Source organism: Vigna radiata, chromosome 7 (assembly GCF_000741045.1).
Source record: "Vigna radiata var. radiata cultivar VC1973A chromosome 7, Vradiata_ver6, whole genome shotgun sequence".
NCBI classification, from domain to species: domain Eukaryota; kingdom Viridiplantae; phylum Streptophyta; class Magnoliopsida; order Fabales; family Fabaceae; genus Vigna; species Vigna radiata.
In genome coordinates, this window is record NC_028357.1 from 36,613,084 (window position 1) to 36,674,176 (window position 61,093).

The window sequence follows — 61,093 nt, forward strand, 5'->3', positions numbered from 1 at the left end:
GAGATAATGGTGCACCTGAATCATATACCAAACGCAACGCCAAGCAAGCAGCTCTTTTCAAAAGGGGAAATTAAGAAAACCTGTGCACATTTCACCTCCTCCCACGTGCTGTAATCTGATGATGTACTCTGAATTTTCAGTATCAAGTTCAGTATCAAGTGCTGGTTGATATCTCAAGTCCTTCACTTTCCATAATAGAAACATACCTGAAAACATTGAAGTATATATCAGATTAACCATTAATGCTAATAAGATGTACCAATAACGTAAGACTAAGTTATACATCTAGTTTTAAACTCTTATTTACATGTGCATCAAGAAGATTTCTCTCAAGTTCTACAACAACAAAAAAATAATAATAACACCTGGAAATTGGCCACGACTGATTCATCAAACAACACTCAAATATCAAGATATATAAGCTTGAACCGATTAGCAAGTTACTAACCAAAATTTGGTCTTTCTTTGTCATCAGTGACAATATACTAATGGCCCTGGCATTCCTATTTTGACTTTAGTATTGTTCAAGAAGAAATATATTTCCCCACTAATTTCTAAAACAAGCTTACCAGCACAAGCAAATAATATTCCAATACAAGCAAGCAACACCTATAGATGAGATAAAAAGAAATGAAAGGAGAATATGATGGTGTTTACAAAAGAACAAATCATTGGTTCCAGCTTTACTCAATATAGACTGACAAAGTGATCCTCAGATGGTAAAGTGGTGATACATATAAGCATGTCTATGAATTCTTAACCGCTTATTTTAACAAATCAAAAATTAATTTTACTTGGCAACAAGACACCACATATAATAGCAAGAAGGCAATACTTTATCTCCACTACAATATAGACCAATAATAAACACAAGATGAATGAAGGTTAAAAGCTCTTTTTGGTCCCAGTTTTGGTTGGGAAAATTCAAAATGATCCCTGTGTTTATTTTGTGTTCAATTTCGTCCCAAAGAATGAATTTGGTGTTAAATTGAGTCCTTTTCATTAACTCCGTTAAAATTGTTAACGACAACGTCTCCAAATGTGCAACTGGTAAGTGAGGTGGCAGTTTTTTGCTGACTGGGAATCCTTTTCAATTGTAATTAGGATTTTTTAAATTGAATTTCTAATTAGGGTTGTTAATTTGGGAATAAAATTAAAGTTAAGTTTTTGGGAGGGAATTTTCTGAAACTTGCGACATTGAGAACTGCTTGCATTTGGGAGGAACAACTTGTGAAACTTGAGAAGAACAACTTTGCGATTCCACACCAGTAACGTGCTCTTGTAATCGAAAGCAACCATCTTTGAGAAATCAGATCTGCGAAATCAGGTTTGCGTTCTTAATCCTTCCTTTATAGCATATAAATTTGTAGGTTTTGTTGTTGAAGACTGTTAAACCTGGAAAATTTTCGTTTGAGTGTTAGATTTTGGAAAAGTTACAAATTTTGTAACAATTTTTGAAAGTTATATAGGGCATTGTTGTGTAACGTATGATAAGTGGTTGGTATTGGTGGATTTTTGAGTTTGATATAGTGGTCACATGTTAACAGTTACTTTTAGCGTTTCTATAGTGGTCACATGCCCATAACAGTTACTTTTGTAGGCTTGCTTTTGAGATGTCTGAGGAGAGGTTTAACGTGTACTTCTTCCTCCACATGCACCTCCATATCATCCATGTCCTCCTCCTCCAAATCCACTTCTTCAACGTGAACTTCTTCCTCCACATGCACCTGTTCATCATCCACGTCCTCCTCCTCCAAATCCACTTTTTCAACGTCAACTTCTTCATCCACATGCACCTCCCTCTGTTCATCCTCCAAGTCTACTTCCTTCACCTCCTCATTATGGACGTCATCATTCAAGCCCTCCCTACCTAAAGTTCCTTCACACAGGAAAAGAACTTGATCTTGTTGTTGTTCAGTTGGTTCTATTTCAACCAACTCTGGGTCATCATCCACACCGTGAACCACATACACGTTAACTTCCCCTAACGGCTTGGCAATGCCTACCATGTTCATTGCACTCTTATCATTTTCCAACTTAAGTAGAATATTATCAATGCAATAAAATATGTCTCTCACATTAATATACCCCAATTCTTTAACAGCATCCACTGCTTCGAAATAACTCCATTTGTCAGGGTCCACACTCCAATATGTCTTTTCTCCACCAACATATTCAATAGGATATTGACATACTAGGGTCCCACCATGGTGGACCACAACATTAAACCTCTCCTCAGACACCTCAAAAGCAAGCCTACAAAAGCAACTGTTATGGGCATGTGACCACTATAGAAACGTTAAAAGTAACTGTTAACATGTGACCACTATATCAAACTCAAAAATCCACCAATACCAACCACTTATCATATGTTACACAACAATGCCCTATATAACTTTCAAAAATTGTTACAAAATTTGTAACTTTTCCAAAATCTAACACTCAAACGAAAATTTTCCAGGTTTTACAATCTTCAACAACAAAACCTACAAATTTATATGCTACAAAGGAAGGATTACAAACGCAAACCTGATTTCGTAGATCTGATTTCTCAAAGATGGTTGCTTCCGATTACAAGAGCATGTTACTGGTGTGGAATCGCAAAGTTGTTCTTCTCAATTTTCACAAGTTGTTCCTCCCAAATGCAAGCAGTTCTCAATCTCGCAAGTTTCAGAAAATTCCCTCCCAAATACTTAACTTTAATTTTATTCCCAAATTAACAACTCTAATTAGAAATTCAATTTAAAAAATCCTAATTACAATTGAAAAGGATTCCCCGTCAGCAAAAAACTGCCACCTCACTTACCAGTTGCACATTTGGAGACGTTGCCGTTAACAATTTTAACGGAATTAATGAAAAGGATTCAATTGAACACCAAATTCGTTCTTTGGGACGAAATTGAACACAAAATAAACACGGGGACCATTTTGAATTTTCCCAACCAAAACTGGGACCAAAAAGAGCTTTTAACCTAAATTATATCTATGTGAAATTAACAATGATAATAACGGTTATTAAGATGTTATTATCACTCCAACACATTGTTATTATTACTGATATTGCCAATTTAGTTTAATTTTTTCATTTTGATGAAAACCAAGCTTTCCATTTTTTTGTATAAAAATTGACAAGGTAAATATCAGGAGTCATAGAAGGAAGAACGTCCTCCAATTTAGAACCTCTATATTCCTTTTTAGTCAGAGACTGAGCTTCTTGGATTGCTCTTCTAACTAGTTTCCTGCCATCAAATTATGTTACCTAGATTGGAGAACTCCTCATGAAACTTTGATTTACATAAGTGATTTCCCTCGCCTTTGCATCAGTGAAACTTTGGTATAACTATTATTAATAAAATAATTTTGTATTTACTTACATAATTTAGTTGGTATAAAATTCGTGTAAGGATTGAGAAAATTGACCATGAGGGAGAGACATAGGTGTCAGTTTGTTAGTGGGAGGATACTAATAAAACCAAAAATTTAAAAAAAAAAAAAAACATAAAACAAGCCACTTCCAAATTCATTTTCAGAAGCATGAAAACTCTCTCAAAAGCTAACTTCCTTCTTCTTCGCTTCCTTCCATTTTACTGTCACCAATTTCCTCCACTGATCCAATCTGTTCCAACAACAGAAAACAACTAGGAGCTCCAGTGTTTCAAGCTTCAACACCATCAATTCATCATCTTGTTCTTTGACCGGTAAGTTCATCTTCTTCCTCTATGCTTCTTAAATTGGGGACTCATGCATCAATTTCAGATTGCATGTTTTCTTGACACCATTTTTCTTCAATTTCCCTTCAATTCCAATTTTTTTTAAAACTGTTCTGATCAAAAAATTGTGATCCTTATGGTTGGGGCAGAATTTTGAAAAATTGGGGAACCTTGGTAGCAAGCTTTGAGCTGTTATGTACAAAGCCAGGTAAGGGAAGTTAGGAGTTGTCTTATATTGATAATTTTGATGTTGCATGAGATGAATTCAGTTTGATGTGGAAAAGCAATGATTTTATAAATTGTTTTGTTATTGGTACTGTTTGCACTGGAATGAACAAATGTATGTGAGAATTGAATTTGTAATGTTGTATGAAAGTGAAACTGTGAACTGTAATTAGGAATTCATATTGGGTGAAATTAGGTACTGATATTGAGTAATAAAATGAAATGAATTGAGTTAAACAGGTTGTTAGATCTGCAATGAAGCTAGGTTGGGGTGTTTTGGGGTCCTGTGAGAGGAACTGAGATAGTCAAAATTAGAATTAGGCATTGTCGGTTGTTCTGATCAGTTTAGGTAATTTAGATAAATCATATATGACCTATTTGGAACCATAGAATAGTCATAAACAGTTTAAAATTGTTAAATCTAGAATTGGACCCATAAGTTGAGTAAAATGAGAATTTAGTGTATAAATCTTAGCAAAAACCTTAGAGAATGATGTTAGTAAGTATTAGAACAAACTAGACATGTTTAAAATCACCTATTCTTCGAGTTAGGATCATTATAAGTTCACCAATTGACCTATAACAAGTTTTAGGTGGGTGAGTTCCTAAAATCTGCAGAAATTCGCTCTGCAGATTATGCAGAGTCGCACAGCGCATTCTGTGCGCTCTGCGAATGATTTTTGGCAGACAAAATTCGCTCAGCGCACCACAGGGTGTGCACTCAGCGAATTTTCTGCGACAGGTTGTGTATTTTTGATGTTTTTGACGTTTTGGGGGCTCCGGACGTCCGTTTTGAACGTTCTTTAGGTCGTTCTGGGGGTTTTTGACCCTTCCGGATCCATTGGTGAGGGTCTCCAAGCCATTTGAATTACTTAAGTATTGGTAATTAAAGATTATAAAGATAATTGTGTTTTCTTTTCTTTTTCTTGTGTGTTGATCCATGTATGATTTTTGATTTATCTTGTATGACTTTAATTAGTATGATATGTTGAACTGTGAACGATTAATAACTTAAAATCAGTAAAGAAGGGATGGTATATGTATATAAGTTGATTCAATGATTCAAGCATCATCTCTAGGTGAGATTTAAGTTAAGTTCTGGAATGAATATAGGTAGCTCAGTCTTGGGGGTTTCCCTTAAAGCTCTAATGACTATTCAATCTCACTTAGAGAAGATTAGTTCATGTGGTGAAGAGCAGTAGGGGGTCCTAGTCTTGGTTGTCTCCATTTTATATGGGCCAAGGTGAGTGATAACGGACTAACCTTGTGTGTGGTAGGGTGAAACCCATTGGCAATGGCTTTGCAAAGCAGTAGAGGCCACCACAAGTGCATAACCCGCCATAGCTCGATATTCATTTCGGGTCCGGACGAGTCTAAGTCTAACACTATCTAATAAAACTATAACTCATAATCTATTAAAGCAGTCCTTCTATGATTGCAGGAACTTGTATGTCTCTTTTACTTTGTTTAATTTAAATTGTTTTGTATTCTTTGAAATTCTAGCTTACCCTTGCTCTGTTTGTTGTCCGTTTTGTATGTGTTGGTTTTCTTTTGCAATGATCATCCTAATTGGATGTGAGCAGAGATTTCAGAGGCCCCATTGGAGCAAATATTAGATGGAACCAAAGCTGTTGAGGTTCCTGACACCGCAACTGAGTAGTTTAGTCTAGACTAGATTAGATTTCATGTATATATACTCAGTTGCCTTCTCTTTTACTTCTTTTTTTGAAAGACTCTATGCTGATATGTAGAGTTTATATCATATTTTGAATGACTGTATTATATACACTTCATCTGCTACTACTCTTAACTGCTTTCTATTATTATAATATGTTGCATTCCACTTGATATGAATTATACACATATTTTTGGATGTTACAATTCGTAATTTTGGAAGTTCTGTATTTTATTGCTACGTCAACAAATGTAATTGTTATTGATGGTAGTTTATTATTTTAGCATATAATTCTAGAACAAAATATTTTTCTACTTTTATTATTGATGGTAGTTTAATTTGGAAGTTGTAACATACATTTTTCTACTTTTATTATTGATGCTACGTCCAAATTTCTTCTAATATACCTTCATTAAGTACTGAATAATCATAAGGTCTTCGTGATAATAATAATTGGAGATAAGCTGATTCATCTTTCAATTCTTAAAGTTAGACAACATTGTGTTTCAAAATACATTCAAAATAGATCACAGGTACCAAAAACATAAAATAGGAACTTAATATATTTTTTTTAAAAAGTTAAACAAAATTTCTAAGATATTCCTAATCTAATATTTTAGTTTCTTGTTCTAGCTCCCGTGCTAATATCACAACCAACTTTTATCTTTGTTGCCCATATAAAATATATATGATCATTGCGTAAGAAAAGGAAACAAATTTTTCAAAAAAATAAACACAATTAAAAAGAGATCATATCTTATAAAAAAAAGTCATCGAACTAAAACTTTGAAATAGAATAAAATTTAATAAAATAAGGATAAGCAATGAATCTTTAAAAAATGATGAAAAATAAAATACCAAAAATATTAACCCATCAAAATAAATACGAAGAATATTAAAGTATAATTGAGAGGAAAAAATAAACTCTTAAATATCTTGTCTCATTTCTCCATATATCATAATTTAATTATCCACTCGCCAACATTAAAAAAAAAAGAAAAAAATTCACCTGATGCATTTATAAAAGAAGTTTAATATAAAAAATAATAATAACTTATAATAAAGATTATAAAAACAAATCTTTATTGAACTCAATCCTTAACTTAGTCATTATCATTTTATCATTTAAACCAATCCATTACTTCAACTTAATAACTCATTCAACAATAAAATTTAATTATATGAACTAGCCTAAAAACACATATAATTCACATTCATCGAATCAAATACTAGGTATCAACCCATATATCTCTCAACAATGGATTAAACAACTATTAGACTAAAATGGCTCAAACAACTAAAATATATATATATATATATATATTACCCCCAAAGTCCACTTTGATACACTTGAACTCAACTTAAACTGGCATTTCCCCATGAAAATACTAATTTGACTACCACACATACTAAAACTTTACATATACACATACACTAGCAAACATAAATTCATACAATCATAATTATCTTAAGTAACACACAAAGAAACTATTTAGCAACATTATAAGTCACTTCTAATTCACACTTCATAACAATCATATAGGCATACCGCAAATCTCATAATGCAAATACCATGCCACATTCAATACTAAATTATTGGAATACAAATATCCAGTCAAACATATTCACAACTTTTGTAACAATAATCCAAATTCATAGGTTTTTAATCTCTTTAAACTAAAGGGTTCAATTACTTTAAGACTTGTAAAGAAAATTATTACACCACACTGAAAACATCCAATCCAACAAATCCAAAATACCTTTACCATAATATACATCAAAGTCACACCAATTCCTTTCTCCTCTTATAGGCTAACTCTTCCAAACATACTTATGAAATTTCATACTAATACATTATCAACCACACTTATCTATAATACTGACAAGTGGTTGCTAAAGTCCATGAAAGTAATATTATATTATTGCAACACCGGAATATCTAGCTATACTAGAATACTTCCTAGTCGAGGACATTCAACCTTTGGTTTTTGTCTCACACATATATTATGTTTCTATACATTATGGTATCATTGACTTCCTTTGAGATATTTAGTTTTATCAATAACTAATAGGTCCAAAATATTTTTCAAATCCGAACTTACTAATCTAACTGCTAACATCTATATCCCCTAGTGGTTTTAAACATTTGCATCAATAATTATTTTCTCAAGATGTAACTGAAACTCCTACTTTTTTAATACATCATTATTTCCCATCAAGGAGATTTTTGTACTCATTATTGCTCAATCTATTATCATTCATATGCTATATCTGCTCCTACTAGCTATGACAAAAAGAAATCACTTACATAGTAATAGTCCTTCGCCCTCAACGTAGGTTGAAACACCCAGGGCGAAGGACGCACGATTGTTGGATCTTGAACTTTCTAGGGCAGAAGTGGTCGTCATGGGGAAGAGGGGATGTAATGTACCCTCCCCGCTCTACTTAAGTCACTCCTTGCGCCGAGCGGCCATGATGGCAAAGGCGCTCAATTGCCCAACATCATAAGCAGCCATGAGATCTGAAATAAAACACAAAACTTAGATAAGTTAAAAACGACAGTTCTAAAATAGTACATAATAAAAGGGTTACTGAACACTCTACTACATAGAGATCTAAGTCAAGGTAGTTAACAAGGTCGTGGGAGGGGACTTTGCAAGGTAGTTGATTTATCAGGCCGACCATCTTAACCTCCGTCGGCGTCATCACAGATTTCGTTTAAGAGGTTACCCTTTTGGGATGCTTAGTCCAGTAGAAAGGAAACTTCAATTGACCATTATCCAAATAGAACCTTGACCGAGCATCCTACTTTATTGCGACCTTTATAAAGTTGGTCTTAAACCCTTTGTAGGAAGCATTAAACAAAGTGAATATCACTCAATCCTTCTCGAAAATGAGAGACATCCACGACTTTTTCGGGTGCTACCGAGTCCGAAAAAATATAGAAAAGATGTTGGCGTCGGAGTCAAGTCTAGGGCCTTGTAGACAACGAACACCTGCATGAAGGCCCACTCATTCGGGTGTAGTTGGGTAATGACCACATTTAACTCTCATAGAACGCACATTTGAAATTCAAGGAACGGTAGCCAAACGGACATGTTACGGAATATCGTCAAGTACACATAGAAGAAGTCTAATGTGTTACCCTCCCTCTTATGAAAAGCCCATTCGTTTCGTTTGCAAACGGCGAGCTTAAAGCACTCGACATACGCAACCTCCCCCACCAAGTTAATGTTACCCCTAAAATCCTCCAAGGACGAACTGGTACCAATGAAATGTAGTTCCCGACCTCATGTAGAGCCTAACCTTACCCAACAATAAGTGGCAGCGGTGCGCATGACCGTGTCCACTCCCCGACGACATTTATCTCCACGGTAGCCATCCCACCCTCTTCGACACCCTCTTCGATAGGAGCAACATCATTATTTATATACATGACTACGCCTTCATCAACTGAAGCTTCAACCCACTCGATTGACCATAGGATGGAAGAGCCGACGGACGACAAGGACCCCGATCCACCATCAGTGTACCCTCGGTCTCCCCTCTTAACGAACTCCTCGGACAAAGAAAGCTCCACAATCGACATTATTACCTTAGGAGGAGATTAACGAAACCATCGATCGCAAGAAATGAGAAAGATAGCTAGTGTGAAAATGACAGCGACCTCACTCCTTGTATATAGTCAGAAAAGGGGTTTCGGCAAGCCAATCTCAGCCATTGTAACCAACATTATCCGACAGTCCACGAGGAGCGACCTTTCATTTCAAGTGGGCGCACGAATCCCAAGCATCCATGTGTCCCACTCGCACCGGTTAAATCTTCTTGTAACCGCCACGATAACTGCCCACATGAGAAATTGCTCCTGGACGAGTGGCATATCGAAACCCATTCTACCATAACATGCACGATCATTTCCTTGCCATGAACAAACCCCTTCACATCTCCTCGATGGAAGACATGCTTGTGCTTGGGGGACCTATGTATAGTATGATCACTTGGTCAGTTATGAACTGAGTGGTTAACAAGCCTTTCGGTCCCACATGAACCGGTTGTTGGACCAATCAGTCGGATTATAAACAGAGATAACACTAAGAATAATTACATCAATCTTAAGTAAGATCATTGTCGTTTGGATTGTAATTCGACCAACAATAATCAGAAGTTCATCCCAAAATCTATAAATACGGGTTTGATATTTAAATAATTGATTAATTTTTACTACACATTTATTACTAGCATTTTTGGACAAAAATTAACTTTTTGGCATAGAATTGGATTCTGCAGGTAGTACCCTAGTTCAATCGAACCGTGGAGAAAAGATTTGAGATGAAACCTTAACCAAACTTGGATATATATAAATAAAGTTAATTTGAACCCCATAAATTGAATACATCCTTTTCCAAATATTTTTTTTTTCCAAAAACCTAATGAATAGAAGTTATTTTTAAGTGTTACATACCCCGTATGTACCTTTACGATAACTTCTTTATTTAGAAAAAAAAAAAAGTTTTGCAAGGCAAAAAAGAAGAACTTGCATGAAAAGATATACCTACCATTTGGATTTAGTGATGCAACTCGATGATAATATGATATCATCCTTCCATATGCTTAACGTCATGAAAAATAAGAAGCTATTCACATCAACGTTACTATAAGCCACCGAGGACCACCACTTCATAATCTTCAAGTTATGCGTTTTTTTGGGTTTTTTTTTTTCACCTTTTTTCTGTGTTCAGACTCATAATGCCATTATGCTTATGCATGGCTGCATCAGACTCTTATTCCTACACGCAATAACGAATCAACAATGCTGTTAAATCAAAACCTAGGACAAACATATTTAGTACTGATCATTGTCTGTTTTCGGATTAATTAATTAAAACAAAAGCTTAATAAGTAAACATAAATGTTGGTTTTAGATAGAGAAGCCTTTATAAAGCTTCTATCTTTTTGTCAATTTGTGATGGGCCATGGGCCACAAATATTGACCCAATGGGCTCACTGATTAGTCATTTTTCTTTGTTGCGGCTAAAGATAGGGTGATTAATAAGATGGAGTTATGATTCAAGTTATGAATTGTAAAAGTAGATTGGGAATATATGTTTATTTTATACTATGACCTCACTATGACTCAAATCTTACACAACACAATGGTATATACATATTAGAGTAATTATTATTATTATTATTATTATTATTATATATATATATATATATATATATATATATAAGTTATAATTAATTAAAATTTTGAAATTTATATTTTTTATTTATAGTAGTGGTGGTTAAAAATTAGACGTCTAATTTTCTTAAGATGTAATTAGTTTTTTAAAGATGATGAATTGATTACGTTACGTGAATTGTGACAAATATTTTAAAATATATATTTTTTAAAGTATGAGCTTATTTTAAAACATATTTTAATTTTAAAAAATAACGTATAAGATAATTAGTGAGATTAAAATTGTCCATGTAATTAACTAAAATTTATTAACTTCATTATTTATTTAAAATTGATTAAAATGTATATATTTACTGTTTTGCCATGTAAACTATAAACTCACCTATATCAGCATTTTAGATAATAATCATAAAGATCTAGACACTAAATTAGAAAATTAATTTACAAAACAAAGTTTATTTACTCTTTCATTAAAAATCTTACTTATAAACATAATAAGATTTCTACTTAATTTAAAATATTACAAAAATTTTACTTCAATTTATTTTACTCTATTAAATTATATGACAATATTTAATTTAATTACATAATCAATTTAAGACTTGTAAAAATGTAGAAAATGACATTTTAAAAGTGATAATAGTTTAAAAATAGTGATATTTGACTATTTTAACATTAAAATGTTTTAATATAAATAATTTTGTTATGAACGAGTTCATTATTTTAAAACACACAATCTTTTTAGAAAATACTTTTCTAGAATTTTTTGACTTTTCTCTAAGATTTCTCATCTTTATTCATTTAATTGAAGAACTAAAACTGTAGGGTTGATCCTAGCGGCAAATTCTTCAATTTGGACTAATTAGTTTCTGAAATAGAGTAAGTTGATTTTCTATTTTTCTTTCTAGTTTGTTTTGTTTTTTTTTACATTCGAGCTATGTGGGGTTGCATGTGACGTTTGACTCTTTTATAAAACTCTTTGTTGATCAGTGGTGTTAATGGTATTCCTTGATCGTGTTTTTGTTGTTCATAGTAGCATATAGGACTTCTTGTGCATTTGGATCTGTTTTAGGCTTTCTAGAGCGATTTGGTTATCTATAAGGTAAGGAAAGCTAATTACATTGATTTTAACTGATAAGCAACTTATAATAGTTGATTATATATGCTTGTATGGCAGTTAGTTTCTGTAATTGAGTTGTTTGATGAAATATGACCTGTTGAATTGAGTTAGGGGTTTTGAACCGTCTTTAGTAACTATATGTTTAAATGTTGATATACTGTGTTTGAGATTGTATTTGAAGTGAACTGAGTCATTGAATTGTGTATATTTAATGGTTGGTTGATTTCACATTTTAGGTTAGTGCTAGATTGATTTTGTAGAGTAAGTGGCATAAATCTACAAAATTCTGTTTTGCATAATTATGCAAACTTGTTGAGTGAGCATATACTTGCTAGGCGAAGTCAAAGTCAAAGAGCTACTAACTTGGTAGTTGTTGGGTGAGGTCAAAATCAGAGAGTTCACTGACTTAACAATTGCTAAATGAGAATAACTCGCTAGGCAGCTTTTGGGAGATTTTAAATTTGTAATTTCTAGAGGTATTCTCGTTGAGCGAGCTATTTGGTCGCTGAGAGAGTGTGCTGTTAGAGACTACTCGCTAAGCAAGAACATTTGGTGGTTGAGCGAGTGCGCAGTTAGGCACTACTCGCTGAGTGAGCAGATCTTGCAGTTGAGCGAAAATATCATAATTTTAACTAAATTTTCATGTCTTTTATGATATGTTTAATGTGTGTGATTATGTTAATGTTAATGTGATGGTTAGTTTTTTATGATCATCTGAGAATGGTTGGAATCGGTCCAAGGAGGAATTGGTTGTGATTTTGTTTAAGTGTATGCTTTGATAGAGAGTTTTGAAAGTAAGTATATTGATATTGTACCAGTCATTCAACTCATATAGAGATGAATGGGGTAGGGGATAGAATGACAAGAAGTTTTTTCTCTAGACTTTGGTTTAAACATGAAAAGATTATCTTTGTGAGTAGTAGAGTGATAACCCCTATATTTAGGACTCCACTAAGTATAAATATTACTACGAGTGCACATCTACATTGAGTACATATGTCAAAGGTATGTATCTAGATAATTGAGTCTAGTGTCAACTATTTATGTGTGTTGATATGAGTTATTTTATTTTTATAAATGTTTAGCTTATATTTGATATGTTTTAATTGTTTTAGTAACCATTTTTGCATATTAGCTTACCATGTCGTTTTTTTTTTTGTGTTTCCTTGTATCTTTGTGTTTTCTTTTGTGATAGATAAGAAGTAAATGTTGAAGCATCTTTGAAAGAAAAAAGTGATGCAATCGAGTTTTCTGTTGTGAGAATCTAATAGTTTTTTTTAGTAGTTTTAAATATATTTTCTTATTACGGTTATTTAACTTGATAATTGTATTAATAATTTATATTTATTTGATGAGACAATAGTTTTGTTTATAATTTTGCAAAATCTTATTTTATTAGTTAAACTAATAAAATTTGGAATATTACAATACTAAATTAAAAAATTTAATAAAAAAGTAAGCTTTTTATAACTAATGACATCTTAGAAAAATTAAGTACCTTATCTTAAGAAAAATACTATTATAATTAAAATGAATAAGCAGTTTTTTTAACTAATAACATCAATAAAATGTTTAGAATAAAATAATGCAACTTAAATCACGACTTCATTAAAGTTAAAATAAAATTATCTCTTAAAAGAGGACTTTGATTGAAAAATAATAATAAAATTAAATTTAAGTGACCAAATTTTGAAAAAGTAAAATGGTTCTTAATCCAATAATATACTACATAATTTTTTTATTTTATTTTTTGTGTGAAAAAGTTACAGCTTGAAAAAAACATCACTACTGTCATGCTTATTACGTCTCACGCATTTCAGAATTATGGGCCCATTGTTGATGAATTTTGGAGTATCTTTCATCTTTTTGAAGTGTTCGGGATAAGGATACTAAAGATTCAAGGTCGTATCATCAATTACAAAATACGATTTTACATTTTCATTTTTTTCTCTTTCGACCTTTTTATGATTTTGACAATGAATCTTATCTGGGATTTATTTACTTATTTTAAGATTTTTTTTTAAAAAGAACATATTCTTTAATTCTCTTATAACTTAAAATATATAATGTATGAAAGAGAACACAGTTGTTGTTGACTTTTTTTTTTCTAGTAAATCGTTGTTAAATAATTCACAGTTTGTTGTTGAGTTGAGTTTGTTGTTGAGTTGAGATAAGTTTTAAATATAGTAAATTTAACCATCAAACAATACCATTTATCCCCATTTAATAGTTTTTTTTTCTTAACATTATTACATTTTTTATTTATTTTAATTATGTTTATTTTGTTGAAAACTAAAAAGAAAAATCTACAAAGCGACACATATTAATTATTCTACAAAGATATAGTGCTTCAAGTGCTCAATCAAAACGAGAATGATAAGGTTATTGTAGCTAAAGATACTAATTTATATTTGTGATTAGGCTTTAGCTTTCATTTCAAATATCACGTCAGCAAGTTTCTTTTACGGTAATTTTTTTTCGTTGCAATCTTTTTTATCAATAATGTATTATCAATAAAAAGAAAAATTTGCTGAAACAATGGTAGATTATTTGAATAAAGAACATTTGATAAATTTGGTAAAGAAAATTATTTTTGAGGAAATTGAAGTTAGAGATAATTATTGGAATATTTCTGATAAATAAAAATAAAATTAACAAAACATTTGCAAAACAAGATGTATTAGAGAATAATTACCAATTATCAAAATTCTCTGGAATATTTCTCTAGATAGATTATTGCAAGTTAGTAAACGTAATTAATTCTATATATAGTCTAAGATGTTATAACCATATAGATTAATAAGGATAATGCGTCTATAAATATAGATAGTTTGAGTATGACTTTAGAATATAGCAAACCATGTTACATATATATGGGTTTATTTAGTAAAATTAGGTAATAAATTCTTTAATAATGAACAAAGTTAGTTTCAAATTTAAAATGTCGGATGTTTTGAAGAGGAGGTTCACAGGATTTAATGAAATACTTGAAAAATATAACATTAAAGAGATGTGAGTCTAAACACATAAGAAATTAATAGAATTTTCTATCCAAAACGTTAAGAAAATAAGTTAATCATCAACCTTAAATAGTGTTTTAATTTTTCATTTCTATTTATCTTGATTTAAACTCATACTTAAATTTCTAACATAGAATTTATAAATATATTTATTAAATTAAAATTATTTGATAAATTAGTTTATAAATATAAAATGACATAAAAAATTATAACATTCATAATTAATATTTTTCAACCTTTGTCATTTTTATTTATTTTTGAAAAATTGAATACATTTATTTATGTGTTCAAGGTAATATTAATATAACTCACTTATAAGATATGTTCTCGAAGTTATAATTTCTTGTACCTTCTTCTATTACACTTCTTGTTTATCTTTTATTTGCATTAGAGTTCTCCATTATTTCAAAGTTTCTTACTTAATATATTTCTAAATTGTTTTTATTTCATGTTATTTAGATCTAGCCTTGTGTTTTTGTTGAATTATTTGAATTTTTCAATAAATTAGTTTCATGTTATTTAGTTCGTGCAAATTTTAAAATTTTCATCAATTAAACTATTTTAATGTTATGTACATTTTCTATAAATTGTTGTTTTTCAAATTAACTGTCATCCATTAGAATAAAGTTTATTAATTTATGTATGAATGTTTTTTCTTTAATTTATGAGAACTCTATTAGTAAAACTTACAAAAAGGTGTAAATTTAGTTTTTGTATTTTAAATTATGAAAATGAAGTTTTAATAACTATGAATGTTAGATTTAATCTTTGGAATGATGAGTTTTACTCTGAAATTATGTATTATATGTGAAATTTGTCAGTGTTATCACTATCTAAGTTAAAAACTAAAAACAATTTACAAAGTATATTTACTTTGATTAGCTTAAATTTATAGAATTATTTTCACCAAAAACACCATATCAATTAGAGATTAGATTGGCATGATCACTTATTTTTCATAAAATTTAGTAAAGATAATTAGTTAATGATAGTATTTTTTGTAATTATATGATAATTTAACATTAAATAACTAATCACAACGTAAACAAATGTGTTTAAATGATAGAACCAAAACTCTTTTTGATTTAAAAGTATAAAACTAAGGTTTTAAATTTAATTTACAAAATCTTAAATTTTTTTAACTATATACATAGAACATTAATTCTTTTTATATATGTAAAAGTAATTATAGAATAATATAATTGATGTTTTAACTCATATATTTATTTATTTTTTTTTTAATTTATTTATATTTCGTGAAGAATAAATTTTATTATAGATTTAGTCTGTTATCTCATATTGTATTAAAAAAAATTAATTTAATATGATGACAAATTATTCATGAATTTTAAGGCATTATATTATCTAAAGATGTGAAAGTTTATAATAATACTTAAATTTATTTACATTATAAAATTTGATCCATGACTTAAAATATTAAAAGATAAAATTTTAGTTTAACTTAATATTATAAAATTAACTTCAACTTAACTTCAGTGCTTGTGTTATAATTTACTTTTCCTCATTAATCCATTTGGAGAAAACTTTATCTTTGGTTTAAGATTAAATTCCTTAACAAGTACAAGGAATAACAGAGACAGTCTTCTTCACAAATGATAGGTTTATGACTTCAACCTTTGTCCATTATCCTTGTTCTTTCTGTTTTTTTGTTTGTTTTGTCCTTTCTCCTTGTTTAATAGCATAATGTCTATCAATACAAAAGATCTAATCTTGATGCAATTTACTTTTCTTTAATACGTATATACAAAAAAGAAGTGATGAATTTGTGTTTTGCTTGTAAAATTGTCCTATAAATACTCTCGTAGGCAGATCAATGTTATTCCCATAATAAATTTGCCAAAGCCTTCCAATTTTGCAGTTTCTCCTTTCAAACTTTACATAACCAAATTAAGAAAGGGTGAAATTGTGCACTTCACATGCCTTTATATTGTTCCTCTTTGTGTGCAAACATGGCACAAACCTTAAAACTTGGGAAGAGAAATGAAAACTTCATATGTGGCCATGCACAAACAAAAGATTCCTGCTTTATGTCTCAACACCATAAATCCACCAACACTCTCCCAACCCACATTGCTTCTGTGTCAAAATCTGATCAAAGCTTTTCTTCTCCTGTGATTGAGGAGGACCGAAAACTACTTGGTCTTGTCTCAGAACCAGAGGAATATTGCAGAGAGTTAGATGTTGCTGTTAGAGCAGTTCAGATGTCATGCTTCATCTGTCAGAAACTGCAAGACACTTGGATTTCGAATTCTCAGATCAACCATCCCTATTCACCGCTCACAGTTGCAGGTGAATCTTCCTATTTGATCTGTGTAATTTCTTCAACGTTTTTCTTTTCATTGTTAAATAATCTCTGTTAAGAATGAGTTTGGGAAATAAATATACATGCCTTTCTTTATACTGAAAACTTGTTAACCTGGATACTACATATACATTTTCTATCAGTGGTGTCTCACAATTTAATTTAAAATTTCATTGTAAAATGCTAAGGGTTGGTAAAGAGGTTAGTTTTCATGTGCTCACAAGTTATGAGGATGATTCATGTAATGAAAAAAACACTCTTTGATGTACTATGTTGATTGTAAAATATAAAACGTTTTCATAGGCTTTGTCAGTTTAAAAATGCAATACAGGGTAAACAAAAGATACAGTAATATCAAACCCTATGACTTGGAATATAGCACTAATAGAGTGCTAACATGTAAGCACTGTTATGGCCCTGCTCTGTTCCATAAGCAAAATGATTTGATTGAATTCAATTGTTTACCTTAAGATCTACTAATTGTAAATATCATTCTCCAGATTAATAAATATGAGAGATTTTCTTTTGTCTTTCACTGCTCTCTTGCTCTCCACGTGAAGAAGTAAAGATATAAATTAAAGCTATTTATTATTTCTAATTTTGTTCACAAAAGAAGATTTTTTAAAGCGCGAATGATGATTATATGTGGTACAGGTTTGAGTGTGAACACAATTGTCAGCTGGATATTGTCTAAGTGTTTAGGGAGTGGAAATGTCTCAATTGTAACTGAAAAGGATGTTCAGACACTATCCAATACTAATAAATCAGAACTGTTGGAAGCTGTGGTTAAAACTGTGAATGAATGTCTAGCTGAAGCACCACGGTTTGGGGTTGAGGAGCCAAAATCAGCTCTGGGAACTTCAGAGGTTCTTGAAATCATTAGTTGCAGCAACTTAGTTGGAAGTCCTTCAGGAAGATTTTGGGCACTTAGCCCTCTTGATGGCAAAATGGGGTCTGCATGCGGCGATCAATATGCTGTAGGTTTATCACTGATAGAGGATGGTGAAGTGGTGCTTGGAGTTCTTGGCTGTCCTAACTACCCTATGAGAAAGGACTGGTTTAGCTATCATCTCAGCTATCAAAGGATGATATCTATGTTGACTCCTCCAAACTCAGAAACTTGGAATAAAGGTTGTATAATTTATGCTAAGAGAGGTAGTAGGAAAGCTTGGATCCAACCACTGCTTCATGTCAATAAGAAGTATGTGTGGCCAAACCATGCAAAACAAGTTTCTGTCTCTTCCGTTGACAACCTAGCCTTGGCCACTTTCTGCCAACCAATTGAAAAGGCCAATTCAAGCCACACTTTTACTGAGGGATTGGCTCAGAGTGTTGGTCTCAGGTGTGTTTTATTTCAGTATCAGTCTCCCTCTCTGTCTTTAGAATTTTAAACTTCTATGGCTGTAGTTTCTCTAGACATTCAAACATAGGATTTCTGCCATTGCCAACGCATTTAATTTTTTCTGTGTTCAGATTTTCTTTGTGCTAATTTAATAACACTGCAGTGTAGGGATAAAGAGGTTCTTAGAATATGCAAACAAGATGAAAAGTGTTGTGTTTAGCAGCACATTCCTTACTATTAAATATCTAGAATATCATTTGACAAATTTCACCAAAGACAACATAAATTTTCTAATGTAACTAGTATTCATCATTTATATGCAGTAATCAGCCACTAAGAGTATTCAACATGATGAAATATGCGGCAATAGCTTGTGGGCATGCTGAGGTTTTCATGAAGTTTGCAAGGGCTGGTTACAAGGAAAAAATATGGGATCATGCTGCTGGTGCTATCATCATACAAGAGGCTGGAGGCATGGTAACAGATGCTAAGGGGAACCCCCTTGACTTCTCAAAAGGTTTAAACTTAGAAAGCCTTGATCGTGGTATAGTTGCTTCTGCTGGAACAGCATTACATGAAAAGATCATCGATGCAGTTGATGCTAGCTGGGTCTCTTCTTGTCTTTGAGACTGCTGTAATAACCTACAAGCATATGGGATATGTACTGAGATTATGTGAATAATGTATAATCTTTTCCCTTCTGTTTTACACAGTATCACATAAATCCCTCTGCTTATGTACATGTTATAGTTTATGTATTGGTGCCGACTTGCTAAGCTGAAATTATTATCTTTTGAAATGTTACGATAAAAGTTTAAGGCTGTTATTTTGTACTCTGCATGAAATTTACTAGGACATGCATGACTTATCTTGAAGAGGTTTCATATACCTATAAGGCTATAACTAATATGAATATGCACTGAGAATCTATTATGGATAGAGATGAATGTCAAAATGGTGTGACTTTATGTCAAAATTTTTAAATGAACAAGATGAACAAGCCGTGTCTAAAATTATTATTTTAGTTAGATTTATGTAATTCTAATGAAGAAGTTGTATTTAGAATCAATTTTTGACTTTAAATTTTCTTTTTAATTTTAACGAAGAACTCATGTATGAAAATTCAACTTTTGGAATAAGAAATGAAACTTTAAATATGTATAGAGGATCAACACTTCAATAAATTGTAGCACGTTTCTACCAGCCACTAGTATGTCCATGCTCTCAGCATATACACTAATAAACCACAACAATAGATAGCATGTTAAACAACATAAAAATAAATAAATAAAATTACAGGTGTAAGGAAAAAATCATGCTCAGTGGAATAGTTTTTGTTCAAATTCAAGAGTGTGGCTTAAATATACAACATTGGTCCATAATGTATCCGTAGTGTCTTCTGCAGAAGACTGATAAATCATATAGCAGCCCTCAATGCTCCCCTAGCAGCCTCCCGTTTCATCTCAGCAGCCTTACCACTGCCACGGAAGTACATGTATACTTGCTGTATGGAAACCAATGAAATAGTGAGTAGGTAAGTTGCGTGCATGTGCTTAAAATGATTTGAAACTTCAGCAAGTGTAATCAGACCTGAATAACCCAAATGCTGATCAACGTTTCAATGCAGAATAATCCAAACCCGATGAAGTAGAAAATCTGCAAGGCAAATGGATAAAAACATGATAAAAAAATAATCATTCAGAAGCATCATGTTGTCGAGGTTGCATTCTGTAGTATTTGCAAAAAGATGGTGCATAACATAGGGTGTAACGCGTATAAATACAACTTTGGCAACTAAATAGTATGTTTTTGGAATGAGAAATAACTCATGACAAACCCTCTTACCCCAATCAAAGCATGGTCGCCCAGCACATCTATGGCAGACAGAATACCCCTGAATGAATGAATAGACAGTGTCAGTCACTATGTTAAAAGGCTGGAAACAACTTCAGCATCTTGAGAAATGAAACACACCCATTAAATCCTAAAATATAACACACTTAGCAACGCCCCAAAGCCCCAAATTCATCACCGTTCTCAGGTCTTAACCCATCCTCTTATTTATGGGTAATATGCATTAATTTTCTTCTCAATGTCAGCCAACCAACTAACATGTTTCTAAAAGATTTCAAATCAGGTTATTCATCATTTACTCCTATTTCTGACAAGGGAAAGAAAAAAAGAACTCTATCTTCTCAGCAAGGAAAGAGAATTTGAATACTTAGTCTCCTTGTAACATAAATAAAGTCATATGAGCAATATTGTGTAAAATAGAGAACATATATGAAGTGGACATACGTCAGGGATTTGCCTTTGAAAACTATAGGAGGAGCAACTGCAGCTAAGATGCAGAATCCTATGTGAAGCTGTCAGGAAAACAAGGAATGAATATCATTAGATTTCTTCACTTTTTGAAGCATAGCTTATGCAAAAGTATAATCCATTTACCAGATAAAGCATGAAAAACCATCCAAATTTCAAAGCACTTTCAGTCCTGCAAAATCAATAAGCATATTCAAGACGCATATTTTAAAGCATATTCAAAGAAGTATGGCCACATAAAAAGATAAAAGGTTTAATTTCTAATTTAGTCCTCTAATTTATTCGAATTTTCAAAAAGACCCCTAGTTATTGGTTTTTCCAATTTAGTTCTTTAGTTTTTTAAAAACAAAAAATTTAGTCCTTTTTCCAATTTGACTGCTTGCTAGTTTCCTGTTTGATGTTTTTAAGAAACTAAATTGGAAAAACCAATAATTAGGGGTCTTTTTGAAAATTTGAATGAAATTAGAGGACCAAATTAGGCATTCAGCCAAGATAAAAATATGCATGCATATTATATTTTCCTATTTTTCACATGAATGCTTCAGAGCATAAGGTAAAATTTTCAGTAGGCGCAGAGCATCTCATCAAAATTTGTCAGAATCAACAATAGCCTGACACTAAGATGAACAACCCATTAATTCAAAGAAGGAAAAATAAATGGAAAAAGTGTTAAACTAAATTAAATTTATTTTTCAAAAGTCAACTTAATTGCAGTTATTTCTATTCTAGATCATTTAAATTATAACGTGAGTTTTGTGGATTGAGTTAGGTTCTAAAGTTCAAATTCTAATATTTATTTACTTCAGGAATTCAAGTCTTTTGCAGCTCAGATTAACCATATGGACACAACACAACCAAATGTGATAAAATACGATAACACTCATACAGCCCCAATGTTGAACCATTAAGCCTAGACATGACTGTGGTCTCCAAAACAAGTTCAAGTGACTACACAAGTTATAGACAAATAATTGTAGTTGCATAATTCATTAGTGCATGCAAAAATTAAAAATTTACCTAAAAGCACGATATAATGGGCGATACCACAGAACATATGCCCCAGGAACCCCTGCTATGAAGTAGATAATGGCAAGAAACCATATTTTTACACCTACAACAAACAAGGCCAAGTTCCACGTGCATGGAATTTAGATGTCAGATTTTTAATTTGGGCTATATAATAACCTAAGTGAATATTCAATGTAGCTAAACTCACCTTCACCCTTAATCCAAGCTGCAGTAACAGCTATGACATTCCAAAAAAGGCACAACACTAATCCTGCATAACAGAAATGTTTTTAAATCACAGTGAACCAATCTCATGTTTGCATTGCTTACGGGTATGAAATTACACTATTTACCGATAACTCACAATAGAAACATCTATTATGACCATGATTAATTCAAAACATGTGATTATGATAGAACAAGTAAGTACAGAATGCCTTTATCTTAATCAACAAACCAGATTGGTTCCAAGAATCCAGGCAAAGCTAGTTATTCAGAGAATTTCACCTCGTTTCAAGGCTTCAATTTCTTTTATATTTCATTTTAAAAATTCTGGGAGTAGAAAAGAAAATCTTCCCAATTGCTACTTTCTAGTATAAGGTGTAAAAAATTTGTCATTGATGCCAATTAAAATATAACGGATTAATTATTTAGTTTAACACTCAACTATCATCATTTCACAAATTTTACCATCCAAGTTTTATCACGCATCTTACTATCATGTTCTTCAATTTCTATATAATGGCATGCTAACAAATCACCAAAAAAGGTATAAAAAATCGGAAAAAATTACTTTTATGCCATTTTTTAACTTTTTTTTCACTGACACGTCAACATGTTGCTAGATATTTTAACAATTCAGTAAAATGTGTGAAAATTAAAAAACATTGATGATAAAATGCATGAAACGAAAAAACTTGGATGTTAAATTTTGAAAAATGATGAAAATTGAGTAACACAAGGTGGAATTGAGCCAAAGATAATTACGTAAGAAAAATCAAAGGGACCAAGGTCCTTGAAATAGAAGACACAAATGATCTTTGAAATAGAATCTACAAACAAAATTGAAAAATAAAAGATCGATATGATAATACTCACTGCACTCCCAAAAAATAAATAAAGAGAATAACGTACCTAACAGTGTAGTAAATGCAACATATTGCAATTTCTGTAGATGAATAGGAATTTCATTAGCAATGTCATGATGGATTATTGGAAAAAACGGTGGCCAATTCTTCTCCTCAAGAACAATTCCAGCTGCAAAACAAAACGTAAGTACCTACTACAATAAGTAAGCAGAACTTAAGTTAGTGCATCAAATTCGGAGACATCTATAGAACCCTGCAGTATTACCATTCCTCCACTATTCAATGGTATGAGAGCACAAACAGAAATCTCAACCTGCCTCCAGGCCAAAGACCAAAAATACTTGCAAACAATTATTTTTAAAGCAAACTTCAAATAGAGAAAGGGAAATGTAAATCACCTCGTGCAGCAGCTTCTTCTTTCCGCCTGACATCCTGAATTTGATACATAAAAACAAATAAAATGCATGTGAATTTCCAAGAAGTTGCAGTTGACAGAAAAGTCAGCAGACAAACCTTTATGTACATAAGGTTAATTGAACAAATATCAGTGCAAAAATTATAAATATTAAATAGAGGATAACATGATTTGATGAGGAGGCCTTTGATAAGAAGATCCATATTTCCATAGACCAACCTATTATCAATCATAACATTTTCAGATGCCTTCATAATTTTCATATCCAAACTTCAGGTAATATAATCAATCAGATCCAGTTAAAATTCTTGGCGTTTGTGGGGACACAAATGTAGAGGAAACTACTCACTTACTCTAGGAGTAAGCGTGGGACACCATCAACTTAATAAATTATATAGAATACAAATTCAACAAAGCAAACTATTAAATCATATGATATTCTTATTGTCTTAGTAATCATGCATATCAAATTTTAGATTAATTGAAATCCCATTCTATACCTGTTCCCTTCGTCTCAATTCAGCTTCCTTAGATTGAAGTTCCTTCTCCTTCTTCTTCAAATCCTACAGTATAAGGAGATCATAATTAGAAAAACCATGATTAATACTTGCAACAACAGATTAGAAATAAGAAAAGAACTGAGGATTTCATCAACCTCAATTTTATACATACCGTCGATGAATCAAGGGGTATATCAACTGTTGCACCAAAGCCGTAATTATAATCAACAGGCTCTGGCTTAAGAGGTGAGAGCCTTGAATTTGTGGCTGCAGGAACACTTCCAGGATTCTGACAGTTTAAAAACATTACAACACTGTAAGTCACAGAAGATTTATAGCCTTTTATCAGCAGATGATACATAATATACTTCATAATAAATAATTAAATCTGGCCGTGAACCTAGACTCTAGAGTTAAGCTAGAAAAGGGTGTTCCCAAGACAAGGTAGTATAAAGTCGATTGCCCTCCCATTAAATGGATAAGATGACTCCGTAATGAATTATCACAACACAATGAATGTAGGAGGAGAAACCAGAAGGGTCATGCTCCCTCCCACCAACCCCCAGCACACATCTTCCTTTTCCTCGATAATTATGCTCTCAAATATTTCACTAGTTATCACAACATCTAAATTTCCCTCTCATATATCTGTCCCTTCCACGTTAAGAAAAAATGTCAATATCACAATCATGCACCTTCAGACAACTTAGCTTTTCATATCATAATCATTATTGCACTTCTAGTTATTTTGTGATATGTATAGAGAGTAGAGACCTTAGTGTGCTTATAATACTTCTTAAATCTTCACAAACCTAAAATGTAACTACTAAAAAAAAGATATATTTGACATTACGTTTTCCTTTTGCAATGTCCATTACTATAATTAAATACAATTTTAAAACTCTGAATTATAAGTTCAGAATATTCTCAAAAAAATGTTCGGATACACACACATCACATCACTGATATTCTAAGCGCTCAGTGACAAAATGATGTACAATTAAGTAATCCTTTCTCGCAGTTGATTTAATTATAGTTCTGGTTCCTTGATTAGACATAATATTCAATTTTGATCCCCCTTATTTCAGTGGCAAGATGTTGCCTGGTTAATAGCTTTCAAATTGGTGCAATTATATCCTAGTCAGATTGATCTTGCCATGTCAAAAAAAAATTAATTTAGTTAGTGTTGCATTGTGCCTCAGCATTTCCACGCCAGAAAAAAAAAAAAGAGAAACTCATCATCAATTTGTCACAAAAAAGGGGGCATTCCCACATCACCATCAAACTAACAGAGAGACTTAACTGCACCAATTTCAAAATTCTTTAGTAAACATTCCTGTAATTGAATTGAGGGACCAAAATGAAAATTCGTAGAGTATTACAGGAAAACCAATAAATGTAATTTATCCTCCCCATTCTTCATTTTCTTAGTTTCTAGTTTTTCATTTGATAATTGAAAAACTGCAGGTCCATTTAAGATACACATAACTGTCTAGGGCCATCCTTAGTTGAACTTAAATGCAATAAATTTGTTAACAGAAGTCCTTCACTAGTCACTACTAAAATTTTCCAAGGATCAAATTCCATTTGTGTGTGTTTGTATGTACACACACAATAGCATTCGAAACAACTTAATATAACCAGTACTTTTACAATTATAGTTACACCAAAACCACTATTTATCCTCCATCAAAGGGAAGATGTCTCTCAATATCTCTTTCAAATAAACCATTGCCAGATCTTCCAGTCCCCAGTTAACATTTAATCCTATGTGGTCAGGACGCATGAGTTCCACATCCTTATTTTTTTATTTTTTTTTTTAAAAAAAATGGATTTGAAAACTTCTTGATTTCCGTCACCACCAGCGGAGCGGCACGATTACTTCATGTTAATTCATTATGAAGTTATTAGGCACACTGACTTTGAGAAACACAGTATCAGCATCTGTGTCTGCATCTGCAAGTAAATCTCAAGGACATCTAAAAAATTCGTCCAGACATGTTCAGTTCAATTATATTGGTAAACTTCTTAAGGTCAAAACATCATGAAAAACACACACACAAAAAACCCAACATGAAGCAGAGAGAACAAAATCTACAACTACCTTAAAACAGAAACACAAAATCGGTTTCTTTGACCATAAATTATAGTATTAAACAAGTCAACAGAAAACCGAGAACAGAAACAACAATTCGCAAACAAGAATTGACGAAAATCTCACGCTGAAACATCCCCAGAACAGGATCAAATCAATTTCCACACAAAAACTGCAAACCCAGTTCACAAAATCCCAACTTTGAGAGGAAAAACGAAACAACCGTGAAAAGACTTACAGCGAAGGGGTTCACTTCTTCCTCGTCGAAGGGGTTACTATCGTAACGACCAGCCATGGGAATTGGAATGCAGGGATCTGATCTCTCCAGAAACTAAGGTCAAATGGGTATTAAAAAGAGAAGATTTCTAGAGCGGTGATATTTGAAAGTAAGAAACTTCTTTAAAGAATTAGAAGATAAAGTAAGAAGCGTTGCATATGGGGAAATTCCAGCTACAGGCACAAAGAATTGTCTTTGGTCAGCGTAATACAGAAGAAAATAAAGACAGAAGACTCTGTTTTCAACTTAGCTTTCTCATTGTATATATAATCGGAAAATTTGAAATTTGAAAGAAAAAAACACAGAAGATTAGAAGTTTAAAGTTGGTATATTTGGATTTTTTCCATCAATGTGACAATCGATAATATTATAAAAGTTTTTTTTATGCACTTTAATAAGATACTTAAAATAAATTTTCTGTTCTTTAAGTGAAAATTTTAAAATTTAAATTTAAACTAATATATTTTTAGTTGACAAATAAAATTTTATGTTGGTAGTATTTAAAGATTTTTTTAAAAAAGAATAAACTTTTATTTTTTTTTAATATGTAATAGTGTGTAAGATTCTTTTCAAATAACAACTCGTTTGGTTTTTTATTTTTTTATTTTCTCTTGGTGGTTGATTTAATGAGACAAGATTTTAATTGATTTTGAATCTGGTGGAATTTAATTTGCATTGATAGTTTTATTCATTTTATTGGAATTTAATTAATTTTTATTTACTTTTAGCCAAATAAAATATGAATTGGGTGGATTAGTTGTTGGTGTAATGTAATATAATCTGAAAATGGAACTACATTTGACGACAAAGGCATAATGAAATGTTTGAAACAATTGCACTTACTCATGGTTAAAGAGAAAAGGTAATCAATCTATTTTGTCCAAACATGTTATGTTGCAAACAAGACAAAATTTTCAAATTGTATAGTTGGCATTTTTCTGTTAGAAACAACCCAACATTTCAAATTACGCTTCTCTCTCATCTAATTCTAATTCAAAATTATGTCAATTTCTAAGTGGGGTAGTGCTAGTTATGTTTATTGTCAATAAAATTTTATAATTAATTAATTATAAATTTAATTAATTAATTATATATCTAAAATTGTGGGATTAAACATATTTCAAATACTCAAATAGAAAAGTTATAACATTTAATAAGAATAAAACGTATGACCAAATAATTTTGAAAACTTTATTTCTTTATTTTTTAAGTTGATACTTTAGATAAATTATAGAATTGATAACCTTATTATTGGTCTCACAATATATCTCAAATTTCACAAGAGTAAGCTTTTTATATCTCAAATTTCATTCTAAAAAACATCATCTACTTAAAAAAAGTTAAAACTTCTCAAAACTCAAAGTAATTAAAAAGCTACCAATTTATTTCCAATACTTAGCATAGCATGCGAGTATTTTCTTTTTTTCTCACAATCATAAACAAAACTGTAAATTACATGAACCATCATAAAATTGTATCATCAATTTTTTTTCTTTAATAAAAATGTTCATTATAACATTAAAGTTATTTGATACAACACGCTTAAATTTTTTAAAATTTCAGATGCAAATTGAAAATATTAATTCAAAATCAAATTAACATTTATAATCTAAATTAAAATTTAAAGTACAACTTCTAACTTGGATGTATTCTGATGCATGTGTCATTAATGGTATCTTAATAGAGGTTAGGTGGGCTAATAAAACTATGACACTTTGGTTATTACAATAAGTAAAAAAAGTTGTATGAGACTATCAATTATAACTTTTGGTTTAGTACTAAGTACTTCATCTAATAATTGACATTAGAGATAAGGTTATGAATTAATTTCCAATAACTATTGACAAAAAAATGTGTACATTATGCGGATGTTAAGTGATTTATTTTTCTTATTCATATAAGCTTATGTTACCTAAAGTTATTTAGTACTTTAATTCCAGTGTAGTATTTATTTTATTATTAGAAGATATCTTATTTAACTTTTTATTGTTTTAAATTGTAATAATATTTATTATATGAAAACATACGGTGCAAGTGTCATTCAATATGTATAGGTTATTTGAGACTAAATCATTTAAGTTTTTATAATGTCTTTCTTTTTTATGATGACAAACATTATTTACTTTTGGTAAGTTTATGAGAGAATAAAATAGTTAACAAAAATTATTAGAGCAAATATAACATTATTAATTATGATTACTGAGATGTTAGAAAATATACCTGAGCATATTAACGTATTGGATTCAAGAATTAGAGCAAGTAACAAAAGGAGTTATATGAGTATGTATGAATGCATGTAATGAAAATATATCTGACAACATTTTTTTTATAATATTTTAATATCGTTTACGTGTCATTCCGTCATTGGTCTATGTTGATGTTTATAATAATTATTGATTATAGAGAAATTTTAAACTAATCACATAATGACATATAGTATTAAAATATTGTCAAAAAAATATTGTCAAAATATCATTATCTTTAATAAAATAGTATATCGTCTCAAATAACTTTTCCTGTTCACGAATGAAAATTTAGTTTTACGTAAGCTTTACACTATCAACAAATAAAAAATGACAAATGCCTTTTAAAATAATTATGATTAAAACACTTCATCATAATTGAATGATATATAAAATTGTTTACACTATTAATATATTTATTATTTGCTTTTGTTGCAGATATAGTATGTTACTTTAAGGAAAACAGTCACTACCTGCTCCTACATTCTCTACAAAGTATGTTGAGATTGGTTGAGTTAACAAACTTAGACCACCAAAACAAAAGCACTACAAAAAGAATGGAAGCTTCTTCATTACAGCTGAAATGATGAAAACAAGGTTTGCATATATGAGAATTACATCTAAAAAATATCAAGAAAAGAACAAAAGAATGTAAAGAAATATGTTGAGATTCCAAAACTTGAATGAATTGTTTATTCTTTCAGCTACAACAACTAAATTGTGCCTATTGCCCTGTGAATGAAATGGCTAACAAATCAAACCTAGTAAAAACAAAGTTAAGAAAAGTGATTCTTTTTCTTCCTATGTCTCAAGCGTTTTCTATCACTGGTAAATGGATCAACCCAGCTTTTGTCTGCAGCTATAGCTTTATTCCACCGGCCTTTGAATACTTCAAATTCCCACGTTGACTGTCTTCTTATCTGATCACTCATGTTACAATGTAAACAAGGTCATTTGCAAGCAACTTTGAGATCAATAAAAGATTTGGTTTCAAAAGCAGTTAGAAAGTAACAAGATCATTTGTAAAATGCTTTGTGATCAACACAGGACTTGATTTCAAATGCTGTTCAAAAGCCTCACCTCAATTCGCTCATCAAAGGCCGAGGCACCGTGTCTCTGATTATGAAACAAAACCAACAAAAAATGAAGTTAGGATTTGATTTGTTAGTAAATGAAATATGACACAGAGAATAACTTTGAATGTCATTAGAATCTGTACCGGAGTTGGCCTTCCACGACTCAAAACCTGAAAAATGAACGACAACTAGTAAAAAGGGCACCTTTTGTAGAAAAACAAATGACAATACACATGTGGCTGACAGTGTTGTTCCTGTGAATTTTTCTTGTAAAATAGGAAAGGGGTGTTCATTGAACAAAGTTTCAGTATCAACTCAGTGTGCTCAAGCAATTGGCACAGGTTCTAGTGTGGCGTGAGATCAGACCAATAAATTTCAATAGACAAATTAATATAGTTAAAAATGTTCTAATATAACGATGCTTGTTCCTGAGGGCTGTCCCTATGTACAATTCCATGGTTTGGCGAAGAACCAAAAGAGAAGGTGAATATAGGTATTTGCAACCATTGATTATACACACACACACACAGATTACAATGATAAATTGTGTATTAAAGCCCATTTTAGGTAGCAAAGATCGCACACAATTAATTCACCAATGTGGAGAGAAAGGAACACAATACTTTAGCTGTTTCATCCCCACTGCCACCCAGACTTGGTATTCCCTTGTGAACAACATATTCCTCATCAACAACTCCCACATTTTGTGTGCGATCTCCCTGAAAAATGACATTGATTTCAACAGTTAACGATACCTATCATGAAGAGAATGAAGTTAAAATAGAGAGACAAGTCGATATTAGTTACTATAATGACAGCCAACCGTTGATATGCAACTTGAATAGAAAACTAGTCCAGAAAATGTGTAATTCTCACCTGAGCACAATATCCTATTTTCATATCCAATCCCCATCCATGGACAAGGTCATTCTGAGAAAATGAAAATGACAATGATGTTACCAAACTATGAACTATTTTAATCTATTATAAGCAATCAAATAAAAAAATTAAATACTAAAAATTTCAGAATGACAAAGTCAAACTCAATACGGATGTTAACCAAAAAATAAGTGAAGAAATCTAAGTTTATTGGAATAAGTTTTACTTTCAATTGTAAGAGAAGAGAGTAGAAAGTTAATCCACCGAAAATTACCTGTATAAGATGCCAAGTACAATCCCAGGCAGATCGAGAGAAAACAGGAGCCATACCTTCCACAAACCTGCCAAGTTTCAATGAAATTTCTGTCATTCGTAACATGATTATAGATGCAAAAATAAAACTATCATAAAACTCCCAAAAAAAAAAAGAGGAAATGTTATTTTCATTTTGTTAAGTTCCTTTTTCAATGCATTGACTGGTCAAATTTAAACATCTATGATATCTTGATGGCCACAAAGAAGGAGCATAACACCACAGGAGTAACAATCAGAATGAACATCTTAAGAAAAAATTGGCATGTTTAGGTTCAGATAAAGTAGCAGTTACCCAGTGCATGGAGGCCCTGTACTTGCCTCTGAACACCTAGTATTGCCTCTGAGTTCATAGACTCTTCTGCATGCATGAAAACTCAAGCTAAGTTTGAAATTGATTAGCATGTACATGTATCAATAGCCTCAAACAAAAAGTCACCTATGAACTTTCTTTGTTCTAGCTCTAACTGTAATTTTATGATGTATGTGTCCAGAATCTGGGTCAAGAGCTGGTTGAGATATCTCCAATCCTTCTTCCTTCACAATTTCAATGTATCTGGAAAAAAAAAGGAAAAGGAAAAAGATATTCATGTTAATTCATTCTTTCTTTGGTAGGAGCATAAAAAGCTTGTCATGAGGTGATTGACTAGTCTTTGAAATAACAAGACAATAAAAGATTACTAAGAGATCTAACATGACTTTATTAATCTAATAAGGATGCTTTAGAGCTTATTTTGCGTGCAAGTTCAATTAAATAACAGAGAGGCAGATAATCATTATAGAGTTTGAAAAGAATTTCAATATTGCCTTGCGTTTTATCTAAAATTAAGAAAAAATTATCAATACTGCAATAATGTATAGGTGTATAAATTGAAAATGCGGCATTCAACAAATATGAAATCATTTAAACACATGCATGTAGAAATGAATTGGCACTGCATCACCAGCCATGGGCATAAATAATCAAGTGTAGTACTAATATTCTGAGCAGATGAAGCAGGTTGTGAGCTGATTTGGTGAAGCAAAAGTTTACATAAAATAAAAGAAATTTAATTTCAAAAACCTATGCTACAATAGAAAGAGAGAGAATTCATTTTGTTCTTAAAAGCCATCATCTAGCTTTTCAGAGTAATTTTAAACAGATGGGAAATACCTCTTTAACAAATTGATTATACAGACTCGCCTCTTAAAGTGTTCATTATAAAGAACTTTATCTTGAAAATTATTTTCCACAAGTTACAGTTTTTAAGTGGGTTTTATTTTCTAAAAGATTTTCATTTTATATAGCAACTGAGGCACCCAAGATGCCATTTTAATGAAACGTGGTCCTATTTTATTCAATTATCATGTCATATAATTAAATAAAATAGGATCACCTTCATTGTAATTGTATCATGGGTCCCTCAACTTCTGAATAAAATGAAAAGCTTCATATTAGAAGCAAAAAAAGCAGACAAATGTAAAAGTATAGCACAAGACTGGAACAAAACCACCAGTAATACCTTGATGGAGAAAAATGCTCCACCCCTAAGTCCTCATCCCAGAGAAAGATGTAATCATAAATAGAAACTATATCTGGATGTAGAAATCTTTTAGCAAACCACCTGTGGAGACACTCGGGAATTAATATCTAGACAGGTAAAACACAAACCATTGAAATATAGCCATTTATCATATTTTAAAACATAAGCATATGCTAAGCAACAAAAGTAAGAGGACTGTTATCTGGCATGCGCAGAAATGCCACAGACTGAAAAGGGAAACATAACCAAGCAATAGTAACAGAGCCAAGGTCAAGCACATCACCCAACTCACCTACAACTAGAAGATTAACATGGGTACAGTGAGGTATTAAGTTGATCTGTTATGTTTATTGATTCGAATGGTTGTTCCCAGGAAAAAAACTGATGTAAATCATGACCTTGATTCTAATACATTGACAGAAACAAAAATATCTTCCCTACTTCTAATGATGTTTAGAAGCCTTCTTGACTCATTATTTTCAATAAATCCTTGATAAAAGCATGACATGTTCCCAGAAAAGTTAAAGAAAAACCTCTCCAATTAACACACATTAAACAATATAAGGTTTCCAGACAGAAAGAAAGAACATATATGGTTGGTCTAGTAATATACCACTTTGTTTGGTTTGGAGCAATTATGTGTATGGCCTTGCTACTCCAACTAAGATCCCACCATCCATCCATATTGGCATCATAATGGAATAAAATAATTGTAAAATTTTCTGGAAGAAACTGAAATCAATGAAATTAGATTAGGAATACTGACTAAAACAATTTTGATAGCCTAACGAATCAACAAAATACCTTTTGCACCATGACATCTACATTATGTTTTTGTTTCATACCAACTGGAATTGCAAGCAAGTGGCGATCGGAGTAAACACTAACCTGCAATCAAATAACCACCACCAAGAAATCAGTAAATCAGTAGCTCAGGTGAAGCAGCTTTGATAATTGATGGCATGCTAATTGCAGTTTCCCAAATCCAGCCCTCATCTGTCAGTTTAAATAAAACCACAATATAAAAGATATAAAACTTCAAAGATGCTTACCTTTGACCTCAAACTACTTGGAGACCATAAAGGCCTCAACTCAAAATCTGAAGTATCTTGTATTATACCTCGGGGTAAGCCCTTCAGATTTCCCGAAGTACCAGGATATGCCTGCAAAGTGGCATCAAAAGCACCAATATGAAAACGAATATGCATTCAATACATTATCAAAAAAATGAAAGAATTGCAGAGTAGGGAGGTGCATCCAAAATTTTGAAAGTAGCCATCATTCACCATCTAAATGCACCAAGGCTTAAATTTAGAAAAAAGTCGTGATTAGCGCCATAATATACCTCTTGTTCTCCCAGGAAACTCCGCCTTTTGTCTATCTGATGATAATATAAATGAAGCACAGAAGGAAAATTCAAATCAGAACAGGAAGTACCAGAATATAATGTCATGTATTGGTGCATTATACCAAGGGTAAGGCTGGGGCAATGTAGCTGCCACCTGCTACGAAGGGTAAAGCTCGGGCCATGTAAATGTACACCATACTAGGAGCTGGAAAAAACGTTCAAGGAAGGCTATAGAATTTTATGAAGATTTACTTTTTCAATATCACTTAATGACAATAAAGCGTTGATTGTTTAATGCTTGAGAACCACTTCACGAGTTTCCTAACTAAAATGCACATTTACATAGTTATACTACTATGGATAAAACAGCGCTTCAACAGTAAATGATCCCCAACCTGATGCAGAATATAAGTTTAATCAACATTTTTGGCGTAAAGTCATGACATGCGATCCCATACCTCTTCTTCGTAATATTGATACTTTAAAGTCCTATACACAACAAACAACATTACTGTACAAACAACTACCATAAAAGGAAGTTGCTTCATCTTCAAAATTGATTTCCCCTGGTTCAAGAAAATTCAAAATTAGAAGAGCGGAGTTACAAACACATAACTCCTCAATAAAAATTTGTTTACGAGATATTCTCCTTCGAAATATCATAAGCAATGACTTCAAAGAAAACAAGACAAACCATTAGGCAAGAAACTCCTTTTTCCCGTCGGCCACCTCCATGATTCGATTGACCTCATAGAAGAAATGGATCTCTTATTCAGTCTTCATCACAAACTGCTTGCTCTGATAGAAAGTATCAGAAATTATTTAATCTTATAAAACACAAAGGGTCAAAAGGAAAAGTACTGCTTTAGAATTGTCAGCTAAATCACAAGCCAACTCAAACCCCAGGTTCCAAAACACTGAGAAATTTGCACATAACTGAAGGCATATAAGCAATTGTGAAATATATTTACTTATGTGAGAGAGATTGGGACTAACAAGGGGATTGGTGAGATGTTCATGCACATGTTAGTGTGACAAGAAAGAGCTAATGCATGTGAATTTCGGAAACATGCTTAGAGCATATGCAATGATCACAAGTTGTTTAATTCACACTCGTTATCAACAACAGCCAAACCTCCACTTAAAACGGCACTAAAATTCATATAAAAGTTATTTAAAAACTGACACCACATACTCCAACACATAAGCAACCCCCAGGAACACGAAAACAGAGTTGCATGCATTGATTTAACCGACACAAGGATCACATGAAAAACAGAAAGAAAAGGGAGAGAAAAATACGCAGCTGGCCAAAACATTGGTCAACACCTGAAAACCAAAACTCTGCCCTTTACAGAAAAAGTCCAATTGCTTAATAAATTAAGACAAAAAACATTTTACAGAAAAGGAAAAACGGGTCACTCTTCAAAATTTCATACATAAAAAACATTGAAAATAACTCCCTGAGATTTTTAATTAGATCCAACCCTTAGAGACTTTCATTCATCCTCGCCACATGGAGAAGAGTAAAGTTATACTTCCACCCCAAAATTAAATAAAGAGCAAAAACCTTCATTTGATTGGCATCACAAATCGAAACAACATTTTCATGAGATAGGACAGATTCCAAACTTTCAAACACTTGGAGATTCTCTCCAAAATCAAGCAATAGGACCCAGAAGAGGAAACCGGGAAAAGAGACATGAAAGGCAATGGGATGGATAAAAAAACAGGGGCAAAAAAAAGGGTATGCATGAAAATGGAAAAGGATGAAGCTTTGAAGATCACTGGACATACCCAGATGCATAAGAATCTCAGTGAAGAGGAAAACAGAGGTCAGAGCCAGAAATATGGAAGAATGAAGGGCGAGGACAATAGAACAAGAGTTACGAGTGAAGTGAGAGAGGAAGAGAGGTAAAAGGAATATATTATTATATGCATGCGTTGTTAAGGAGAACTATGGGTATTTGTGGTATTATGGAAGCTTGCACCAAGCTTCGCTCATGGTTAATGAATGACAAACTGTGATCTACAATGCAACATTTATAACGTGATTTATTACTTTTTATTTTTTGAGAATTATGCTGTATTAGTTTTAAGATTTTATATTTCAATGTAAGAATTTTATTAATATTTAGAAGTAAAATAATAATATTTTTAGGTAAAAAATAATTACTTTATTATTATAATTAAGGTTTTATATTGTATAAAATATTAACACATTTTACTGAAAAATATTTATAAAATTTACAGTTCTAAATACAACTCATGTATTGAAAAACAAATTATGATAAATTCATTAATGTGATGAGTGGATAATAATGACAAACGTTAATTAATACAAACATTAATTAATATAATTATGATATCAACAAGATTAGTCATTGAAATTAACTGAAATTAATTAATCTTAATTTTTAAATTTTATTTTGTTTATATTCTAAAAGTTTTAAATTAGTTATGATCATTTATTTTCTTTTTATTAATACATAAGTTATTATTTCTTTTTTGGCCATCAATATATTACATATATTAAAATAATATTCATAATATATAAAAATATTATAATAATAATAATAATAATAATAATAATAATAATAATAAACAAAAATAAGAACAAAAGAAAAGTATTTCTTTTGATATACATGTTTCTTTTCTTGGAAATTACATTCGTTTGTGATTTTCTTTTCATATAAAAAAGCTAATATTTACATAATTATATACATTTCCGTATTACTATTTTTATTTTTTCGTATACATGAATCATTTTTTACTAAAAGAAGAGTTAGACAGAAAATAATATGCGACCCCAAGGCTAAACAACAAAATATTTCCAAAAAATAATTAATCATCAAAATAAAATTTAACATTAAATCATAATTTACTCAAATAATACATAATATACATTTTCTTAGTGTATTTCATATTCATACTTATATTTAGTTATATTTTAAAATTATACTATTTTCAATATCATATCTTATTAATCTAAACCTATATATAAAAAATTATTCTTTTTAGTGTCCTATTTTTTTAAAAAAATCTACTATTTAAATAAACAATATTTTTAATTAATATAATTATTTTATCAATTTTATCATTTCTTTAAATTTAACTGTTTTTTAATATGATCAATTTTTAAACATGTTTATCTTTTAAATTACATACAAAATAAATAAACTCATTTACAATAAAATTATAAAAATTATTTATATTTAATTTCAAAATGATAATAACAATTTTATTATTTTTTATTATCATAAAAACTAAAAACACATGTATAATTCATGTGTTTGTATATAATAAAGAAAATAAGGAAAAGTAGATACATAATTTTTTTTCTTCTTTATCTTTTATCTTAATTTTTAATATATCAATAATGACACAAGAAAGAATTACAAAACACATTAACAATAAAACCGTTATTGTTTGCATACGAAAGAGCATTAATGTTCAGCAATAACTCATTAATGATAATTATTAGACTAAAATACTTTTTGTTTGTGAATTTTTGTTTGAAATTATTTATTTTAGTTTCTTTATTTCTTTATTTAATTAAGTTTCAATTTTTGTTAAAGCTATATATATATATATATATATATATATATATATATATATATATATATATATGTATGTATGTATTATAATATCAAATTTTCCTTTTTAGTTAATATTTTTTTTTCAAATTTACTTTTTAGATAGGTAATTTTTAAATTAAAATAATTATAATATTAATTTTATCATTTTCTTTAAATTTTATCCTTTTTTAAATTTGATGTTGTTTTAAATTTAAATATTTTTTTTAAATTATAAAACTACTTATAAAATAAATAAAAATCATACAATAAAATTATAAAAGTAATTTATATTTAATTTAATAATAATAATAATGATAATAATAATTTTATTATTTTTTATTAGGATAAAAAGGTAAAATCATGTGCTTTCATTAGTGTGTAGTAAAGAGAATAAAGAAGAGTAGATACATAATTTTCTTTCTTTTCTTTTTTCTTTTATCTTTTATTTTTTTATCTTTTATCTTAATTTTTAATATATCAATAAAGATAAGAAAGAATTACAAGACACATTTAACAATAAAACCGTTACTTTTGTATATTTACATAAATGATTTAAATATACGAATTAAGTTAAAATATGTCAAAAATATTAATAACTTAGTAAATTTCATTTCAAAATTAACTTTTTTTTTCAATAGTCAACTTGATTGACATATTAATCATAAAACATTGTGGTCAAAATTTTAAAAAAATACAACTTTAGAATTGGTAATTTTTAAATTTTAAATTAAAAAATAAAATTAATTTTAATATTTAATGAGTGATTTAATGTATATATTATAAAAAATTATTTTAACATGAACATATTAGTTGTAATTAAAATTAATTACTAATTTGGTCTCAACATTACTAATTTCAAAAAAATTGAAAATCAATTGAGTCAAAAAATAAATATAAAAACTGAATTGAATACAAGGCATAACTATGTGGCGTTAATAGTGACACGTGGTGTTGACATTGACACATAGCACTGACATCGACATGTAACATTAATAGTATAATATTACTAAAATAAAATATTACATATATGATGATGGATTCACTAGATGAAAGCAAACCTACAAAATATAAGATCTACACCTCTAGAACCATCTGACTTCCCATCTGTTAAACTCTCTCCTCTTGCTAGAGTAAATGAAAAGAACGTATCCTTAAGCTCACACTATTTAGGTGATCGTCACAAAAGAGAAAACAACACATTGACAAACAACACAAAAGCAAGGGTAAGCTAGAGTACCAAAATATATACATACATTTTAAAACAATAACAATATACATCCATATTATGAATCAAGTAACATCTAAAATAATTCTCATCAACCTTGTACTCCAACTATCCGGATAGATTTATTGATGTCAAACTCATGGGGAACCTGCACCCGTGTATGATGGAGCAACTTGCTCAGAATAATAATAACCACAACCTCAACCACCACCATAATGTCATACAGCAAAGTTAATTCGTCAAACATCTATGACCAAAACTAGTGACCATAGACTAGGACCTTCTACTACTCTTCACGACATAATCACCCATCTCTACTTGAGATGAGGTTAGAAAGTGTCATGATCATTTCCCAATCTAGGAGCTCCTAGCTATTTCAATACATTACACAACATAACCAACTTATGATATTCCTCCTTGGAATTCCTTTTTTATGTCATACTTGAATCCACATTTTCCATTTCATTTGAATATAATTATGCATGTCTCCCATATATTTTTACCATATTGAATCATATACATAGCCTCATGTAAAAATCATCATACAATCCACATAATCATATGCATATATTTCACATAAACATGGTAAGAAATCACATGAAACCATTCCATATACATCAAGATACAAGAACCAATCCAAGAAGAATCACTAAACAGCACAAAAACCCTTTTAAACTCATACTTACAGAAGTAGCACTCAGCCCTAGAAACTAGCGCTCAATGCTACAACCACTGGAATCCTAACGCTCAGCCCCAACGACATTGGAAAGTGGCGCACAAACACTATGGCAGAGGCACATAATGCCATATTAGAACTTGAAACTCTATTTCTATACCTTGGACACTTCCTACACCACTTTAACTAATCCCTAGGACCCTATTGACATTGAGAAACCTCATAATACATCATTTTAACTCAATATGACCACTTCAAACCAAATCAACTTTTTTAAGCTACCCAAATTCATTTCTACTCTTTCTAACACCAATTTCAGCCAACCAAAGGTATAAACAAGTCATAAATGACAGACCTACAAATCATCATTTTTACCCTAGACCTTCTAATTCAAAATCTCACTCATAAAAACCCATAAAACTAGTTCCAATTCAAGCCAAATTCAACATATCAACTAATAAAGAGTCTTACATCAGTTTTCCTACCATTCTTAAAGTTCAAACCAGTTTAAATCACCTAAGGATGGACCTAAAAGTAAATCCCTTTGAAACAACATGTAAACATGTTAAAATAACTACCATTCCATTCTAAGCAACATATCAACCAACTCTCATCCTAATTAAGCTACTAAAGACCAAATAAATTGTCTTAAACCATCAATCATCACATTAACTATAAAACATATAACTTTGACCTTTCACTAGCCTTTGCACAATTGAGCCAATTTCAACCATCAATGCAAATTCATAACATGAAATTAATCATCATAATAACATCCCAACATATTTCATCATAAACCAATTCTCAAACAAGCACATATACTCATTTAAATGAACAATCATTCACATAATATCAAAATTTGTAATTTAAGTCAATTTAACATACTGGCAAGTACCAAACTGATATAAGAAACATAAATTAAAGTTCAACATCTAGCTTCCCTTACCTTACACCGAAACTATATAGCTCTTAAAACACACCCCTTTGCTTCCCACACACGAAACTCTAGAAACACCTATGAATCACCAAATTGTGATAGAAAAGAGTCCTTGGGACCATAGATTGACAAAGAACTAGTAAAAGAACACCAAGAACACATGCAAAGAGGTTTTGCTAACATGATCGTTGGTAGAAAATTAAAAGAAAATGAGGTAGAAACTTACTCGCTCTATTGAAGAAATTGATTGGATAGAAATGTAGACTTCGTTGCGTGGTCGTTTAGGTACCTCTTGATCGTCAAAAATATGACTCGAGAATTAAAACTCTTAGAGAGAAGGTAGAGAACTCAAGAGAAAAGTTTTTAGAGAGATAGTTTGTGTTTTAGATAATGAGAAGTGATGTAAACTTCTGTTTATATTATGAAACCTTTATTATTAAAATAAGTTAGCATCATTAAAATAAAACACTTATCTACTTTATATACTCAAATTTCTCCATTCTTACAATACGTGGAAAAAAAAAAAGAAAAACCATTAGAAAGGTAAAAAATAAATATAAATAAAAAAATCACAAGCTAACAAGTGACATGTAAAAAAACGATGTTAATATTGTTTGTATATGACTAGAGCTTTTCCCGCTACACGTCCCTATTCTCATCTTGCACCCCCATAATTACCTTAATACCCATCCACTTACACACGGTTCAGTAGCATTAATGGAAGTTAATGATGGTATTAATGATTAATTCCTTTTTCACCAACCAATTGAATGAATTTAGTATATATACCTGTACCCCCCATATTTTCTTCACACACTGCAAGGTACTCACATTTTGCTATGTTTTTCTTTGGTTTTTTCTTGTCTCTCGTTATGTTGCTTGTGGTTCCTATGGTGGTTGGTGGTTGGGGTGGTGGTCTCGGTGTGCTATTGGTGGTTGTCCAGTGGTGGTGTTGTCTCTGGTGGTGTGTGGTGTTGTGCACTGCAAAAGGTAAGTTATAAGTTAGAAATCCTAACCGGACATCGAAGTTTGATTATAACCTCACCGACATTCGAACGCCGGTTGAGGGCTACGGTAGTTCGAATTGCGACATGCCTCAACCGGCGTCAAACATCAACGAGACTATAACCGAACTTCGATGTCCGGTTAAGAGTTCAACGCAATTCAAGTTTCGGTTACGTGCTTATATATATATATATATATATATATATATATATATATATATATATATGATAAACTCTTTTATGTTTGGCTGAGAATTAAAAAGTTTTACTTTTATATGGAGATTTAGGAGTACGAAATAAATGAATTTTTTTAACTTAACAATAAAGAGTCCAATGTAAATGAGCTTTTAAAATGTTATGTACNTATATATATATATATATATATATATATATATATATATATATATATATATATATATATATATATATATATATATATAAACTTATATTTTTTTTAATAATTAAATATGTTTAAAATATGTTAAATGTAAATTATAATATGTTAGAAAGATATGACACCTTAAACTAAAATGCAAAAAATCCTACCGAGGTTAAATATTTTAAACAGAAATACACGTAGATATTGTTATTAATGTATACATTGAGTTTATAATAACTAGTTATTGATTCTTACAGTTTTTTTTTTTTAAATGATAATATTAAAATTAAAAAATAATATTTGAATATGAATTTGCTTGAGTTGAATTATAAAATTGGCATAATAATTAATTAGTGATATGTAATAAAATAATATTATTATATAATTAAAATTTATATTAGTTTTGAGTTATAAATTATATATATTAAAATGAAATACATATACACGTATCATTAAAGTAAAATATAGACATATTATGAAATACGATATCGCACAAAATAAAAATAACACAACAATTATATTAAATTTTGTAAATAGAAACATATGTATCAACTAAAGAGATAAAGATATATTGAAATGTACTTAGACATGAAATCAAAGAAAAATAAAGTTAAATTTAAAATATTATATACAAAAGTAACATGCATATGAATAATCAATTTAAAGAATGCAAACATATTGTGAAATATAATCCTTATTAAAAAAAATTAGAGTAATATGCATGAAATTGAAGTTAAATTTTTTAAATAAAATTACATGTAGTTATTTTTATTGTTCTTGTGAAGGTAAGCATATCTTACAAAGTTTTCTTTTACTTAACAAAATTTTCACTACATGATACTCATCCTTCAAGTTTAATTTGTCCTTTAGGAATGGTGGAGAATTTGCAGAAAATACATTAATACTCAAGTTAGTACTTGATCAAAAATTCAGGTCAAATTTGGATTAATGCAGAACAATGAAGTCAAGGTATCATTAAAATAGTATTTATAGGCATATTTTACTGACCATGGGTCCCCATCTAAATAGGCCACAATTATAGGCTCATTGACCCAATGGCCAACTTACCTGTGGGAAACTACACATGTTTTTGGCTAAGTTATCTAACACGAGAATGTCTCCAACAAACACAATGAGGTATCCTGACTCAACAATTTGGCCTTCTCAACAAATTAAAATATTGTTTATGGTCTCTACACAATAATCCTTTTATGACACATATGACATTAGCCACATTTACTTAATTATATAATTTTATAATTGACTAATAAAATATAATGGTCCTGAGACATTTAATGATTTGTTATATATATGTGAATGACCCAAATTGCTAAAAATCTCCCACTAGTCATAAATATATATACCTATATAAATCCTTACAAATGTGTTAGACTTTATTAGCTCAAAATTGTCATAATATACCTTCTACATATTTAAAAGATCTCGACAATTGATTATATCCTCATGTAGAATCAAAATAATTTTCATTGCATCAATCACAATTAAACCTGATAATAATGATTAATGTTGACAAAACCAAATGACATGGATTCATCATGAAATTTATAGCATGAAAATTATGTCAAGGTGACATGTACATGTCTATTTTCAACTGGTTCTTACTTTATCTCAATAAGATCAATATAACCTTAATATAAGAGTGTGATTTTTGAATAACAAACCATATATTTATTAAACCAAAATGTCCAAAAGACAATGTATGCATACATTAAAACAAATATAGAACAAAAGCACACAAAAGTGACAACTCCCATTAAACCACATATTCCTCAAACATTAAAACACTCATATAAGAAACATTAAAACACTCATATAAGTAAGAGGGTCTGCTATTATGGAGTTTGCCCCTTAATGTTCTATGAAAACCTGCCCACTTTGTACCATTTATTTAACAACTAGGAACTTGATGTTAATGTACTTTGACTTGCACGAGCTCCTATTGTTTTAAAATACAATATTACTAATTTGTTGTCACAATATAAGTTGAGTGGTCTTTCAATTCCATCCATAATACGCAGTCCTATGACAAAGTTCCTTAGCCATATTTCTTGATTTGATGCCTCATAGCTTGCTACAATTTTGTAGCCATAATGGATAAAGTCGTAAGGGTTTTCTTAACATTACGCCAAGAAATCGTGTCACCAGTTAACATGAAAATATAACTCAAAGTGGATCTTAAACTATCTTAGCATCTTGTAAAGTTTGAGTCAGAATACCCAATGACTTCTAACTGGTATGACCTCATGTGTGTGAGCATATAATCCTTTATTCTCTATAAATACCTCATAACTTCTTTTGTTTCTTCCCAATGATCCATTCCTGGATTGCTTAAATATCAGCCTAAAACCCCAACTATGTATGTTATATCCGGACTTGTACATACTTGGGCTCACATCAAACTCCCTACCGTTGAAGCATGAGGAATCTTCTACATTTATTGAATTTCTAGATTTCCTTTTAGGCATTGATTGAGACTGAACTTGTCTCCCTTAGTAACTAGAGTATCCCTTGCTTTAAAATCCTGCATACCAAACCTTTTAAGCACTTTATTATAGTAATTTCTCCATGATAATCCTATAATATCTCGAGATCAATCTCCGTATATCTAAATTCCTAATACAAAAGAGGCGTCACTGAGATCTTTCATTTCAAAATTTCTAGATAGAAATCTCTTGGTTTCGTACAATATGTCTATATTGTTGATAGCAAGCAGTATGTTATCAATATACAAGACCAAGAAGATATACCTACTCCCACTTAATTTGTGATACACAAATCATCGACAACATTTATCTTGAAACCAAATGAGATAATCACTTGATGAAATTTGTGGTACCATTGATGAGATGTCTCTTTTAGTCCATAAATAGATTTTGTCAGTTTACAGACCATATTCTTTAGATCTTCATACACAAATTTTTCTGGTTGCACCATATAAATTGTTTTATCAATGTTTCCATTGAGAAACATCGTCTTGATGAAGCTCTAAATTATAATGTGGAATGAGAACCATGATTGTTCTAAAAGAGCCTTTCGATGAAACTAGAGAGAAAGTCTCTTTAAAATCAATCCCTTCCTTTTGAGTATAACCCTTTTCTATAAGACGTGTCTTATACCTCTCCACATTACTTTTAGAATCCCTCTTGGTTTTAAATATTCACTTACAACCATTGGGTTTTACACCTTTCGGTAATGGACAAGTTCCCAAACATTATTGTCTTGCATGGACTTATACTACTTATTCATTGCTTTAATTCATTTTTCTGAATTAATATCTTGCATAACTTGACGAACGGTGACAAAGTCATGTTCCATCATACCATTATTTTCTTCATTTTCTTGAAAAAATACCACATGATCATTTGGAATGACACTTCTCCTTTCTCTCAGGGATCTTCACAATGATATTGATTCATGTACGGTATGATATTATGATCGAGCGATTATAGGTTAATACCGATTGGTCTGGCCAGGGTCAACGCCTGTCAAAACAAGTTAAAAGAAATTGGGCCAGTATTTGCATAATTGGGCTAATGGCCCAACAGAGAGCAGAACAAATTAGGAATATCTGATTTGAAGATATGAAGAATATATAATTAAATATATAAATGATTATATCATAATCAACTAACCGGTTTTAAGGTAAGATCGTTAATATTTTATTCTGTTTATATTTTAATGGGCTTATGTCAGTTTAAGGTCCATGAGACAAATTATAAATAGAGAACTAGGGCCATCAGTCAGGTACGTTCCACTCACATTCGATTCACTCTCTACAAAATCCTTATTCACCTTTCACTGATATTCAGAGTTATTCAATCAAGAACCGAGGTTCTTCCACCACAAGCCTAACTTAAGCGTCGAAGTGCCATTGCAGGTACCTTCCCCCCTCGGTCAAAGAACCAAGTCCACCGAATGGTCAAGGTTGAAGGAGAGCGAGCGGTCCAGACCATAGGAAAGTGAGTGATTTAGGTGATCAAGGAGTCAAAGACGCGCTTGCCAAGTCAGTCTCTTGGTCCCACAAAATTTACACTGAAATAATTCATAAAGCACATGTTTGTGAGGATCTTGAGTTTGTTCTTATAGAGGTTCAAAACTTAGAGGTGTTGAACTTGCTTCATCAAAAGAAATTGTATGAATTTGATATGAAATTGACATTGATTTTTCCGCAAAAATAAAGTCTCTTACCTTATTCTTTTGAACTTGCTTCATCAAAAGAAATTGTATGAATTAGATATGAAATTTACATCTATTTTTCCGCAAAAATAAAGTCTCTTACCTTATTCTTTCTCCCAAACTCAATATCCTCAAATAATGTGGCATTTTCTGTCTCAAAAATGTTTTTTGATTTGGGATCATAGAACTTATAGCCTTTTGATCTTTTAGAATAACCAATAAAGTAGTTGTTCATTGTTCGAGAGTCTAATTTCTTTTCATTTGGCTTGTAAGTCGTTGCTTCAGATGAACATCCTTACACATGTAAGTCTTTCAGACTGGGTTTTTGCCCAACCTGAAGCTCACGAGGTGTTACAGCAACTGTCTTGGTTGACATTCTATTCAAAGTATAAGCTGCAATATTTACTGTCTCACCCTAGAGTGACTTTGGCAAGTGGAGTGACAAGTCATACTTCTTACCATATCTTGAAGAGTTCAATTTCATCTTTTAGCCACCCTATTCATGTTAGGTGAACTCGACAGGGTGTACTATGGGATGATTTCATATTCCTCTAGGTACTTGGTAAAAGGACTTGGATGTTGTTTACCTAATCTGTCATATCTGCCATAATATTTACCACCACGATTAGATTTGACATTCTTGATGCATTTGTTGAGTTGATTCTGAACTTCAGCCTTGAAAGATTTCATCAGTCTAGTGATTGAAACTTTTCATAGATAAGATATAGGTATGCATATCTAGAGTAATTGTCTATTAATGATATAAAATATTGTTGACCATTTCTTGAAGGTTCAGGGAATGACCCACAAATGTTCGTATGTGTTGAGATTGTTGAAAAGGGGAGTACTGGTTTAGCTAAACCTTACAGTCTCACAATGTTTCTGGTTTTTTATGATGACAACACATTATTAATAGCACATGTATTGATATGTGTTACATGTTCATTACTTTCGTGTTTATAATTACTTGAGAACATGTTTGTGTTTATTTTGTCATTGTGTGCAATTTCACTTTGTTCTACATGAGATATTATTTGTGATTGCATAACATTTAATTTGACAAAGAAAAACCACATGCACTTTTGTTGAACTTATATTGTGTGGCAAAACAACAGTTTTAAGTCGACTTCATTATGAAGCAAGTCAATTAAAACTCGTGTCTTTGCACAAAATTTTTCAAAGTGTGTTGTGAACAGTTCTACAAAGAAAGTTTTTCAAACTGCATTAAATTGTGACTTAGTCGACTATGTGCGCAAGCCATTCAACTTAGTTTGTTTTGTTTTGAAAATATGTTAATGCTTGTGAAGTATAACGACTATATTTTATATCTTTGACCAAGCATTAATTGTGAGTCAACTGCGTTAAATGTGTAATCAATTAAGTTGGTCTGATTGCTGCTATCTGTTATAACTATTATAACCGTCTGCATTGAGTCGACTGCATTAGTAGCACAATCGACTAGAGGAGCGTCTGTTTTGTTATAAACTATATATAGACGCAAATTTGATTTATGAATAGACTTTTGTGATTTTAATGATTTCAGTGATTCTTTTCAGATTTTGCAAAATGTGTTAAGCTCTAAGAACTCATCAAGAAAACCGTGGTGATCATTCTTTAGTGGTTGCTTGAAGAGCAAGTGTTTGTGCTGAAAGACAAATTGATCATATTGCACATAAAGGTGTTTGAAACGTGATCGACTATTTCTCTCAATCTTGTGAAGATTGTGGTTGCCCTTACAGGAAGAGGATGTGTTGTGTTCTAGGACTTTAAGGATTGTTCAAAGTGGTTAAAGACTGTAGGAGAGGGAATATCTTGCTGTTGTTCTTTGTTTTGTATATGCCTATATTTTGGTTAGAGGGTTAGAGAGGTGTTTTATATTTTGACATGGAGGTCGCTATAGAAACCTTGTTGTAAAAACCTTGACCATTATAGTGCAATTGCTTCCAGGTACAAGAAGGACACTGGACATAGGCAGTTTGGCCGAACCAGTATAAAAATTATGTTTGAATCTTATATCCCTGCACTTTTACATTTCAAGTCGACTTTACTTTTAACGTAGTCAACTATTTTTCGATGCTCTTGAATTATTTTTTTCCTTGCGATTCAAGAAACTTTTGAAATTTCTCTCTTTTACGAAAAAGATTTTGAAAAGACTCTGATTTTTGTATTTCACCAATTCACCCCCATCCTTTTGAGGTTGAAACTAAGTCATTCTATTTTCAACAGTATGTATCAATTTTAAGACGTTTGTAGCACTATATGCACTTAATCTCAATGTCTTGGTCTGTTTACCTTTAATGCATTCAACATAAACATCAAAGTTTGTGAAGTCGATAGAATTCAAAATCCCATTTGACACAACTCATTCAACTCTATTTTTAAAGATGTGATTTAGATGTTTGTGCCATAATACTCTTGAATCATTATTGTCAATTTTACGCTTAGTACCAGACGATTCTATATTGAATTATTCATTGTAGGAAGTCATCGTATCAAGCATATACAAGTTATCATTGTCTAAAAGTGAACTAGTTTCAACGTTGAATTTAAAGACAATTTGATTTCACAGTTTTCAAATGAAGACAAATATCCTAATTTAACAAAATAGGAAACTGAGACCAAATTCCATCTAAATGACGACACAACAAAAGTGTCTTTCAAATCCAAGTTGAAACCGGTGCATAATAATAACCTAAAATGTCCTATAGCTTCCACTTCCACCGGTTTTCCATCTTCCACAAAATCCATATTTTAAAATCAATTGGCTTTTGGTAGCTTATGCATCCCTTCATTAAAACATTGATCTTAATAGTTGCACCAGAATCTAACCACTAACTGTTTATTGGTACTAAAGCTAAATTGACCTAAGAACATACCAAAACAAGATTGCACTAAAAACTCATGCAATCGAGAACCATCTTCATGTTTTCTTTCCAGTCTTTAAAGTAATTATCATCAAGGACCAAAATTGAATTTGCGTTGGCAGATATTAAAGTAATCGTAGCTGTATTTCGTACGAGAGAAACAAAGAAATTAAGCTCATATAATAAAATTAATAATTATAAATATATTCAAATAATGGTCTATCCCATCTCAAGACACCCAATGCCCTCATCAATATCAAGTTTTTGGACAGTAATATTAATTGTTAGAGGTATATTGGGGGCAATGATCAAACACTGATAGTCAAACATGTACAACAACAAACCTATCTTTAGATTGATTTATCATCGACACGCAAAGCCTTATAATTATCATTGTTTACCATCACAATGTGCATGCAATCCGACCAAATATTAATCTTCCTTTGGACATAAACACGAACATTCATAATTTTTTATGCACTACCCAGGTAAAGAAGATTCACTTGGTGATTTCTTAATTCAAATAGTTCATTCAAAATTATAAAGAAGGCCAAAATTGATTTTTTTATTATTTATCCCAAACCAAATTAATCATTAATTTTATTTTATTTCAAAATATTCATTAAGGTTTCCCAAGGCGCATAAAAAATTGTGCGAATCAGATTTGTAACGTGGACATGGTCCAACCATCGTGATCAACAAATCCAACTGCGCACCACCTATGAGCCATACCCAACAGCACCAACGTTCTTGAACTCACTACAATGGTGGGGCCAACAAACCCAAAACCAGATATGCATAGGTTCAACAGGATCTCCACCATTACGACGGAGAACCAAAAGCGTGAGCAAGCCCTAGACGCAATTAGATACAAATCGCCTCAGATGCAACCACCATCGCGAACTGAATCAGATTATGCCATTACCGCTACCACAAACGAACTTGTGTTGCAAACATGTCACTATGATTCATCTTGCAGTTTGGAGACCCATTGCCGCAACAACTCCACCACGACAAAGAAGGGCGTCTGGGTCCCGTAAAGTTGTCGCAAGCCCCATCATTGAGATTGTAACCATCATGACCCCATTGCTTACCACGAACATGACAAAACATGCCACCTGATGCAACCAATGTCGCGGCCCCTGCAAACGCGTAAACCACCACTACGGTGTGCGTGCCACCACAGTGAACGCGCCATTGTGACGAAAATGTGAAGGAAGAAGAAGAAGGTGAACCATGTAAGAACCAAGAACTCGAGAAAACATAGAAACCATCTTTCAAAATCCATGGCTGGACAGAAAAGTTGGATTGGCTTGTCCATTATTGTGGTGAAGAGCATTGTTCATGATGAAGTAAGGTTTGCGATTAGGGATATTTCCAATGTAAGGTTTCACAATTAGGGGTCGAGATTTGGGTTTTCTTTTATTTTAATAAAAAAACCCACAAAAAAATTCATGAATACAATTAACAAAACATGATTTAAGATGCAACCCATAATCATAGAGAGAAAACATTCATTAATATAATTAACAAAACATGATTTATGAGTCACAAATAAATAATTAATGAACAATAAACCCTCTACATGTGTAGTTTCCTATTCACTTTAGAACAGAACAGTGAAAATGTACCTCAAGGATTACACATTGGGAACAATTAATCAGCAACGTAGATTGATATTCCTTTTGTATAGTACTTTAGGTTCCCTCTTGATTTTATTTTTTGATGGGGATAAAAAGAAAAAAACAATAATAATAAACGTGTTTGCATATAGAACAATGATCCCCTTATATAACATCTTTCGATTACTTTTTTAAATTTCAATATTTCAATTTGATCCATTAATAAGTTAAAATAAATCTTACGATCTCTACATAATAATTTTTTATCTAATCTTCTCGATTACTTTTTTTTAAGTTTCAATATTTTAATTTGATTTTTCAATAAATTAAATATTGTTTATGATATATATATATATATATATATATATATATATATTATTTATAATTAATTAAATCATTTATAATTGACTAATAAAATATAATAGTTTAACATATTTAATAATTTGTTATATATAAATAGTTGATTTTTATGATATTTGAGGTTTTGGGTTGATTTATATGATAAAACTTTTGTTTAATGAGTTATTGGGCGAAAGTATGTAGAGGAAAGATGAAAGTTGAGCCAAAGGTTGATTGCTTCTTAGATAAAAATATACACTTCCTTTTGTGTGTATACGCTGTTAAAAGCCTGAAAATTTTCTTGTGTATTAGTTTAGCTTATCCTTGAATTATTTTCTTTTATGTTTGTTTTGTTTTCATCTTATGCAATAATAGTATTGAAAGGTTTGATATTTATTAGGTTTAGTGGATGTTCAATTTAGTCCTGCTTTTAAAAATGTAAACTTTTGGTTTTTAAGTTATAAAAAATGTATCAAATGAGTCTTTTTTTTATGTTCATGGTCAAAGTACAAAGAACAATATAAAGTGCTGTTATTATTAAAAAACAAATCAGAACAATCTAAAGATGTAGTAGTTCTTAAGAAACAATCAAAAACAGTATTTCAAGTCAAAAAAGGACTCATTTGATATATTTTTTATAACTTAGAGACTAAAAATTTACATTTTTAAAATCGAAAACTAAACTGAACATTTACTTATAACTTAGGAAGAGGTTAAACTAAACTGGTTCATCCAACCGATGCACCTTAAATGCTTATTAAATTTCATCACAGCATGCTACATTTATTATTCCAAGATACCAACATTGAATTGTGTTACTTTTTATCTTTCCAATGCGTTATCTTTTTAATGATTTTTATTTTTATTTAATTGTCCTTTTTAAAATTTAAGATATAACATTAATAATTTTTAAAAATACTCAATGAATTGTCAAATATTGCAACATCTAAAGAATAAAACATCTTCAGTTAAACTTTAATTGCAACATTTTCTTTCATTTGTTTTTATAAAAAAAATATATCTCGTTAACAAATAATTATGTCATGTAAAAAAATTCATTACAAGTGCAATAATTAATGAGACTTAATATCAAAGCTAGTGTGCAATTAGAAAAAATTATAAAAATATATAAATATGTTGATCAATATAATTGAAAAGCTAAACAAAAATAAAAATCTAATGTAAAAATTGAACTGCTCGTTCTTAAAAAATATCAACATAATAAAGAGGAAGGTCTCCGCAGATGATGTGTTTCAGCCTGGGTGATACTCCCTCCACCTCCACCAATGCTTCCTCTACCCCCTCAAATTTCTTCAATTTTTTTTAATTACAAAAATATCCATTTTACTTTAATTATATTTATTTATTTTTTTTTCTGAAATCTACCTCCCCCCCCCAAATCCCCACACTTTCACTTTTCCAAATCCGTTCACCCCAACTCTTACTTCCAGATTTTTTCTTCATCTTCCAACTCTCACTTTCTATCCTTCTCCGTATCAGTTTCCACTTCTTCTTCCTTTTGGTTTTGGTTCGTGGCGCGGTGGTGTGACTGTTTGTGATGCGGTGGTCATTCGACAGCGGTGCGGCGGTCATGTGGTGCTTCGTTTCTGTGTTTCTGCGTTTACTGTGCATCCACTCATCACAAAAGTTAAACCAGGTTTATTTGAATATATGTTCGTGATTTATGTAGTGGTAGTAGTATCTGGTTTTGGAAGGAAGAACGAGACATGAAGAGGAAGCATTTAAGAGTAGAAATGGGTACAGGGAGTGGGTAGTTTATAATGATAATATGAAATTGGAATTCCAGTTAATGTTTAATGGAATTGTGTATTTTTGTTGAACATGAAAATAGCATTACAGAGTGTTTGATATGTGGAAGATGAGAAAGAAAGATGGATGGATTTTGGATTCTCCCTCGGTGCACGGATCTTGATACATAAGGTGNATTGTAAAAAATGTATTAATGTCTCCTCTCATTAGTCAAATCCATTAGCTTTGGAAAAATCAAAAAGTAAAAACCACATTACCAGCAGGAAAACATCCACCTTTTTAAATTTGAATTTTTTAAACAAAATAACGATTTTCTTAAACGGATTTCAATAAGCGTGGACGGATGACCACATTTGCTTTTAAATATTAATAGAGGGTAAAAAAGATATGGGGAGGTAGAGGAAGCACTTGTAGAGGTGTAGGGAGTAACACCCTTCAGCCCTTCATTGACCCACTTTTTCTATTAGGGAGTTACTCCCTGTACCTCCCCAATTCCAACCCCCACCCCCCCAATTTTTTTGGATTTTTTTTTAAATACAAAATTAATCTTTATGTTTTTTTTTATTTTTACCGTTTTACACCTATTTACTAAAGTTAACCTACTCTTTTACAGTCTGCCTCAATCAAAACACACAGACTCAAATTCCTCTCCTTCGTATTCCCACCTCCACCCCCACCAAAGCTTTTGAAACGCTCCTCCTCCAAACGCTCTCTGCAACTCTCACTCTCTCATTTATACGTTAAAAATATATTTAAAAATAATACATCAAAACATATAAATTCCATTATTAAAATATCTGAAAATTAATATAAAAAGTAAACTAATAAAACAAATCTTAAAAATGGAATGGGGGGTGGGGGTTAGAATTGGGGAGGTACAGGAAGTAACCCCCTTTCTATTAACATAGAGGGAAACTATTGGGTTGTTTCTTCCTGCACCCCATCAAATTCCTCCCTTCACCCCATCACTTCGGATTTTAATTTTCCATAAGAGATTCACCCACTCATATTTCGGATAAAATTTTCCGAAAACTTTGATGGGGTTCGATTTTGATTGAGCCCAAAATACTAGATAAGGTAGAAGCTACAGAACATTTTACATGTGCACAAAGACATTTTTGTTGTCTAATAAACTATTAGCTTCGTCAAAATCATATAAAAGACGATGAATGGAAATGTGTATAATGTACATGCTTCAAAGATTTCCTGCTTGCACAGCTCAAATGTGCAGCTTTGAAGTATTACTGCACATTCTTCAAAGATTTCCTGCATGCGTACAATATTTTACGTGTATGTGTTTCCTTGGTGCTGGAAGTTGATCTGCATTAATTTAGTTTTGCTCCACAAGTTAATCTGCATGAAGATGATGCTTCCTCCTTTGACAGCGATTAACATACCATCTGGCATGCTTCTGTAGAACCATGCCAATTAGAACCTTGAGGCTTGTTAGCATAATGTAGGTTATTGCCGAAAATAACAGAATCCAAGATAGCCTCCATGAAAAGGAATTGCAAGGAAGGTTAGCAGCATAAACTGGAGCCAGAACTCGAATGACCTAAGAACGAAAAAAATTGGTGGGGGAAATAAACAGACATCCATCAGCAGCCATAAACCAAGGAGAAAAAAACATTACATTAAATTCTTGCTTACCACACACGCTGGAGCAAGAGGGACAAAAGTCAACTTTTTTTTTGCATCCTCAGTTTGCATATGTAGAGTCTACAAAACAAGAACAGCAGTCAACCGTATATTCTAAAACGTCCATCATAGAAAATAGACAATAAGTTACTCCAAAATCGAGCACATTAACACAAAACAAACAAAAGATTCAAAATATGTTTTTTCTTGACATATAAATAGAAGGATAAATACTGTTCTCTTGTTCTCTTCTTGTAACACAAAAGTACAAGCCTATACACACTCCAATGAAACTAACAAAGTACAGATAACTAATTTTCACGATGAATTCACTAAGAGATGCATCAACGAGCACCAATAACTAATGAATAAAAGGCTTTGGTGGCTTATCCTAGGATCATGTTGGAATAATTATGTACTATAGGCATCATTGGGTAGACATGGAGCATACTAGCACTGGACTATTGAGAAAATTTGTTTGATGAGAGCCACAAAATATTAACTTTCTTTTTATCCAAGGTACAAACCGCTTGGCATCAACAGCCTTTCTAAATTACATATGCGGATAAATAATACGACTATGAAATGAGAGAAATAGTGAATTGTAAGTTGGGGGGAGCCAAAACATGGAACTCGATTATATTTCTGTTCGTCCATGTTGCCCAATAAAAAAGTTATAGGGACACAGGAATACAACCCGTTTCTCAACAGAGCATTCTGCAAGCTGCAGCTAATGATTTCAAAAACATTTGCAATTGAGTATAGAAAGTGTTCTTGCTTTCGAGTACAATTCGAATTTAAGCAGTAACTACTAATCATATTGCAGAACTAACATGCACATGAAATCAAATTAATACCTGTTTACATAGGACTTCAAGAAACTCAGAATATGCAATGGGTGAAATGTTGTTGAATTTGGAAATGAATGAATGTTTGATCACATCTATAGCCATCTCAAACAGATAAACCAAGAGGATATTCTGCACCACACAAAATAACTGTGATACGAGCAAGACCGAACCAAGCAATGACATTTATTTCCCTTGATAAACTAATGCAATATATCTTACGTGCTATAAATTTAAATAAACTTACATTGATAAAGCTTATAAACCAGGGTCCTTCTGCTTCCAGAATATTTTGAGCCAAAACAAATAAGACAAATGCTGATATATGGAATCTCTCTATGGAATCTGCTAGTCAGCAATAAGATCAATGGACAAAGAACATAATGAAAGAATATAAGACCACATAAAAGAGGAATACACCATGCAATCAAAGAAAAAACAACTACAAGAAGAAAGATAACTCACCAGAGTACACCATACTGTGAACATTATCCTTACTATATCCCTTAAACACATAGCTTTTTATCTCAGCAAAATTATTGGACACCAGCAAGGCTGGCAGGGCATTGTAGTGAGAAACAATACAGGCTGATAAAGTGATTGCCTGAACTAATAAGATAACAGAATGAACAAGTACAGGTAGTCAAGGAAAATAACCAGCACTTTTGTTTTATCCCTTGTCTTCATACGATGAAATAATTAAACATAAAAAAATTATCAACTCAAAGAAAAAGGATATTTGAAGTAACAACGGCTAAAACTTGGTCAGAAATAAATCTCCATATCCAGAATCTCATACTTTGTGTTTCAGGGGGGCATCTTGCAAGCTCTTCTGCTGAATGAAATAGCATTTGCAGCACATCCCCAATAAAATTTTGACATAATTTATCAAATATCTGCAAGAAGGTTCAAGGACCAGTCACTATAAGTTTCAGTTCAGAAGTCAAGATAATTATGACCCATATGCAATAAACAGAATGTAGGAGACAGAAAAAACTTACATTTTTTAGTAGTGTGATTAGTGAAATGAATTGTTCAAAAACCAAAAGGCCGTTTTATAAATATATATTACACCATTTATACATTCATGATTCACACACAAAATGCACATCCTTCGTATCATGGCATATCCACTTGATCATACAAGTTCTGGCCACTATCTATTGAAAAAATGCCAAACAATGATCTAATTACATTCAGAAGTCAAAGAAATTTGGCATGTGTGGAGAGCTAATTAATCAGTACAACTTACGTTCAAAGATTAATTCATACTCACCTCTAACACATTGTAGATCACATACAACTTGATTGTTGCTTGACCACGGATCATATGATATATTAAGCTGATATCTAAGATAGCAAAAATTTTAAAGCAGGGAGCTTAAAATAAATTTACTATAAAAACAAAGTAATAAACAGAACCTGATCAATGGAAAAAGGAAACATTAAAGATAAAACTATGGAAGCATACTATTGTTATACCTATTTGCTGCAAAACAGTGACTCCACAAGCCAAAATAAGAAAACAGCTAAAATCTGAAAACTCAATTGTAGATGGCCTTTTGAACTTCCTGCCATGAGCATGATAAGGTCAGAGTGTAAAACTGAAAAATCTTGAACTGCAACCACAAATCTTTAAAACAGAACACGAGTACTGTATAAAAGCATATAAATCAAAGCACAAAACTGAGCATATTGTACCATAAAATCGGAGATTGGTTCCAACTCTTCAGTAAACATAGACCACGGTAATCCACTTATAATTAAAAAAAAAAAAAAAACAAAACAGGTATATATTATTGTGCCGTTAAACGAACTATTTAATCTGGGTGGCGGGGGTAAAAAAAATCACCCTGTTCTCTTTCCCCTAATGAAATTTTTGATTTATGAAACTGAATACTAAAAACATTGCTCTAGAGGATTAGTCCATCTAAATCACAACAACAAATGCAAGATTAATCCGTCATCAAAATCCTCACAAATGTAAGCATACTTAGCAAACACTAAAGTACTAAACGAGAAGAAAATTGAAGAGCAGCAATGAACCTTGTTTTCAGAAGCCTCCAAACGGCCATCAGCATCCTAGTGGGCATGACAGTTAACAATGACAGAAATGAATTGAAGCAGACAAAGAAACCAACATCTATAAGCTGCAATAATGCATTCCACGTTTGAGAAATCATAACACAAAGGGTAGAATATCTTAATAAAACTACCCAGACATAAATTAAGTATAGTATACATCCTTTCTACATTTTATTCTGATTTTTTAATTACGAGGAAAATACAGCATGTAAACACTGGACTGAAGTCCACCTCTAGACGACATTGTGAACGGCATACAAAGTTCCTTTTATTAATCTTCTTTTTCAACGAATTAAATAAAAGTATACCAAATACCAATTCGCATCTCCATGGCAAGCGGAAGATAGTGTCATAAACTCTTTCTCGTCCCTTTTCATCCCCAATAGTTGTTGTGCTCCACACAGAATTTCCATAGTACACTTTCTCAAAAAAGTATGACATGGGTGACTTGTTCGCTGAAAACACGTTGTAAAGCATAAATGCCTTAAAACAAGACAAATTATAAGGAACGCAACAAACTTCTAGAAATAATCAAATTACAGATTGACCACTGATTAATGAACAGATCAAACATAGGAAGAAAACAGGGATACATGCTAGAACTTGATATTTTCACTCTCACTTTCAACATTATATGCATTCACATATATTATTAGTTAAAATATTAAATAATCTATGCACTATCCTACAATTGCCCATTCACAAATTAGTATAGGAAAAGTTTGTTGACTTTTACAATACCTTAAGAGTCCTTAACAATCACATGATGATTTTCTCTACTAGGATGTGTTGATTAGGAATGTATTGTTTACACGGTGAAGAAAAAAAATGTAAAAACAAATGTATTGGAAAACTTAAAACACCAAAATCAAACACTACTCTAACACCAAACTTTAAAAAGAAAGTTTGATAATTCAATAGATTATCTAATTATATTATTGATATTTAGTAAAATATTTTATAACATTATAATAAAATAAATAACTAAAATAAAAAATATAAAAGAATTAATAAAATAAAATCAATTTAATATTTGTAAAATTTATTTTATATATTTGTATTTTAAAATATAATTTTTGTTAAAGTTTTGTAATATTTTTTATTTCAATTTAAAATTTATTTTAATTTGAATTTATATTTATATGTCAAGAAAGAACTAACACAAGCCAGTTTGAAAATTTACAACAATATCTAAAAAAAATTATTTTCTTAACAATGTTTTTAGAATAATTTATATAACAACTTATAACTTATTATTGGTACTTTTCAAATATGAACATAAACTAATAAAACAGTGATGGTGTAAAAATGTTCTAAAAAAGATTGTAAGAAAAAAAAGAAGTTGATAAAGGTCCACTATTTAAAGCACTATTGGGTTTTCCACATCACATCATGATGTTGGCAAGCAAGAATAAAATAACTTAAAAGATAGAAAACAAATAAAAAATATTAGTTATCAAATAAATATAATGAGAAGTATAAGAGATAATGGTTATTTTTAACCCCCCCTCAGTTTACCAAGTGCAAGAAACTAATTTTATACCATGGCATATATAATTTACAACTAAATTGACTATTTTTGTCCAAAAAAGTATTAGCCAAATTGTACTCACAGATAGAATCATCTTCCAAAACACGCTTTAACTCCAACGACTCCGCCGTCTCCGATGTTGCCGCTGCAATCGAACAAACTTCCTTTGCATCACAAACTTCCTTTGCATTACCTGTATCGACAGCCGTAACCACCGAATTTCCCAAACTCTCGCCAACTTTCACGCTTCTCTGCCTTAGCTCCACCAAAGGATAAGTGGCTATGCTCTGTTCCGATTTAGGTTCCTGATCGCACTCAACAGCTGCGTCATAAATGCGATTCTTGAACTGGTCGGGATCATTGGCGAAGCTGGTTTCAGAGGAAACGGAAGTGGAAGTGGTGGGACCGGCGACTTTGCGCTTGCGCTTCTTCTTGCGGTGAGGAAGCGAATTGAACAGTGAAGGTTGGGGTTGCGGTGGTTCCGCTGCGAGTGGCGCGGCGCTGCGGTGTGTCATATTGACTTAAAGGATTTTGGTCAAGAATGATTCCAAGTACTAATATGGGTATCAGACAGAACCGGGTATGTGACTATAACAAGTGGGCGGTTGAGTAGATAAAATGTCCAAGTTATCCCTTATTTTACATGTATACAGATTATATAAAAAAAACATAACAAATAAACATATTTAAATATATAAACAAATTACATAATTCTACGTTTCAATTTCTCATATAAATTATCTTTCTTTACTAATTATTTTATATAATTAATTAATTAATTAATTTGTTGTACATAAAAAAATCAATTTTGGATAGCAAAATTGTGAAATAATACAAATATAATTGAACTTAAATTCATTTTAAATCAAAAATTTGAGAATCTAGAAAATAAAGAATTAGAATTAATAGATGTTTTAAAATAATAAGATCAAATATTTTAAAATTAAAATAATTTATTAATATAAATAAAATTTATTAAACTTGTCTCATTATTTAAAATACAAATTATTTCTCTAAAACTATTCATCTAAGTTTTTTCTTCCTTCTTTCTAAGAAATCTCACGTCTTAATTGTCTGTTTGACAATCAGGAAGTTTCTATGAGATCACAATAGAGTAATCTTCAATTCTAAACGATTAATTATTGGTTTAGAACAAGTAAGTTTCTATCTTTTTTTCTTTAATAATTCGTTTATGAACATGCTTAGAAAACCCCTTTTTGACATGTATCATTGGTATTCCTTCCTTGGTTCTTTGTTAATTTGTGGTTCTAAAGGACTCTTTCCTATCATAATTTGGTGATACGTAGGTGTTTCTAGAGTTTCTTGTGCGGGAAGCAAAGGGTGTGCGTTCTAGAGTTTGGTAGTTTCAATGTAAAACAAGAGAAGTCAATTCTTGTTCTCTGTAAATTCTATAAAGTATGAATTGATAGTGTTTAATAGTGTAGATGTAGATATTAGACGTTTATTATTGAAATATTAGTAATGTGAATTATTGTTGTTGAATAAGTGAATTTAATCACACGATGATTGTTAATGTTGATTGATTCTGTGTGAAACTTTAATTGTATGATGAATTGTGTTGTTGAGTTGTTGAGATGTTTGGTGGTGTTGAAATTGGTTAGAGGTGGAGGAGAATTGAACTAGGTGGTGTAATAAGTGTTTTTGGTTAAATATGAGGTTTTGGTGTGTGAGTTTTTGAACTAAAAGTTAAAAAGAATAGATTCAATTTTAGAGTGTTTTCATAGGTGAATTGAGACTTGATAAAGTGGTTAATTAGTTGAAATCTAGTTTAGATTGTGTTAGTAGTATTTTGGTAATGTTTTGGGCTAGTTTTAAGTGCTTTTATGGGATTGGAGTAGTGAGATTTTTGAGTTATAGGTTTTATGTTAAATTGGTCAGTTTAGAGGTTATTGATAAGTCATTTCTGACTTATTAGAGTACCAAAGCTACTTAAAAATGAGCTAGAACATGTAGATTTCAATTTTGATCTCTAAGTTGAGAATTTAGTTGCTTTTGAGCAGATGCATTGCTATAAACAATTTATTATTAGTTTAGGATATGTTATATGCTTTTGTTTAGGTCTAAAATAGTTTATAATAGTGTTAGAAGTTGGTAAAAGTGGTCAGAAGAAGTTATGGGTGGTTTAGAAATGCTAATTTTGGAGTTTTAGTGCTGCAGAATTATGCAGTCCGATTGGACGAGCAGAATTGGCTAGCTGGATAAGTTTAGGGGAGTTCTAGTAGTGAGCTTTAGATGTTAGGCGAGTCAGCTTGCTTAGCTTGGGAAGCTTGCTATTTTGGCTCTTGTTGGGTGAATGGAGGGGCTTGATGGGTGAGTATTTGGAGTTCTTGGCAGATAGTTGTAGAGGTTGAGCGAGTCAGCTCGCATAGCTTGGGATGGTTGTTGTTTTGCCTCTAGTTGTGCAAGCAGAGTCTGTTAGCTAGGCGAGTGGGTTTGTGATCTTAAGCGTTTTCGAATTCTTCTACTTATGTGTATGGTTTTAAAAGATATACTAGTTTGTTGTATGATCTGTGAAAATGCTTAGAGCTTATGTTTGAATCTTCAAACTTATTTAACTTCTTCTTACATGCATAATAAACTAATTTATATATAAAAACTTTAGCGTTAGAAAAATTATATTTATTTATTTTAAAAAATAGAGATAACTAAGTTTGAGATAATGATAAATTCAAATTTTGTATTAAAATTTAAAA

The 61,093-nt window shown here is 31.2% G+C and overlaps 4 protein-coding genes across 6 annotated transcripts; 1 reads left to right on the forward strand and 3 right to left on the reverse strand.

Moving 5' to 3' along the window:
* The first annotated feature begins 16,788 nt into the window (after positions 1–16,788).
* LOC106767593 (PAP-specific phosphatase HAL2-like) lies at positions 16,789–19,676 on the forward strand. The gene is made up of 3 exons (XM_014652516.2): positions 16,789–17,245; positions 17,913–18,600; positions 18,924–19,676. Exons 1-3 carry the CDS (start codon positions 16,873–16,875, stop codon positions 19,225–19,227), a joined length of 1,365 nt encoding a protein of 454 aa, XP_014508002.1. The 5' UTR covers positions 16,789–16,872; the 3' UTR covers positions 19,228–19,676.
* Positions 19,677–19,775: 99 nt separating this feature from the next.
* LOC106769110 (secretory carrier-associated membrane protein) lies at positions 19,776–26,548 on the reverse strand. The gene is made up of 12 exons (XM_014654590.2): positions 26,267–26,548; positions 24,106–24,222; positions 23,934–23,996; positions 23,417–23,450; positions 23,065–23,187; positions 22,139–22,201; positions 21,940–22,033; positions 21,049–21,094; positions 20,899–20,966; positions 20,446–20,494; positions 20,191–20,256; positions 19,776–20,104 (listed from the first exon to the last, which is right to left on the reverse strand). Exons 1-12 carry the CDS (start codon positions 26,321–26,323, stop codon positions 20,018–20,020), a joined length of 867 nt encoding a protein of 288 aa, XP_014510076.1. The 5' UTR covers positions 26,324–26,548; the 3' UTR covers positions 19,776–20,017.
* Positions 26,549–29,095: 2,547 nt separating this feature from the next.
* LOC106767361 lies at positions 29,096–35,696 on the reverse strand. Of its 3 annotated transcripts, none has more exons than XM_014652236.2 (16): positions 35,484–35,694; positions 34,381–34,484; positions 34,145–34,252; positions 33,684–33,719; positions 33,391–33,501; positions 33,143–33,226; positions 32,952–33,070; positions 32,318–32,419; positions 31,255–31,371; positions 31,111–31,176; positions 30,778–30,844; positions 30,501–30,554; positions 30,248–30,343; positions 29,768–29,794; positions 29,629–29,664; positions 29,096–29,468 (listed from the first exon to the last, which is right to left on the reverse strand). In XM_014652236.2, exons 2-16 carry the CDS (start codon positions 34,381–34,383, stop codon positions 29,325–29,327), a joined length of 1,170 nt encoding a protein of 389 aa, XP_014507722.1. In that variant the 5' UTR covers positions 34,384–34,484; positions 35,484–35,694; the 3' UTR covers positions 29,096–29,324. The 3 variants fall into 3 exon arrangements, with proteins under 3 accessions (XP_014507722.1, XP_022639291.1, XP_022639292.1); XM_022783571.1 differs by having other exon boundaries at positions 29,349–29,475; positions 35,484–35,696; XM_022783570.1 differs by lacking the exon at positions 35,484–35,694 and having other exon boundaries at positions 33,809–34,252; positions 34,381–34,394.
* A 17,410-nt stretch (positions 35,697–53,106) lies between these two features.
* Positions 53,107–58,981, reverse strand: LOC106765735 (protein POLLEN DEFECTIVE IN GUIDANCE 1). The gene is made up of 11 exons (XM_014650450.2): positions 58,462–58,981; positions 57,164–57,303; positions 56,810–56,913; positions 56,246–56,334; positions 56,040–56,113; positions 55,503–55,659; positions 55,229–55,396; positions 55,011–55,108; positions 54,773–54,895; positions 53,928–53,996; positions 53,107–53,832 (listed from the first exon to the last, which is right to left on the reverse strand). Exons 1-11 carry the CDS (start codon positions 58,892–58,894, stop codon positions 53,626–53,628), a joined length of 1,662 nt encoding a protein of 553 aa, XP_014505936.1. The 5' UTR covers positions 58,895–58,981; the 3' UTR covers positions 53,107–53,625.
* Positions 58,982–61,093: the final 2,112 nt, after the last annotated feature.

Coding starts and splice junctions, on each gene's coding strand:
- LOC106767593 (XM_014652516.2), top strand. CDS start 16,873: ATGCCTTTATATTGTTCCTCTTTGTGTGCAAACATGGCACAAACCTTA. Junction 17,246..17,912: donor TTCACCGCTCACAGTTGCAG/GTGAATCTTCCT, acceptor TATGTGGTACAG/GTTTGAGTGTGAACACAATT. Junction 18,601..18,923: donor GCTCAGAGTGTTGGTCTCAG/GTGTGTTTTATT, acceptor ATTTATATGCAG/TAATCAGCCACTAAGAGTAT.
- LOC106769110 (XM_014654590.2), bottom strand. CDS start 26,323: ATGGCTGGTCGTTACGATAGTAACCCCTTCGACGAGGAAGAAGTGAAC. Junction 24,223..26,266: donor AAGAAGTGAACCCCTTCGCT/GTAAGTCTTTTC, acceptor TTAAACTGTCAG/AATCCTGGAAGTGTTCCTGC. Junction 23,451..23,933: donor AATTGAGACGAAGGGAACAG/GTATAGAATGGG, acceptor TATCAAATTCAG/GATGTCAGGCGGAAAGAAGA.
- LOC106767361 (XM_014652236.2), bottom strand. Junction 32,420..32,951: donor GCTCCAAACCAAACAAAGTG/GTATATTACTAG, acceptor GTGTCTCCACAG/GTGGTTTGCTAAAAGATTTC. Junction 29,665..29,767: donor GTCGTGGAAGGCCAACTCCG/GTACAGATTCTA, acceptor TTTCATAATCAG/AGACACGGTGCCTCGGCCTT.
- LOC106765735 (XM_014650450.2), bottom strand. CDS start 58,894: ATGACACACCGCAGCGCCGCGCCACTCGCAGCGGAACCACCGCAACCC. Junction 57,304..58,461: donor TTTGGAAGATGATTCTATCT/GTGAGTACAATT, acceptor ACGTGTTTTCAG/CGAACAAGTCACCCATGTCA. Junction 53,997..54,772: donor TTGAAGTCCTATGTAAACAG/GTATTAATTTGA, acceptor CTTGTTTTGTAG/ACTCTACATATGCAAACTGA.